This window comes from Tenrec ecaudatus, chromosome 8 (assembly GCF_050624435.1).
Source record: "Tenrec ecaudatus isolate mTenEca1 chromosome 8, mTenEca1.hap1, whole genome shotgun sequence".
Taxonomy (NCBI): domain Eukaryota; kingdom Metazoa; phylum Chordata; class Mammalia; order Afrosoricida; family Tenrecidae; genus Tenrec; species Tenrec ecaudatus.
This window is the reverse complement of record NC_134537.1, coordinates 38924504-38995491: the sequence shown is the minus strand read 5'-3', so window position 1 is coordinate 38995491 and position 70988 is coordinate 38924504. Positions and strand designations below refer to the sequence as shown.

The 70988-nt window shown below is 51.9% G+C and overlaps 1 protein-coding gene across 2 annotated transcripts; it reads right to left on the bottom strand.

Moving 5' to 3' along the window:
• Positions 1 to 27568: 27568 nt before the first annotated feature.
• BDH1 (3-hydroxybutyrate dehydrogenase 1) lies at positions 27569 to 64459 on the bottom strand. 2 transcript variants are annotated; one of them, XM_075556238.1, is made up of 7 exons: positions 63823 to 63966; positions 54254 to 54371; positions 49571 to 49664; positions 48797 to 48907; positions 36788 to 36929; positions 30436 to 30588; positions 27569 to 28290 (listed from the first exon to the last, which is right to left on the bottom strand). In XM_075556238.1, the coding sequence occupies exons 2-7, from the start codon at positions 54334 to 54336 to the stop codon at positions 27821 to 27823; spliced, it is 1053 nt and encodes a 350-aa protein (XP_075412353.1). In that variant the 5' UTR covers positions 54337 to 54371; positions 63823 to 63966; the 3' UTR covers positions 27569 to 27820. The 2 variants fall into 2 exon arrangements, with proteins under 2 accessions (XP_075412353.1, XP_075412352.1); XM_075556237.1 differs by lacking the exon at positions 63823 to 63966 and adding an exon at positions 64054 to 64459 and having other exon boundaries at positions 27570 to 28290.
• Between the last annotated feature and the right edge of the window lie 6529 nt (positions 64460 to 70988).

Genomic DNA, 70988 nt, shown 5'->3' with positions numbered 1-70988 from the left:
CTTCCTGGACAGGAGTTCACTGCTTCCGGAGCCTGTGGGCAGGCGGCCAGCAGGGCTTCCTGGCGAGACAGGCTCCTCCTGGACACAGTGAAGACGGGCAATGACCGTGACAGCAGAGAGAGGGAGGGGCTGCTGCGTGGGGATCAAGAGTAAGAGCGGTTTGGGGGGCTGCTCTCGTCTGAGGGGGGAGAGAGAATATATCTGAGTCTATGGATTCCAAGAAGTGAGGGGTGGGTGGGAGAAAGGGTTTTAAACGGTTCCTTTTGCCAACTTGGAGAATGGAAACTCCAGCAAGCCTGGAAATGGTGGTGGGCGTGGGACGGGTGACACCGTATGACATGAACACCCCCCCCACCCCCCAGGGAACAGTTCACCACCACAGGTGGCGGTGGCGGGCAACCCGGGGAGCTGGGCTCTGGTCCTATCACCTTGCACCTGCTTTACAGACAGGAAACTGAAGCTGGACCAGAACTTGCCAGGAACAGAGCTCCTCCAAGAGAGGTGAGGCAAATGGTCACGCACAAGACGATTCGTGCTACAAGGTGGGTTTAGTTATTTAACAGGCAAGGAGTCTTGGAGACACCGTGATCAGCATTGGGCTGCTAATTGCAAGCTTGGCTGTTCAAACCTGCCAGCTGCTCCTTGGGAGAAAGATGAGGCTGTCTGTCCCTGGAAAGATTCCCAGCTTGGGAAACCCTAGATAGTTGCTGGGAGTCAGCATGATCTCACTGGCAGCGGGTTTGGTTTTTGATTTTATTGTAAGGGAGTCTCTAGAGAGTGTAAGCAGTTAACACCCGTGCTAACTTTAGAATTGGTAGTTCAGTCCACCCAGGAGCAGCTTGGAAGAAAAATCTGAAAGGCACAGGGCTCCATCAGGCCCTCAGACCCCAGCCCATGGCACCCCAGCCACACCTGGGGCCCCTGTCACTCCTGGGCGCTGGACTGCTGCTGCTGGAGACAAGGCCTGCGGAGGGGGAGGCAATCAGAGAGGCAAGATCTTACAGCAGCATTACCTCCCACTGCCAATGGGAGGAGCCAGGAACGAGCAGGGTGGCTTCAAGGCCAGCTCCAGACACATTTTTTACACCGAGCAGGGGTTTCCATGGCACAGTTGATGTGAGGGCCTTAGGCAAAATGAAGGCTACCCAGCTTCCGGCTGGCCTACCTACCTGCCTGCTACACTCGCCAGAGGAATCTCTCTGGAGGGAAGGGGTGGGGAGGGAAGACATCTGGCAAATGCCTGGGCAGAGAAGCTCTGAATTCAGGTGGTTTCTCCAAAGTTCCCCGGACAAACATGGATGGAGAGATGAAAGCAGAAACGCATACATTGGACGTGTCTTTCTGACCAGCAGGCCCTCAGGAATCTCTCAGCAAAGAGCACACCAACCAGTGTGCCTCTTTTCACATGGTGGTTATCAATATTCAGCACATCCTCCAATGAAGCATAGTTTTGGGGGGTCCCAGGCTCAATAGCTGGGTGGTCCTGCCCAAGACATTTAACCTCTCCAGGCCTCAGTTTCTCTGTAATGTGGGAATAATAAAAGTTCTTTTCCCACAGGACACTTTGAGGGTTAAATGGGATATGGTTGGCATGGTAGAGGGCACACAAGTCAAGCACTCAGTGGTGGCAATTGCACCATGACTACTCATCCCCAGGATGGGGTGCAGCCTCACTGCCTCGCTGAGGAAACCTGCTTGGATTTGCAAATCCAGGCTGACTGAACAAAGCAAAGCAAAAAGTTAGACATTCTTGTTTTAATGTAGTTCATCTCTGCCCCCAAGTTCATGATAAAGGGGCACACGGGCAAATTCACTTAGTGAGACATTCAAGCCAAAGTGAGGACATCAACATGGACATCAAAAGAATCCAGTTAAATTCATAATTCCTCCCTCACAAGTCACTCTAGCTTCAATAATCCCATCTCAGTAAATGACCCCTCCTACATGTTGGGATTTATTGGGGTCAAGAAATCATACTTCTCTATTAAGGTAGTAAATGGACATTGGGCCTTCACTCAAGCACTCCCTCAATGCAAGAATACTTTGTTCTATTACACTGGCATTCCATGATGATCACCTTTCTAATATGATCATTGAAGACGAAGCGGGTACATAAGCAAATGTGGTGAAGAAAGCTGATGGTGCCCAGCTATCAAAAGATATAGCATCTGGGGTCTTAAAGGCTTAAAGGTAAACAAGCGGCCATCTAGTTCAGAAGCAACAAAGCCCACATGGAAGAAGCACACCAGCCTGTGTGATCACAAGGTGCCGAAGGGATCAGGTATCAAGCATCAAAGACAAAAAATCATATCATTGTAAATGAAGGTGAGTGTGGAATGGAGATCCAAAGCCCATCTGTAGGCAACTGGGCATCCCCTTATGGAAGGGTCACAAGGAAGAGATGAGCCAGTCAGGGTGCAGTGTAGCAACAATAAAACATACAACTTTCTTCTAGTTCTTAAATGTTTTCCCTGCCTCCCCCCATCCCCACACTATCGTGATCCTAATCCTACCTTACAAATCTGGCTAGACCAGAGGATGTACACTGGTACAGATAGGAAATAGAAACACAGGGAATCCAGGGTGGATGATCCCTTCAGGACCAGTGGTGAGAGTGGCAATACTGGGAGGGAGGAGGGAGGGTGGGGTGGAAAGGGGAACCCATTACAGGGAACTACATATAACCTCCTCACTGGGGAATGAACAACAGAAAAGTGGGTGAAGGGAGACATTGGACAGGGTAAGACATGACAAAATAATAATTTATAAATTATCAAGGATTCATGTGGGAGGGGGAAGTAGGAAGGGAGGGGGGAAATGAGGAGCTGATACCAAGGGCTTAAGTGGAGAGCAAATGTTTTGAGAATGATGGGAGCAACAGATGTACAAATGTGCTTTATACAATTGATGTTTGTATGAATTGTGATAAGAGTTGTAAGAGCCCCCAATAAAATGATAAAAAAAATTAAGTAGATAAATTTAACAAAACAAACAAACAAATAACACTTCTATTCCCAACTCAAAACCATGATTTGAGGTGGACAAAGCTGGTTACAGAGGCCCTGGATGGTGTAAATGGCTGATATGCTCAACAGATAACCAAAAGTTTGAGGGTATGAATCTATCCAGAGACACCTCAAAAAAGGGTAACTGGTGGCTGGAGGTGGTTATCCTATCCTGAACTGAACACGCATCCCCAGTCTCTAGACCTCTGTTACAGGCTCCAAGAATGCCCTGCAGAGTAAGCAGGACCACATGTGTCTGTGACAGGCAGGGGGTCCTGGAGAACGCAGGAGACCCTGACACAGCCGTCATCTAAGGAGCCAGTGAGGAACGCAGAGCCCTGCAGGGTTACTCTAACAAGAGTCCTCTCCTCTGGAAATGTAAAGGGGGCAGGAACCAGTGTTCCTCCAACACCATCTACCTGGTTGTCTGCCAGGTGCTAGCAAGCTGACCCCTGTTCATGGAGACCCTGTGTGTACGGAGTAGAATATGCTGGTTAGAGTTTTCAGTGGCTGCAAACCCCCCAGTCAGGTTAGCCTGCCTCACCCCGCATCCCCTATTCATCACCAAGTCCCGCCAATTTTACTTCCTGAACACATCTGGAATCTGCTCACTTGGCCCCATTCTTTGTCCACCACTCAATAACTCGCGCAAGACACTGTTAATGCTCATAATGCCCCCTCCTTCGCTTGGGCTGCCTTTAATCTGCTCTCCCTACTGCAGGCCCCTGCGCGCCTTACATTTTCCAATGGTCCCATGCTGCTCTTATGGAAAAATCGCCACCGCCTGCCTGCTTGGTGCCTCAGCTCACAGGGCCCATAGCCCTGGAGGCTCCAGCCCCCCGCTGTCTTGCTCCTCCTGGAGGACGCAAGCTTCATTCTGCCGCAGAATCCTCTCCCACGTTGTTCTCTCTGCCCAGAATATTCCCTCCCCTTCCTTGAGCGAACGTGACGCGTCTCAGCTCCGAGGCCGCCTCTCGGGGACACCTTCTCTGACGCCCACAAAGCAGGTCAGCGAAGACCAAACTCACTGCCAGCCAGTTGATTCTCACCTGAACAACCCTCCACAGAGTCTCAGAGCCTATGAATCGGTGTAGGAACACATCGCCTCATCTTGCTCCCACAGAGCAGGTGGTGGGTTTGGAACTGCGGAACGAATGGTTGACAGCCCAACCTTATCCCATCAGGCCCCCCTATGAAAGCATTCAAAGTTTTCATAAGCTTTTCTTCCATGGTAGTTCTCACCCTTGGGAATAAGATAAACAGGTGTTTCTTTGGTTACTATAACCTAAGTCAAACCAAACTCACTGCCATTGAGTCAGTCCTGACTCACAGTGACCCTACAGGACAAGGGAGAACTGTCCCTGTGAGTTTCCAAGACTGTAACCATTTTTTAAAATCATTTTATTGGGGGCTTGTACAATGCTTATCACAAGCCATCCATCCATCCATTGTGTCAAGCACATTTGTACATTTGTTGTCATCATCATTCTCAAAACATTTGCTTTCTTCTTGAGCCCTTGGTATCAGCTCCTCATTTCCCCCCTCCCTCCCCGTTCCCCCTCCCTCATGAAGCCTCAATAATTTATAAATTATTATTATTTTGTCATATCTTCTCCCAAGTTGATGTTGGTGGTTTCGAACTGCTGACCTTGGGGATCCCAATCCACTACAGTAGTGTAACCACTACAGCCCCAGGGCTTCTTGACTAATATAAATTCCATGAAAATATAACTACCCTTTCCTCAGCACCCGACACAGTGAGTGGTTCATAGGAGATGCCAGGTAAATGTTGACCATGTATTTGGGTGAGGGAGAGAAAAGATTGGGGGCAAAGGCACAATCCCAAGGGAGGGTTCTAGAGAGCAAAGGCCCTTCTGTGTGAGGGCGGCAGATGGAGACATGAGACAGGGGTGTGTGCATGGAGTGGCAGGGGAGGAGGGGCTGGTCTGGAATCAGGCAGCAGAAGCGAGCAGCTCCCTGGCTGTGTGTGGACAGCATGCCCACAGCACCAGGAGGCACAGAGACAGAGCGAAGGAGCCGGGCCCGGCCCGCCCGTGTCAGATGGTATGCACACGGGGGATCTGGAACTTGGCTGGAGTGGCAGGAAGTATGGGTCTTGGCAGCAGCCACAAGGAAAATCACCCACAACCTTGCTTGGGGGAGGGGGGACTCTCCTGAGGACCTACACCCACATGCAGGTGGACGTTTGCCATTGGATAAGGGTCTCTGCATTGGAATCCCCTCTCTAGTGTTCTGAGGTGGGGGAGGGATCCTTGAAGCATGAATCTTTCCAGGGTGCAGTCAGCTTTGTCCCTGTTTTACAATCCTGGCTCCCTAGCCTTCCTGCCAATGCTCAATGTGACCCAATATCCTTGAATAAATTCTTTTCTGCGTAAGCCATCCAGAATTGGTTTCTGTTGTTCCCAGCCAAGAACCGTAACTGGTGTCGTCTGGGGCCACCTGGGAGGCGGCGTGTGGCTGCTGTGTGCATGTGGTCACCCCCAAGTAGACAGGAGCTGCCTTTGCAGCCCGTAAGTCAGGGGCCCTCAGAGACGGGGAGGGGAGGGGGCCATTGTGGGTCTCAGTCTCTGAGTCATCCCAATACTCCCTCAACTCATGGCCTAGGAACCCTCTGTTATGTGGAGACCCAGAGAAGCCCCAGTTGGCCCATGGCCTTGTGGGAATACAAGCCCTGCCCCTCCCGGGCATTCCTATACTTGTGCTTTCCTGCAGGGACGGCACTTGGTTCATCTGGTCACCTCTGGGCCGCTGGGTGTACTGCAGAGGATCCCATCAGGGCAGGACAGGGCACTTACCACACTTCCTGACACCTCGCGTCATAGGATACCAGCACAGGAAAGGCCCACAGGGAGCTTGTGGCCTCGTGGTGGCTCATGCCGGCAGGCTTCACAATCAGCCAGGGAGCTGCTGACAGGGAGGGTTCCCACAGATGCCCAGCCCCGGAGCTGAGCCTGCAGGGTCTGGGATGTGGACACGCTCCAGCAGAGACTAGCCCATCCTCTCCTCTGTTTGTTCTTGCTCATTTCTATGGAGCCAGGCCCAGACCCAGGTCAGCCCGCTGCACGCTGGGACAAAACATGGCCCGGTCCTGTGCTATCCTCGCCCACGATCACTGCAGCTCAGACTTGTGATCCACAGGGTCTGCATTGCCTGAGTTTCAGAAGCAGTTCACCAGGCCTTCCTTCCTAGTCTGCCTCAGTCTGGAAGCTCTACTGAAACCTGTCTGACCTCAGAGCACCACGTAAACCTCCACTGACAGACGGGAGGCCGGGGCACTGGTCGGTGCACCCGGGCCGGAAGTGGGATGTCACTAGGGACCCACCACTCCCCTCTAGCTCATCTTGCAGGAGAAAATGAGACCTGAAACAACATGTTCACCTGCCCAAGCCCTCCCGACTCCTACTCCCTCCCGGCTGGCTGGGGCACGCAAGGAGTTTCTTTCACCAATCAGTCGACTGGTTGTTGTCCCCTCTTGGAAGATGAAGATTCTAAAGGGAGCAACTTGTCTTGGGAAAATTCTGGGAACAAAGGTGGAGGCACTCTCTGTCCTGTGCCGGTGTGGTCTCGGCTGAGTAGGAGTCTGTAGACAAAGACAGGAATTGATCTGGCCAGGCCCTCAGCCCCAGTCCAGTGGTCAGTCCCCTTCCTGAGCCTCAGCTTCATCCAATTGACAAAATGGGGTTCGATCTATTTACTCTGCCCACCGTGCCAGTCTCTGGGGTGAGTGTGAATTGTGAACCTCATAGTACTGCCCTGAGCCGTACTGCAGACACAGGAGGTGTGACTAGACTATCGATTTCTACCTAAGGTCCCCTAAGGACGTACTGGTCTGTCTTGGAAACGGCAGAGGAAGCTAAGCTGCTGCCAGGGATGCTCTGGGGAGATTCACAGGCCTTGTGGGCTGGCTGGCAGGGAGAAGCAGTTTGCTCACTCAGCCTCTTCATTGCCAGTGGGGGAGGTGTTATGGAGAGAGGACAAAATCACTGGGCCAGGGCCCTCTGGCCTCTTGCCTGGGACTGCCAGGACTCTGTCCATCTCTTAGGGTGTCTTGGATCAAAAGCCCCAGATGGGCCAGTGCTCAGAGAACCCTGGGGAAGTCCCACTCCACCCATTTGTGCCATGTCCGTGTGGGCTATCACAACAACTAGCGAAGTCCAAGGGCATCTTCTCTTCTCACCACAGCATGCCCCGCAGGAGCACTGCTCAGCTGGCAGGCATCCTCACTCACTGTAAGTTATCAGATGCCGGGGCGCTTACCCAAGTGGTTGGCATTTACCAAGCACCTGGGTCACCACCTTCTTCCTCACCTCGCTCAAGTCCTTTCATCTTTGTGAGCCTATTTTCTCATCTGGAAAATGGGTCTGGAGAATCCCCCCTGCCTCTTCCTCCATTCCATGTTTGCAGTGCGTCAATGAGCGCGGGGTGCGGTGGACTTGGTCCCTCATCTTATCAGAGACATCAGGGACAGAAAAGGGCAGGGAGCGGAAGTAAAGGGATGGGCACAGAAATACTCTTCAGCTTCAAGAAGCCCATCTTTCTTGGGACAGAAAGGCTCTGAAGAAAGTCAATAACTATGATTGGAGTTGGCCCCAGGCAGTATGTCCCTTGTCTGTGAATCCCCTCATTGCCTGGATTGGGCTCACCTGGCAACCTCAAAGCGAGAAGGTACATCAGACGATGGGGCTTGCTAATGATGATGTCTAAGAAAGTTTCCGTCAGAGACCTCAACAGAAAATCTTCTTCATCAGGCGTGAGCTCATCTAGGCCAGCGGTGTTCCAACTTGCAATCTCCAAAGAGTCCTTTCTTGACAAGGCCTTAGAGCAGCGGTTCTCAATCTGTGGGTCGCAACCCCTTTGGGGTTCGAACGATGGGTCGCCCAATTCATAACAGTAGCAAAATGACAGTGATGAAGTAGCAACGAAAATAATTTTATGGTTGGGGTCACCACATGAGGAACCTTAAGAAAGGGTCGCAGCATGAGGAAGGTTGAGAACCACTGTCTTAGAGCAAACCCCTTACCAGGTGCTTCTGGGAAACATCCCTGATTTGTCTTGGTGGGAAAGGAAGCTCCGCAAGGAGACAGAACATGGCTAAAACCACACAATAAACCCAGGGCCAAGACAGATACAAGCCCGCCTGAAATGCAGGTCTCTAACCCCCAGCACAGGAGCAAAGTGGATAAGTACTCCAGCTACTAGCAGAATGGCCAGGTGTTTAAGCCCAAAGTGGAGGTGGTCTGTCAGCTTCTGTCCAGATTACACCTGGGAGGCTCGAAGGATCGTTTTACATGACAAGCTCTGTAGGGTTGTCATGAGTTAGGAACCACGCAATGGCGATGGGTTGGGTTAGGTTTGGTCAACCTCACAACAGGTGTCTGCAGCACAGGGTGGCCCTCAGAGAAAACAATACATGCTCCGTCCTGTCTGTAAAAAGACATCATACTTGATAAAGTATAAGTTCATGGTAAAAATACCCAAACCCCTCAATGTGATGGGTTGGCACAGTGGCCGGGACAATCATCTCAGGCACAGGGATGACCGTGAGCTTGCGCAAAGCAGGGCAGCGCCTTCTATGCAGCCACACAACCTTGTGAGGAGGACTCGGCGCACTTGCTGATGACGGTCAAGGATGGCAGCCATCGGTATGGATTACAACTCCATGTAAAGGAGACCAAATTCCAGAGGAAAGACTGAAGTTGTCTTGCTTGGATCCTTGATAACTGCTCATGGAGGCAGCAGTCACCCATCAAACAACGCATTGCATTGGGTTCATCTGCTGTACAAACTTCTCTTAAAAGGTTGAAAAGCAAGGATATAACATTGAGGGCTGTGCTAAGCAGGGTTCTCTAGAGAATTATATACCTATATATGTAAATAATATATGTATGTATGTATGTTTTATATAGCAAAAAGGAATATAACCACAAATTAGTCCACACAGCAGTACCGAGAGCTCAGTCCAACTTTAGTGGGCCAGTGAAGATACTGCAGGTCCTTCCAACTCAGGTAGCCCATAGCCGGAGGCTGAGGCCGCCGACAGTAGCAAGACGGAGAGGTGAGGGTAGCAGGGGCCAGCAGCGCAGTGCAGCGAAGAGGTCGTGGTGCAGCCTCATGGTGCAGCGGAGGCAAAGTGGCTGGCTGAAGATAGGCTGTCTGGAGTTAGGGCAAGCGGAGTTGACCCACAGGCAGGAGACACCGGTGGTGGAACAGCCCGCAGCACAGCGACTTTGGCCACCGGAGTCAGCCCTGTGGAGCAGAGCACTGCGCGGCCCACAGGCAGCACAGCAGACAGGAGGCACAGCGGCAGGCAGCAGGGCAGCTAGATCAGGCAGCGTGCTGGTCTCACACCAGGGAAAGTGACGGGTGGGGGTGGGGGGGCTCCAGAGAGCCATGGATCTGGTTCACATCTGCAAAGGAGATTATCAAGCTACGACCTGACGGACAGGCTAAACTCCACCCATATCTTCTTACAGATGCCATGTCGGCACCCAAAACGTAACTATCACAAGGACTAAGGCGCACCTGACCAGTCCATGATATTTACCATGGCCTCATGGGCTTATGAAAGTTGGACAGAGATACAGAAGACCACAGGACGATTGAAGCATTTGGGAAGACGATTGAGAGTCCCACGGGCTGTCTTACAAGAAGTACAGCCACAAGGGTCCTTGGAAACAAGGATGGTGAGACTTCGAGCCACGTTCTGGGGACGTGTTATCAGGGGATCCAGTCCCTGGAGCAGGATAGCGAGCGAGGTGAAGTAGAAGGGCAGCCGCTCAGAGGAAGGCCCTCCACAAGATCAACTGACACGGGGCTGCCACCCTGGCCGAAAACAGAACAATTGTGACGAGCAGGGGAGATTTCGTGCTGTTGTGCACAGGGTCGCTTGAGTCTGAACAAGTTGATGGCATCTAACAACAACAACAAGAGTTTGAATCAACTTGACAGGACCTGACAATAACACCGCCCTTACTGCGCCATTCACACACCCTCCAGAAGGGGCCTGGCTTGCAAAGGGGTTTTAAAACAATAAACCCACTGTCACTGAGTTGATTTGGGCTCATAGACAGAGGACTACTCTCTACAGTTTGTCAAAACCATAAATCTTTTAAGGCAGGAGACTGCCTCCTCCCATGGAGCAGCTGGTGGGTTTGAACCTTGGATCTTGCAGTTAGCAGTCCAGTGGTTCTCCCACTGCCTCACCAGGGCTTCCAACAAGAGTACATGGGGTAGAAAATAAGGGGCGATCTAATGACAAAGTTCTGATCAACCAGCCCTACTGGTCAAGCAGGGGACCCTTGGAAAGTGGCCAAACAGACAGGATGTTTCTGAGGCATGGGGGCCACATTGGGGAAACAGAGTCCTTTGGGCCACTTCTACTCTGGGCTTCCTTCACGGCCTACCCAGCACTGGACCAGGCTTTCCCAGTAGCCAGAAGGAGTGGGTCTCACTGGCAGAAGGAAGGAGGGGGGTGGGGTGGAGTCCCACCAATCTCTGCAGGCCATGAGTCAGCATGAAGGCTCTGATGGGCTTCTTGTCATGGAGAACTGATGGCATGGGCAGGGAGAGAGTCAGAAACCGTAGTCACATCATGGCACTATCACTAAGCCTCAGAGAGGTTTAAGAGATGGGACCAAGGTCCCACTGCTGGTGGGAACAGAGGTGCCAGGACTGGAAGGTGGGGTGCACTTTGCTGTCTCCCACTCTGAGCAATCATCAAAGGGTGATGGAGGGGGAGCACATCCAGCTGGGCAGGGGCAGGGCAGTGAGGAGGGTGGATCAGGGCCTCTGCACCAGACTCAGACTCAGTGACCTCCTCATTGTCTGCAAGCCCAACTGGTGGCGGAGCTGGCGAACCAGGAACCGGGAGGGCACCCCAGGTGGCGGTGGGTATGAGCCTGCTGACTCTGCGGTTGGCAAGTCAACACGTGACCCACGAGGTGACCAGGGCCCCTTGAAAAGAAGGGTTTCTAATTCAAGCCCCCACTCCAGTCTCGATCTCAAGGGGCCCAGCCTTCCCCTGGTCCCAGCCGGGCCAGTCTGAAGGCACTCCACCTGGAGGGGCCCGTCGACACGACCACATTTGTGGCTTCTGACTCTCCTGGAGTGCCTCCAGGGTTGGTGTGGGGGAAGGTTGAGGAGGAAGAGGGAGACTCCTGTCCTATCCCCTCAAACACCCCGAGACTGCCTGCCAAACCAGTGTCTGTTACCAAAACAAGCACACACATCTGAGCGCCTCCTTCAGGTCTCTGTGCCTGTGTGCACTAGGCTGGGCAATGAAGCCCTGTGTGTCGCCGTCCCCTCCACTGAGAGGCGCACACAGCAGCGGTGCCCACCTCAGAGGGTAGGTGTGAGTTCCGTGAGTCCTGCGAGACTCTGAGTGGTGCTGAGAGGAGACCGAGACCCGGGGGCATGAGAGACTCGCTGGGTCACCCAGCCACCTGGCAGGAGAGGGAGCGTAGGGAGTGTCAATTTTCCTGACTCGCCTAGGCAGGGCCCTTTTGTCTTAGACAGCTCATTGATGTCTTTGAACAAATAAATGAAAGCTCATTTTGGGAAACCAGGCTGTAGTCAGGAATTGTATTATAATCAGGAAAGATGTATGTCAGGGTTGGATCCTCACACCATACTTATTCAATCTGTATGCTGAGCAACTCGTCAGTGAAATCGGATTATAGAAAGGAGAATGTGGCATCGGGACTGGAGGAAGGCTTATTAGCAACCTGCTATATGCAGATGACACAGCCTAGCTTGTTGAACATGAGGACTTGAAGCACCTGCTGATGAAGATCAAGGACTACAGCATTTGGTACAGATTACAACTGTCAAGAAGACCCAAATCCTCACAACTGGACCCATAGGTAACATCGTGGTAAATGGAGAAAAGTGTGAAGTTGTGAACGATTTTGTCTTGTGTGGTTCCACAATCAGTGCTCATGAAATCAGTAGTTAAGTGATCAAAAGACACAGTGTATTAAGTAAATCAACAGGGAGGTTACTTCGAGGACTAAGCTGCATCTGACCCAAGCCAAGGTCTTTTCCATCGGCTCATATGTATGTGAAAGTTGGATATTGAATAAAGAAGACCAAAGGAAAACCAATGCATTTGACTGTGGTCCTGGAGAAGAATGGCAAAAGTACTACAAACTACTAAAGCGATAAACAAATCTGTCTTGCCAGAGTATGGCCAGAAGGCAAAGCCGGTGCATTAAGCAAATGTGGTGAAGAAGCTGATGGTGCCCGACTATCAAAAGATATAGCGTCTGGGGTCTTAAAGGCTTCAAGACCAACAAGCGGCCAGCTAGCTGAGAAAAGACAAAGCCCACATGGAGAAAGTACACCAGCCTGTGTGATCACAAGGTGCCGAAGGGATCAGGTATCAGGCATCAAAGACAAAAATCCTATCATTGTGAATGAGGGTGAGTGCAGAGTGGAGACCCAAAGCCCATTTGTAGCCAACTAGACGTCCCCTTACAGAAGGGTCGTGGGGAGGAGATGAGTCAGTCAGGATGCAGGGTAGCAACGATGAAACATACAACTTTCCTCTAGTTTTTTAATGTTTCCTCTGCCCCCCCCCCTCCCACTATCATGATCCCAATTCTACCTTACAGATCTGGCTAGACCAGGGGATGTACACTGGTACAGATAAGAGCTGGAAACACATGACAGATGAACCCCTCAGGACCAATAATGAGAGTAGCGATACCGGGAAGGGAAAAGGAAGGTGGGATAGAAAGGGGGAACCAATTACGATGATCTACATATAACTCCCTCCCTGGGGTCGGACAACAGAAAAGTACATGAAGGGAGACATCAGACAGTGTAAGACATGAAAAAATAATAATATATAAATTATCAAGGATGAGGGAGGGAGGGGAAAAAGTGGAAAGCAAATGTTTTGAGAATGATCATGGCAAAAAATGTACTAATGTGTTTGACACAATGGATGGATGTATGGATTGTGATAAGAGTTGTACGAGCCCCAAATAAAATTATTTTAAAAATATATGGCCAGAGTGCTCCTTAGAGGCCAGGATGGTAAGACTCCATCTGACAACTTTGGACATGTTGGCAGGCAAGAGCAGTCCCTAAAGGACTTCATGCTTGGTAAAGGAGAAGGGTAGCAAAGAGAGGAAGGCCCTCCAGATGGTCCCTTCAGGACCAGTGGGGAGAGTGGTGATACTGGGAGGGTGTGGTGGAAAGGGGGAACCAATTACAAGGATCTAAGTGTGTCCTCCTTCCTGGGGGACGGACAACAGAAAAGTGGATGAAGGGGAGATGTTGGACAGTGCAAGATATGACAAAATAATAATCTGTAAATTATCATGGGTTCGTGAGGGAGAAGGGAGTGGGGAGGGAGGGGAAAAAAAGAGGAGCTGATGCCAGGGGCTTTGGTGGAGAGCGGATGTTTTGAGAATGATGAGGGCAATGAATGTACAAATGTGCTTTACACGATTAATGTATGTATGGATTGTGATAAGAGTTGTATGAGCCCCTAATAAAACGATTAAAAAAAAAGAGGCAGGCCCTCAAGGAGATGGCTTGGCATAGTGGCTACTACAGTAGGCTTGGGCATGGAACATGGTGAGGCTGGTGCAGGGCAGGTTTCGTTCTGTCGGGCACAGGGTCGCTCTGGATGGAACTGACTCGATGGAACGTATAAACAACAACGGGCTGTACAAGGATCTGCAGTGCAGTCCCCATGCTTACCAGGGAGTAACGGAGGAGAAAGGGTAAGGACGAGGAGACAGAAAGAAAGGAAATAGGTGCTAGGAGGATGAGGTAAGGCGCAAGGAGTCTTGAGCCCTCTTGGTTCAGGCATGAAACGGGATGGTTCAGGTCTCACCGCAAAGGCTCTGAAGGAGATACCTATATCAGGTAGAGGAATAAGCCCAGAATTAAATAAACCCATTGCCCTCTAGTCAGTTCTGACTCACAGGGACCCTGCAGGACAGCACAGAACCTCCGTTGTGTGTGTCCAAGGGTGACATTGTGATGGAAGCAGACTGCCACATCGGTGTCCTACGGATGGGCTAGAACCCCCAGCCTTGTGGTTATCAGCTGGGTGCTGAACTAGTGTCCCACCAAAGTGTTTTAAGCTTAAGAATTTTGTCTGGGGAAGAAGGATGACAATTTGAGTAACCCCCGAACTCAGCCTGCTTTATGGTCACGTTAATGGCTAGATGGTTTTTGAGGTTGAACGTGTAGCACAGTCACAGCCACCTAACCTGACCTACAGACTCCAGGGGCCCAGCAACGACCAGGGAGGCTACAGCCAGATTGGCACGGACCCTCCTCAGTGCCTAAAGAACAATCACTTATGAGTCTGGTTCTTTGTCTTGGTTCCTATCACTTTCTAATTGCTTGGGCAAGGTATTCAAGCATCCAAAGCTTGGGTTTAATCATCTATAAAATTGGAATTGTAAATCTTGCCTCAAAGGATCATTGGGAGGATCAAATGGGATAATGCATATAAAGCATTTAATCCTGGGCCATGCCAGTAGGAAATGCTCAGTAAATGCTCAATTCTGTTATCAAATGTCACTTCCTGCCCAATGTCTGGGTGTTGGCCTCCCCATCTTACTGAATTATTTAAAATTTGATTTGCCTGAAAAGATAGAATTCCAAAATAGTAAACAAAACAAAACCCCAAACTCAGCCCTAGAGTTGGTTTCTACTCATACTGACCCTTTAGGACGGGGGAGTAATCTCTGTGGGCGTCTGAGAGTGCCACTCCTTATGGGTGCAGAAAACCGCATCCTTCTCCCAAGGGGCACCGGGGGTTTCGAACGTAACCCCTTATGCCACCAGCGCTCCTTTCCCCAAATAGCAGGAATTCCCCCAAAAGCTAACAGTTCTTTTTTTTTTTTTTCCCACATAAATCTGTGAGTGTGGTCAGTGGTGTCCCAGTCCCTGGGATCCAGCACTATTTTGTTCCTGACCTTGACACCATGGCTTAAGATAGCAGCATCTCCGCTCTTAAGTAGCTGGATAAAGAGATGAAGAAAAAGTGTAAAAGTGCTTATAATCTAGGTATCTCTCTCTTAAGGAAGTTTTGGGGGAAGCTGTGGTGTCAGCTTTCTGCTTACATTCCATCGGCCAGCATGTCATGAAGACCATGTCCAGCTGCACGGGGTACTGGGAAATGTAGTCTTATTATTAAAGGTAGCCATGTGCCCGGCTGAATATTGAAGGCTTGCAGCAGTCTCTGCTACAATCTGTCTAATCCAGGTCAATTAAACAGCGCAATGTGGGGTACCAGAGGGCAAAGACGAAGTCTGCTATCTTTCCTCGCCTCTCCAAGTGACTTAGTCTGCCACTGAGAGCAAGACAAACTGACTGCCATGATCTTTCTGGATCTGCAAGCTCCCGTTTTGGGTCAATGGAAGTCCTGTCCTGATTAATCACCTCCTGGCTGGACAGACCTCCACTGGCAGAAGGTGAGCAGCTCCCTGTCCCCTCCCAGGCAAAGAGAAGCCACCAAACAAAGCTGAGGTTTCCTGGGCAGTGCTGCACAGCAAGCCGGCAGGCTTGGCGCCTTTCCCTGGCATTGTCTGTATGAGCACCTGCAAATGGTGGGGAGCCAGATCCCCAGCCAATCCAAATGCCTAACTGGAGAGACCAATGGGCACTGGGGGCTTCCACCCTACTGGGCAGGACACCGGGTTCAGCTCCGGAGCTGTCACTGCATCTGGAGGCAGGGTCCCCTCTTCTCTGACTCTCCCGTTTCCTGGCTGCCTTGGGTTCATCTAGTAGAAGTTTCTGGACTGGTTCAGAGATGGAAGGATTCAGTTCTCCAGGAGCTTCTGGGACAGTTAGGTCGGCAGGCAGAGGGCTGGAGGCTTCCAAGGTCTCACTTGTGGAGTGGGTTGTGACTGGGTTCGGCCTGCCGGAACCGCGCTGCTTCGATCTCGAATCCTCTTCTCCCACCATGCTTGGATTCCCAAGGGCCAGACCTCATCCACTGAGGGGACTCTGGCTCACAGTGACCCCACTGTGTGTCAGTAGCGGCACTAGGCTACAGGGGGTTTGCAAGGGCTGATTTTTCAGAAGTTGATCACCAGGACTTTCTTCCGAGGCTTCTCTGGGATGACTCAAATCTCCAATCTTTTTGTTAGCAGCTGAGTACATTAACCTTTAGTACCACCCAAGGACTCTTCAAGGTGTCCCAGCTGTTTGCCCCTCTCCTACAAGCAGTCTGCCCTTCCCAGCTGGTGGCTTGTGCCCATGCTGTTCCAGGTGAAACGCCCGGTCTCCTCTTTTTACCGGTCACAGCCTTCCTCCCTTGCAAAGGCTCCCTGGAGAATGCCTCTTTTCAGACGCTTCAGTAATCCCCTTCATGGCGGCACAAGCAGGCCTGAGTGGTGGTTACTTCCCTCAGGTTGGTGCTTGTCTCAACTGTCTCCATCTCTCCCCCCCTGGTCTGGAGGCTCCTGGAGACTGGGAATCCTGTCGCACCGCAGATACTCCACAGCCTGCACTTAGCCTCGGTCCAGGCTGTTGAAAGGGAAAGGGCAGGAAGAAAGCCAGTGCCTGGCTGAGATGCAGCCGAAAGGTCATCGGATGAGCCAAGACCCAGGCAGCTGCTGGGCCAGCAGCTCATCTCCTCCCCTGTGCTGAATGAACGGGCTAATCCCCAGGACGGTTTGTGCTTCCGAAAATACCTGCTTCTCTGCCTGGCATGGCTTGTAGGCTTAAGCCCTACTAGTCAATAATCCCTTCATCCATTCAAGAATGTCCAGACTGTAGAGTTTGCGAATCAGGAAGACCAAAGAAGTGCTCTTTTTGAACTATGGTGTTGGTAATGAATATTAAATGTGCATGAACTGCCACAGCACTCTGGAGTGAGCACTGGACTGGGAAATGCAAGGTTGGTGGTTCCAATCTACCAGTGAAGCCAAGGGAGAAAGAGGAGGCTGCATGTTCCTGTAAAAATGTACCACCTCAGGAAGCCTATAGAGGGGGTGCTGACAGTGTGAACGGACTTGATAGCTCTGTGTGTGTGTGTGTGTGTGTGTGTGTGTGTGTGTGTGTATTATCAGGAGAGACCAGTCTCTGGAGAGGGCCAGTACACTGGCCAGGCAGCAAAAAGGAGGAAGGCCCTCGGTGAGAAGAGCTGACCCCGTGGCTACAATGATGGACTCACCCCTAACAACAGTCGTGGGCATGGTGCGGCCGAGCGGTGTCTGGTCTGTGGTGCACAGGACCCTACGAGTCGCAATGGATCCACAGAGCCTTACAGCAGGATGTCTCCTTTAGCAGTCAGAAAGGGCCTGGAGGCCGAGCTTTCCACTCTGCTCAGGAGTTGCAGGACCCTGGGGGTGGGGGGTGGGGGGTGGGGGTGTCTGGCAGCTGCAGTTCAGCCCTATGTGTGTGCTTCCCAGTGTCAGCTTCGACTCCTGGATCACCCTTGGACAAAGGTCAGTGCAGCTTTGACAAAGGTGGGGAGGGGAGAGGTGACCAGGTGCTTCCTAAGCCCCTCCCCCACTGTCGGGGTGGGGTGGGGGGAGGCTGCTTACACAATGCCTGACCTCCACAACAGCCCCGCCAGTTACCGATTAGCACCCCATTTTAAACCGGAGGAAGCCAAGGCTGAGGACAACGAGCCGGCTGGACAGCATGACACAAAGCTGTAGAACAGGATTCGAGGACCCGCTCACCTGGCTCACTCACCTGGCTCCCAACGCCAACTTTCCAGCAAGGCCCGTGTCTTTCCTCTCCACAGGCTGCGAGTTCTCAGAGGCCCCTTCTGTCAGAGATATCGGTGGGCTCCCTTCCCCAGAGGGCAGCCCACTCAGGGACCCTCAAGGTTTGCACTTCTCTCTCTGCTGCAAGAAACCATGTTGCCTCCCAGCTTCGTCCTCAAACATCCCTGTCTGTGCGCCCAACCTCACAGGGAAAACGCTCCAGGTGGGCACAGCCCTCAAGCCTTCCCCATCCGTGCTCGGTGTGATTAGACCTGGTCTGGCTCAGCCTCTGGCCTCCATACTACATGCCCTGCTCCCCGTGGCAGGGAGCACCCTGCCTGGTCACCCCTCTCCCAGCCCAGCAGTTTGCTTGGCAACTTACAGGCCAAGGCCTGGTAGGTCCGCTCAGGGGACAAGAAAGTAGCCACCCCTGAACCAGATGCTACGGAGTCACTGCTGGTTCGCAGGGACTGTGTGTGTAGAAGAGTAGAATTGTGCTCTATTGGGTTTTCCATTGTCTGCTTTTTGAGATATAGACCACCAGGCCTTTCTTCCATGGTACTGCTGCATGGATTTGAACCACCAACCTTCCAATGAGTCGCTGAGTGTTGAAGTGAGCTATCTAGGAACCCTCTGCAATGGCATTCACTCCCATCCCCATGACGACCAGGTTTATTAAGGAAGTTAACAGAGTACATATGCTCTGGACACCATTCTCCAGACAGGACAACCCCTTCTCTGCTGTGCCTGCACACAGCCTTCTCTAATCTTGGGTCTCTCAGCAAAGAGGCTGATTGGCCTTGGCCCTGCTCAAGCAGTTATGAAGCTCTTAGGGCTGCTAATAAATGCCCAAAGGGCATACTACCGTGCAGTGAACCTCAGCCTGAAAGCACTCAACTCTACTTCTGTGGGTCAGCAAACCAAGTTCCTCCAATGCAGTGGCTGAAGGCACCCCCACTGCACAAACCAGCCCCCTGAAGGTACTCCGCTTTATTTACTCTGTGGGCGAGGAAGCCCACCATGGTGTCTCTGTTCTGGCTCTTGGTTTGGCCACGCCTCTGTGGCTCGTCTGGTGTCAGAGCTGTCTCCTGGGCCAGTAAGGGTCAATGGGTATGCATCTTGGGGTCCAAAGGACACACGCCACTCCCAGGTCAGCTCTCTTCCTGGTAGGGAACTCCTTCCTTCCTGCTTCGGGGATGGCTCCGTTTATACCCAGCAGGAATGGCAACCTCGATGAAGCCTGAAACCGTCACTCACAGCTGAATCCTATAATGTCATCAGTATCTTCCCCCACCGTTTCCTGCCCAGACCCATCGGGGAAAGCCATTTGGGGGGGAGGGGGGAAGGTTAAAAGATCACGACTAGAAGAACCACATGAAATAATTCATTGCCCTGCAGAGATTTTTCTTGACATTTCCTTAAATTGGACATGTGATGAGGTGAGGCCAGTCACTGGAAAAAGACATCACGCTTAGCTCAGGGTCAATGAAAAGGAGCAGGACTCTCGGCGGCATGGGTTGACACAACGGCTGCAACAATGGGCTCAAACGCACCCACACTCGTGAGACTGGAGCAGGACCGGCAGTGTCGCTCTGTGGTACATAGGGTTATTATGGGGCGGGGCAGACTCGATGCACCAAACAATGGAATGTGGATTATCATTGACAATTGCTCCTTGCTTCCCTTAATCAAAGCTCCTTAAGTCACAAATGCCTTCTCAAAAAACCCAAAACAGGAAGGGGAACTGATCATGATGATCAACACATAAACACAAACACCCCCCGCCAGGGGGAGGAACAGAAACCTTGGGGTAAGGGAAACAGCAGTCGGTGTAAGATATGAAAATAATAATTTATAATTTATCAAGGGATCACAAGAGTGGGCAGGGGAGGGAAAAAAGAGTAGCTACCGCCAAGAGTTCAATAGCAAGAAAATGTCTAGACAGTAACGACGGCAGCATAGGTGCAAATGTGCTTGATACGACTGATGTGTGGATTATCATAAGAGCTGTAAGAGCCCCTACTAACATTTTAAATAAAAAACAAAAGTGTGGGGAGAGGTCAGAGGCTTACAGACATCCTCCCCGAGGGCAGTTAGTCACCAGACTACAGGGTAGGCCTCTAGGATATGGTAGACCTCGCTCCCTGCTACTGGGGACAATAAACTATTCCTCCCTGAGGCCTGCGACCAAGTGTTCTCACCCTACCAATAATGATCTCTATCAACTGAGTCAGGGAACAGGCCAAACCGACTCTGTGACATCCAAAGTTAAGTTATCCGCCCATCTTATCACATGTATACCCCCCAATCCCTCCTCTTATTATTGCATGTACGTCCCTAGACCACCCCCTCATTATGGTATTACCTATGGCACAACCCCTCCCTGTGATGTATGTCCTCACCTGTAATTAGGGGGCTTGCCTGTCCCCAGAGAAGATTAAAAGCCTGGGCTAGCATTAAAGAGCTCTCACTCTCTCCCGCCACGTGGACCATCGAGTGGAGCTGAGGTGAGCATGCTACTATGAATCGTGTCTGACTCCATTTATTTCAATACTTCATTTCTATCTCTCATGCTCTCTGTAACTTTACTATGATCTTTACTTATTATCGCTGTACAATTGTGCCTACCGGACCCGTAATGATGTGTTAGGGGCTGGCTTCCCCTGACACAAAAGCCCTACTGCCTTTCTAAGCAATACTAACTCATCCTAAACTAAACCCAGCTCATAGTGACCTCTAAGGCAGAGTGGAGCTGCCCCGTTGGGTTTCTGAGGCTGTAAATCTATACCAGAGGAGAAAGCCTCATCTTTCTCCCACAGAGCAACTGGTAGTTTTGAATTGCTGATGTTGCCGTTAGGAGCCCAACACATAAGTCACTATGTCACCAGGGCTCACAGCAACTCTAAGTAGGGTTTCCAAGGATAACCAGTTTTCCAGGAGCAGACCACCTCATCTCACCTCTGAGGAGTGGCTGGTAGGTTTGAACCACGAACCATGTGGGTAGCAGTCCAAAGCCAGCTTCTGCCATTGGAGCCACAGGCTGTTCATCCTGCCAGCCCACAGGCACGTTTCCAAGGCCTTTATGATGTTCTAGAACAGTGGTTCGCAACCTCTTAATGCCGCAGCCCTTTGGTACAGTTCCTCATGTTGTGGTGCCTAGTGCAGACAACCAAGCCCATCCATCCCCCGTGGCCGAGCAAAAGTTAGCAGCCCTCTGAGACCCCAGAAATGACGGGGTGGCTCCCCCTGAAATGTGGCTCTAGCTGACACCCCGAGGAGCAGCCAGCCCACTGCTATTTCTGTCGGAGCCCAGTGCGGTTCCTCCGGCACTGTAATTACGCTCATCCACAGCTTGATCGTGGGGCCGCCGCACATTTTAAAGAGTAATTAAGTGTGTCTCACCAGAGCCCGGCACAAGGAGTTTCTGGGGCACCCATCCCCAGGGGCACTCTCTCTCCTTTAGCATGTCTCTCTCTATTGGCACCGCCATGCTCACGACCGTGGGAGCCCTCCCTGCCCCTTCTCCCCCTGCCCTCACACGGAGCCCTCCCTGCCCCTTCTCCCCGTCAGTGACCAGGCTCTTGGGAGATCCCATGACACCCCCTGCAATGCGACACAGGAAAGGCTGCCTTTTCGGCACTGCTCCCTGCGATGCTGTGGGCTGGGAGAAAGGGGACAGTGCTGTTCCCAGTGCCCCCATCACTCCTTCACTAGCCTGCCTTCAAAACCCACCTGGCTCATCGCAGTCCTTACCTGAGAGATCTGCTCGCAGCCCTTTATCCTTGAGTGTAAACCACACTTAAAGCATGGTGCTCCGCGTTGGAGCTAGAGGGCATCTGGAGAATCACTTAGGCCAATTTCCCTATTTTACAAACAGAGAAATGGAAGCCCACAGGGATGGGGGGCTGGCTCAAGAGCATAGAGAGAGGCAGCAAGCTGAAATGGCCGTTGGGTGTCCACTCCCTCTCCCACCTTGGCCTGGGGCAGGGATTCTGGTGGGAGGCCAGAAGGGGTGTGTGGAGAGGGGCGAGATTATCCACGTCTCCGACACGGGGTTTACGTGTGGGTCTTTGGCCCCACAAGGGTGGGAAGGCTTCAATCCTTGGTCTGAACATTGTGTTCAAAAAGCACAACCCCCGGGTGTGGCCGGACTTGTCATATGGAGCCTCACACCGAATACCACCATGGGCAGCTGTGGAGTTCCCATGTCGAGGAATTCGTCTAAGCGGAGTGTATGAGTCTAGTAGTGCGTGAGTCTAGTAGAACAGAGAAACCAATTCATGGATACTCATATGTGTATAGGAAAAAGCTTTCTATATAAGAGCAATTGAATATTGAGAAAACATCCCAGCCCAATCTAGATCAAGTCTGATATTAGCCCATATGTCCAATACCAAACTATAAAGTCCTCTTCAGACTCACAAAACACATGCTATGATGCCGAATGCAGGGAGATCACAGGCCAGTGGGTGAGAAGTCTTGTGGATCCAGTGGCGGTGGAAGCATCTCAGCGCTGGCAGGGGTCTCCATGTGGCTTTGAGGCTCTAGCTTAGTTCCATGTGTCTTGTCAGCTGCAATGTCTCGTAGGGAGTGAGCAAAGAGAGAAAGGGTGTCTCCCACCTCCAGCGGGAATCCTCAGAAGGCCACACCCACACAGAGGCCTCATTGGCTATGACCTGATTGACAGGCTAGACTCTACCCCTTCACGCAGAATCCTCAGATTGACACCAGAGGATGTCACTACCACAGGGAGCTTAACGCCTTGGTTCCTGAAGTCACCCTTGGGAGACACCCTCAGCATGCTCATTTCACAGGTGGGGGAGCAGGCTCTGGAGTTTGAACCCACGTAGCCCTGCTCTAACCCCCACACCACCGTGGCCGCGGAGCTTGAGGGCCCCAAAAGGGATACTGCGGCAGCCCGAGGTAAAGAAAGGCCTCCTGGGATTGACGCTGGCAGGCCAGAATTTCTATCTTGCCTCCCCTCTACTTGCTGGTTTTGTAGTCTCGGGTGAAGCACGTCACCTCTCTGAGGCTCAGCTTCCTTATCTGTGAAAGGGAACGGATGGGCCCTGTCCTGACAAACTCATAATCGGTCTATGAGGCTCAGGTGAGAGGGAAGGTGTGTGCACGAGGCTAGTAATGCGGGAAGGGAGCACCTGCAGGTGCGGTGTTTGGCTACTTGAGGCAGAATTCGGGTGGCAGTCATCAAAATTGAGGGCTGGAATAGCAAAAGCGACCTTTACTTCGGATAGTGTGGAGAATGGAAAACTTTTCAATGGAAGGGCCTAGGCTCTCAGTTGAGAAGACTGACGGAGTCCGTTATCTGATGGACCATTCGAGACGATGAAACTTGCCCGGTGGAGTTCTAGCTCGCAGGGTGGACAGTTTAGTTCGAGGTGGTAGATTTGAGCTTGGTCTCGTCATCTTAGGAGGTTCATGAGCTCTTGTCACTGGAGGGCATCCAGCCTTGGCCCAAGGGCTGACTCAGGGTTCATGGATCGCTTAGCTCTTCTTGGAGGTTCTGGGGTCCTGGAAACCTATCATCCCAATAGGTGCTCACCTGTACCCCTGAAACTGCCACTGTCCTGCACACACCGGAAAGGACTAATTATGTACTGGGCTAGTTTTTGTTTGGTTGCCCTTGGCGCCATCTCCCAAGGAGAAACAATCCCAGCATCTCTCAAGCTCTTTCCTCCCATAACCTTTCGAGTCCTTCTAGGGAAACTCCAGAACGGCCCTCTGCCCAGTGACGGAGAACAGTGTCAGCTCCAAGGAGGCAGACTTCTTCCAGGAGGGAAGCTCGTAGGTTCCTCCAACACCATCTCTCCCCGTCCAGAGCAGGGTTGCCAACTGCTTCTTACACATTTAGTCATGGCCAGCTAGTGACAATGGATGGGCCTGAATTTTTAAGATGCATACTGAAATGATCACAACAGGAAATATTGTGGGTTGGTAACCCTGCCAGAATACAGTCTTCTTTAGTAAACAGGGGCAACATGAACCTTGTAGCGCAACCAAATCTCTTAACTGGCAGATTTGGGAACAACAGTGCCCTGCTCAAAGATGACAGCCAAATTCGCTGCTATGTGTGTGTTATTCTGGGTTGACTAGAGAAACAAATCTATAGAAACTCATGTTTATAAGAGTTTTATATAAAGGGTAATTGTACATTAAGAAAGTATCCCAACCAAGTCCAGTCCAAGCCCATAACCCCGATATTAGCCCATATGTCTGACACCCATCTATAAAGTCCTCTTCAGACTCATGAAACACATGCAAAGATGCCGAGTGCAGGATGATCACGGACCAGTGGGTAGAAAGTCTTTGGATCCAGTGGTGTTGTAAGCATCTCAGCGCTGGCAAGAGTCTCCACGTGGCTTTTCCAGTTCCCAGGGCTGCACCAGGGTGGGTCCATGTGGCTTCTCAGGGATTTCTCGAAGAGAGTCAGCAGTCTCCCGTCTCCAGCAGTTCCCAGAATTCTCAGAAGCAGGCCATGCCCACACAGAGATCTCATTGGCTATCTCCGGTTTGACATGCTACACCCCACCTCTACTCTCTTAATCCTCACATTGACACCAGATTATGTAACTACCACAATGTGCCTCTCGATAAAGTCTCCTGTCTCTGGCTCCTCAAAGGACTCACCATGCCTCTTCCAAGTCTCCCGTTCCTGGGCTCTTACCTAGAAAACTGCCATTCCACGTATCTCGGTATACTCCAGCTTTAGAAATTCTGCTGGGCCGGCCCGACTGCACGGGCTCCCACCGTATTCTGTGGTGGTGGTTGCACAGCGCCCCAGATGTTCCTCACTATTGCATAACCGAGGTGCTCTCTGCCCCCGTGATTTCAGATCCTGGTGTCATCGGCCCTGTTTTTCATGCATCACCAATGCGGGACTGAGGTTCGACCTGGCTTGAGGACTTGGTTCTCTGACTTCCTTATCTATGAAATGAGATAATCATCCCAGCATGTCTAGCTCCCAGACGGTGAGAATCAGCTGACAGTGGGGTGGTTGCTGTGTCTGGCTATTATCTGGGGGCCCAGTCTGGTGCCCTCCACCCCCAGCATGCTGACTGGTGACACCAGATCAGGGTCCCTGACAAAGGACCTGGGATAAATCCTGGGACTGAGCTAAGCCTGGCCAGACCCCCTCCCAGGTCCAGGCTTTGTCTGCAGTGTTTTCTCCTGCCTGTGAAACTTAACTTGCCCAAGATCACTTTGCTCAAACTGGCAGGGGCTGCGGGACCTCTGCCCGCCTCACAAAGCCTGGTAAGGATCAATGCTTGGCTCTGGCATGGGGCAGCTCCTGACTAACGCTGCACCTACCCTGCACCAATGCTCTGGGTTCCTGCGCCAGACTCCAGCCACTTGGGAACTGGGCGCATCCTTCAAGGGGCCCAGGTACCAGGCTGCAGGCGTGCAGAGCCAGCAGGACATGAATCACCAGGCCTGCCTGAGGTGGTGGATGCTTCTATGCGGTGGAATGGTAGACACACTGCTCCCACTCAGGCCAGGGCGAGGGCAGCAACTGTCCCAGCAGCACAGCATCTGCCAGATGCAGCCTCTGGAAATGCCTCTGCCAGCTGCCAGCAGACAACCACGGAGGCTCACGGTGCCCAGTGACCTGGAGCTGTCTGGCTTGCGAGGTATCCTGAGCCACAGGGAGGTGATCATGAGCAGTGCCACCAGCAGACTTGCTCTGCCCCTGGTTCTGCCCAATCTTCTTTGAGGTGGGGGAGGTGGTATGCGGTCCCTTCCTCTCTTTGGGTCTCAGGGATAGCATCTATAAACAGCAACCCCTGTTCTACTGGTTTACTTATCCCTCCTAAGTATCCAGAGATCAGGTTGCCCGAGGCAGAAAGTGGCCCATGGTACTGAGTCCTGAGTATGAGGCCTGGTGGAGAGTGGGTTACACATACTCACCGCCATCAAGTCGTTTCCAACTCACAGTCACCCTATTGAGCAGGACAGACTGCCCCAGGGGGCTTGGGACTTTAACTCATTACAGGAGTAGAAAGCACTGCCTTTCTTCCGAGGAGCAGCTGGTGGTTTCGAACTGCAGACCTTGAGTTAGCAACCAAACTTGTACCTCATGACACCACCGGAGCTTGTTGGGTTACATTTGGAGCTTACTAACGGTAAGGTCAGTAGTTTGAAGCCACCAGCCTCTTTGCGGTGGAAAGACAAGGCTTCTACTCTGGTAAAGTTACAGACTCAGTGATCCCATGGGGCAGGGTAGAACTGCCCCCTATGGGTTTCGGTAGAAAGCCTCACCTTTCTCCAGAGGGGCAGCTGGTGGTTTCAAACTGCCGACCTTGTGGTTAGCAATTCACTGCACACCATTACACCACCGGGCTCCCGCTATTAGTGGGGATCCACGCCATGGTGGTGAGGACGCGTTATGATCTCAGAAAACCACACAGGCCCTCCACACTGTCCAATTGGGTCTCTATGAGTCGGAATTGACTCGCTGGCAGAGGGGGTGGTATTGGGGTTGGGGGATCATCTGGTGGCACTATCCGGTGGGCCTTGGCTACTCTGAGGAAGATGGGGCTGGCTGTGTCCTTAGATCTAGATCCCTGGCAGCCCTCTGCGTGTTCACTGAGTCCGAATGACCGAGAGGTTTGGGGGTTGATTACCTGGAGGGACGCTGTCCTGGGCTTTCAATCACTAGGCTAGAAACTGGACGTGATGAGGGCAGACTTCCGCCTCCCCCCCCCCCATCCCTGAAGGCCACCCCAAGCAGCTTCTCCCTACTAGCGGCTAGTTCCCGGGCAGCACTGACCCGATATCCATCTATTGTCCTTGAATAAAGTTAAGCTGCAGTTCTGAAAGGCTCCCAGCACTACAGGCTCCCATTGTTAACGGAAACACAATGGCCCCGCGTGTCTGCCCGCTCCCCTCCCCTCGGCAACTGGGAGGGGGCCCGTCGGGCAAAGAAAGGCCCAAAGGCACGCGGGATTCGCGCCTCCGGAGGCCGCCTTGCCCCGGGCACTCCCCAGAGCCCAGGCCTGCCCGGTCGGCCTCGCCCAGGTGTGCTTTCTAAGCGGGCCGGCGCCTTTGTGTGCCGGGAGGGGAAGGTCTCCGAGGAGCCCGGCGAGGGCGGAAGTGGCGGCGCAGGAGCCGAGGCCGCTGGGCCGCGGAGGCAGCGCGCCCCCTGGCGGCGAGCGCAGGCCCTGCAGGCCAGAGGCGCGCGGTCCACCGGGGCTCCCCCAGGCCTTTGCCATGGCTGGGGGTGGGTCGGGGTGGGGGGCTGTTTCAGACCCAAACCAAAGAAATGAAGACGCAGAGCCTACCGCTGGGTGGCCTGCCTTCATTAAAAGCAAGGCGTGTCAGTGTGAGCATGTCGGGGACCCCAGGTGGGGCCCACAACGGGGAGGGGAGCAGGTGCCACGGGGCTCCTGCGGAAGGGCGCCCATCAACCCCACACTCCACCCGGGCAAACCAGAGCAACTCAGAAACGAAGTGCTGTGATCAGAGGCCATCTCCTCAAAGTCTGTCCCAGCCCTCAGAGGCCAGAAGGCCTGCTCCCAGCCAGCACCTGACACTCAGCCCTGGAGGTGTGCCCAGGGGGCACTGGGTGGGCAGCCGTGTGCAGTCAGGGCTCTTGGATGAGTGCGCGCAAGGCCGCCCTAGAAGGGAAACTGGCGTGTCCATCTGGCAGGAGCAGGAGCACACAGCCTGGCGCCCCCACTCAGGACGCCAGGGCGGTCCTTCACAGGGCCTGGGGGGCCGCACATCTTTCCCTACAAAAGAAAAAGTTAACTTTTTGTTCAGGACGCTGCCTAGGATCAAATGAGTTAATTTTTTTTTCTTTTTGAAAAAAAAAAATTAACATTTTGACATAAAAAATATAAAGCATTTTGGATTCTGTGCTTTAATACATCTGCTTTTTAATAGGAAGTTGTTTGCTATTGAAATGTTTACATAAAATAGACTCCCGAAGATGGATGTACCTACTATGTTTGTTAGGCGGGCTTGGTTAGTTTAGGGGCCGCTGCTCTGCACAAATACCCCCAAATACCCCATCGGTGGCGGCTCAAAGCACTCACTGGTGCGAGGATAAGCCACAGTGAGGCCCCGAGGGCCCATGTGCCCCCGTCTCCCTCAGTGTATGTAGAGCTTGTCGGAGACCGCCGCGGGCAGGTGGGTCATGATCTGCATGCGCAGCCACCAGTAGTAGTCCATGGGGTGGTAGCGGGTGTAGGGGGTGGCGGCGGTCAGGGCATGCGTGACCGCTTTGATGACAGGGGTCGTGTCGGTGGAGCCGCTGCTGCAGTAGCTCTCCATCTTGGCGATCTTCTCATCAAAGTACTTGCGGCCGTAGTCCTTGCGCACCACCTCGGGCAGCTGGTCCCACATCCTCTTGGCGATGGCCTGGATGCTCTCGCGGCTGTAGAGCTTGGTGCCCGCGATGAAGTTACCGGGCTCCACCACACTGACCTTCACGCCCAGCGGGTGCATCTCGTAGCGCAGGCAGTCGGAGAAGGCCTCCACCCCGAACTTGGTGATGCAGTACGGGGAGCGCGCCGGGTTGGCCATGCGGCCCAGCATGCTGCTGATGTTGACGACGCGGCCTGTGGAGGGACGGCACACCTGCTCAGGGGCCCGGCCCATGGCCTGGCAGGATCCGGGGGTCTGGTAGGAACTTAGAACTACCTGCCAGGCTTGGGTCGGCTTCGTGGGCCACCAGAGCCAGGGGCTTTTCATGAAGTTGTTCGGAATTGACTCGGAATTGGAATCTTGTTATGGATGAACCTGTGACCCCCCCTCCCCTGCACCCCCAAATGCGTTATGAATTGTTACCACTATACCCATAGGTGTAACCTCTTTTGGGGTAGGGTTTTCTCCATTATGTTGTTAATCAGGCGGTTGTCAGTGTAGGGGGTGTTTTAAACCTATCAGTTGAGGTCTAAAAGCCCAGGCCCAGAAGCAAGCATACACAGATGGGGGAGATTCATGCCACCTCAGAACTGCCAAGATAGGGGAGATTTATGCCACCTCAGAACTGCCAAGGACCCCAACAACAGAGGCTGAAAAGACCCCAGGGCCTTCCCCCAGAGCCAGGGCGGGAAGTCAGCCTCCTCACCTCCCAGAGTGTGAGAAAATGAATAGGTGTGTTGGAGCCGCCTGTGGGGCATTTCTGCTGTCCCCTAAAGCAGCATGTCAGTGACAAAGAGGAAGATCCCCTTGCAGGTGCCCTGGCGCAGGGGCTGTGCCAGCGGCCTCCAACATCACAACACTGGTGAGGTGGCGCAGGACCGTTCTGTTGTATGAGGGGCTTCACAAGTGGATTTTCCCTCAAACTTTCTGAAGCCCCTCGCACTCAGGGTCACTATGAATAGGAACCGAATGAAGGGCGCCCGACAACAGATAACACAGACAAGCCCTAAGCCCTGTGCCTGGTGATATCCTTTCTGAAAAGAAGGGCTTCTGGTTAGGAGGCCCTGCAGGTGTTGGGTGAGCAGTTCTGGGTGCTTTAGGGGAGCAGCAGACACGCAGAGACAGGCAGGCACAAAGCGGGGACGCAGAGCACATGCGGGGACCAGCAAGGACCAAGGAACCAGGAAGGCCGGGGCTACAGACACTGAGACAAGGCTCTTCCCCCAGGGTGGCTGGCAAGAGCTGCCTGAAATCCGGCTGGCAGCTGGTAAACTGTGAGAAAGTAACTTTCTGTTCTTCAGCGTGGCACTGCTGTGGCAGCGGTGGGAAAACGAAGACAGCAGTCAGCATCCCTCTGAGGCTCTCCTGGGGAAGCCACAGAGGAGGAGAGGCAGCCCGGCACACTGGGAAGGGGTGCTATAATTAATGGTCAGTACCCAGTGCCCTGCTGCGGGAGAGCACCGAGGGAGAAAATGCCTGAAGACTGGGGACAGCTGCGTCTTTGTGGACCTGAGCAGAAAGACCTGTGCTGTCGGAATGGCTCCCCCGACTCCATTCTACCCTAAGGAGCCCAAGCTAGCTCTCAATCAGGGAGATGGGCGGGGGCAGGTGCAGGTGCAGCGGTTCTGAACCTGCCGTGGGGCTGGCCACATGCATGGTCTTGGGCACGGGAAGACAGTGGCAACCTGGAAAGACACGCTCTCTTGCAGTCCAGACAGTGGGCTGGACGTGTGAACCCAGGGCAGACCTGGGAGCAGAGCAGCCGGGAAAGGACACTGTGGGGAGGCACCTTCCAGAAATCTCTACGGTCCAACCACTGAAGGTTTGGGGTTTCCTTCTAGAATCCGACAGCTGCGCTGTGTGCACATCCCTGCTACACCTGGGCCTGGGCCTGAGCCTGCGGGTCTTGCCCTTGTTTGCTCTCCTAGGGAGGACAGCTCTCGGTGACTTCTGAGATGGTCTGTTTAGTTTGTCCCAACAAAGGTTTGGGTGTTTTGTTCTCCACATCCCTAATCTTCATTTTTTTTAAAAAGACACGGAATACCCCAACTGGCTCCATTTCTTTTTAAACCGCAGCATAGCCCATAGAATGGATACGCCAAAACGCCGTTCAGCACCCTCCCGGTGCCAGCCGGGTGGGCACAGGTGGCTGGAGTCTGGATTAGCTGTCATCTTGAAGCCGTTGGTGTTTATTAGACAGCTGACCTACTTGCTCTGCTTTCTGGAAAGCTTGCACCCTCTCTACCTGCCTCACCAGGCCCAGCCACCCCGCCACCCCCACCCCCTCCCAGTGTGCAGGGCTCATCCAGGAGGGAGACGGCGCTCCCTTTGCAACTCACCTTTGGCCCTTCGGATGAGAGGGAGGAAGGACTTCGTTGTCCTCACTGTCCCCCAGAGGTTCACTTCCGCCACCTCCTTGTAGGTCTCCATGCTGGTGAACTCCACCTCCCCGAAGGTGGAGATGCCCGCGTTGTTCACCAGGCCCCAGAGTCCTGGACAGGAGAGGACAGGCCAGCCGTCACCATGGGGTGCGGCCCCAGGCGCCAGCCTTCAGCACGGACCCCTCCTCACCGAGGCAACTTTTCCCATGGCTTCTCAGCCTCTGGCCTGCTTCTCTCTTGTGCCCCTCCCCCTCCAGGGTGACAGGAGACAGAGGGTACAAGTGAGGCTGTCATCTTCTCCGTAGTCTAGAACGCCCAGGCTTCCTTTCCCTGAGGAAGGCTACCACCTGGTGGGGTGGCCCAGGCCTGCCGCCTCCATGTACTTCCCGCCCATCACCCCGTCTCCCAACTGCCCTGTGCCCCGCATCCATGTGCCTGTCTCCTGCCTCCATGCCTGCCTCTGCTTACATTTCTCCTCTTGTCAGCCAGCCAGGAAACTAAAGAAGATTCCAGCCAGGTCAACCCTTTCTGGTGGACCAGAGAGGGAACCCAGCTCCCAATGTTACATTAGAAATTTGGGGCCAAACTTGATTTCCCGTCAGGCCCCATCCACCCTCCCCACTTCTTAGCAATTGATCCCTACGCCCACCCCACCCCTAAGTTCCCATCTCTGAACTATGTCACTGTTCGCTGGGTGTCATGTTAATCCATCAGCAACCTGGTCGCCGGTCCCCTGCACGGACCCCTCTGGTCCCTGCAGGGAGGACCAGTTCTCATTGGTGCTCATCGGTGCGTGGAGCCAGAGGGCTAGGTGCTGACCGAGCAAACACATGCATTCACGATACCCGTGGGTTCACTGTTTGTGGCAAGGCCAGCCAAGGCTTCTTAGACTCAGAGAATGCTGGTTGCTAGAAGTTTCTTTGGAGTGCATGCCATCTGATAACTCATTGGAGATACAGGAAGACAGGTCCTGAGAGGGCCCAGTTGACTGCAAGTGATCTAGTTATTCCGAGGCTGGGCTGAGGTGACGACGGGGAATCATGAGGCAGCCTGGTTAGCAGGCTCCTTGGGGGCTGGATTCCTTGGTGTGGGACATTGGATGCACCACAAGACTGAACCAGCTTGGCCTGTTGCCGTGGAAACTTGCAAGGGGGGGGGGCTCCCCATGGATGTGAGCTGTCCTTTACACATCCCAGCCCGTAGGAACCCTGGCTGGGCTCCCTTGAAGAGCTAACTGGAAGTGCAGTGTGTGTCACAAACAGGGTAATTGGCCTCTAGCTGCTTTCCTTCCGGGTTACCCAAATTAAAGCTTTTCAACTGACCTCTGGTGCCTTCTCCCTCAATTATGGGAATTAAGGACCTTTATTAGGGAAAGGAAATTGCTGATTAACAAAGTGCTCGCTCTGACCCCCCACAGTGGCGGTCCTCTCTCTGAGCCTCACTGAGGCTACTAATGAGGGACTCAGTGCCACCCTCTCCAGGCCCCCCAGCTGCCAACCCAGCCTCACCTGTTCTGGGGGGGGAGAAGGGGGTAGCAGTTGGAATGTACCTCACCCTTCCCCTCCTAGATTGATGGGACCTCAGCAGCCCCCTCTCCTCCATTCCCTTCTTCCGGCCCCCCATCCCTGCCACCGCCTCCAGCAGATGCTCTCTGGGCGCCCCCACGTGGGTGAGAGTAGACCTGTGCTCCAAGATTCCAACACTTTAGCAGACCGCCAAGCCTTTCTTCCCAGGAGGCTCTGGGTGGACTGGGACCCCCAGCCCTTTAGGTTAGCCCCCTGCACCAGCCAGGAGCGCCTCTGCGCACACAGGGAGCTCAACAGAATCTGTGAAAGGAGTGAATGTCCACGTGTGCGCAAAGCTGCTCTTAACACACTCTCCTCTTGCCATCGTCCTCCCTCCTTCCCTCCTTCCAGCCAAAGTCAATCTTCTAAAAAACACCCCATCCTTTCCTCTCCACACCCCACTTCTCATTTCCCTGCCACCGAAGGGGTCTGGTCCAGATCCAGCATGGTCTCCAGGGGGCCAGTGCTCAGGAGTTCCCACCCCCACAGCCTGCCGTCACTCTGACCACCTGGCACTCACTCACCCATGTCCCTGAATGATTTGGCGTCGTCTCCCTGGCACCCTTCCTCTGCTTGCCTCCCTAACTAACACAGGTGCCCCATCAGCGGCCTAGCCTGCCTCTCCCAAACGACCCAGTCCTCAGGCACCTGCCTACTTCTGTTTGTGGACTCTTCCAGGGCCTAAAACACATGCCATTTTCTTTTCCAACCCCCCAGAGTCCAAACCATAACAGCTGACACAAATATCCAAAAGGGTTTCCTTGCCCGTAGCCTGTGAAGGGCCCCCCTCCTGGGTGGGCAGGGCTGCTTTGAGGACCCTGGGGCTCTCCGGGACCGGCTCATGGTCGCACACCCACTGGCTAGCTGCACCTGGTGACTGGCAGCAGCCGAAGCACCCCGCCCACCCCTTGGCCCCCAGCCTCCTTGTAGGAGTTGAGGCTTTCTCCTGGCCCCAGGAGCCTCCTTCCGAGGGTCACTTCCACCAGAATGTTCCACGGGTCCCCAAGCACCCAAACAGCCAACAACAAACAACAGCATCCACCTTCCAGCCCCATCTTAGACCCCGCGCCTCCACCCCCACCCTGCTATCCCAGGCTGGGAACTAAGCACTCTGCAGCCATCAGTCAGCTCACCTGATTTCCCAGCCCAACTATCACCGGACAGCCCCAGCTGTCTCATCTCTGCATCAGGCCCCTTGCTGCACGCAGCCAGCTAACAGGAAGGGAGGGGCAGGATATAGACCAGGTCTGTCTGAGGCGGCAGCCCTCAGGCCACTGCTGTTGGTAGCCTTGCTATGTCATTAGACTTGGTGGCTTCCTTCCAATTCCATGTGCATTACTATGGGCTCCTTGTAGCCTCTCTCCGTGTGACTGGAGAAGCCTACTCCGCAGTCTCCCTGACTCAGCCTCCTCCTCCCTCTTTACCCCGCCCACTCGGCTTCCTGCTGTCAGTTCCCTCCACAGAGGCACTGCCCTCTGTAGCATGGCATCCAGGCCTCTGTTGCTGTGTCTTCCTCCCTCTCCTCAGGTATTCAGGCCTGTCTAAGTCTGTACAGCCTACCATCCATCACTCGCCTTCCGGCCTCTGCTCCCAGCCAGGGAACAGCTTCTGCTGCCAGCGCACCCAGGCCGCTGCAGGAGTTGCATCTGCGTGTGAGGTCACAGGGCATTCTGCCCATTTCACAGATAGGCAAGGTGAGGGTACAAAATGTCAAGGTCGCTTTTCTAGGAAGAAGTGATGCCCAGAGCAAACTCAGGCTGCCGGTGACCTAATGTCCCACCGTTGCTGTAACTGCCCCTGCCAAGTGAAATTTCTCTTAGCACCCAGCATACAAGTAGCAAAGTAGCCACCTAATCTATAAACATTGGCCTACTGGTAGGTAAGTGATGGTGCCAAGGTCTGGCCTTGCCTAAGCCTCTGCCCATTGGTCAGCCACCCACTCGTCCATGGGGCAGAGGGGGGAACCTGGGCACAGGCTGCAGATGTCCTGACCCACAGAGTCCGGCTGGGAGGAAAGGGGCCAGCGCAAATGGCTCACTGCGGGAACCAGGCAAGCCCTTCAGCTGACCCCAGCTTCCTCCAGCTTCCTCCAGCAGGGGCAGCGGTGAAGCACATCAAACGCTCCATCAGAATGGGCCCCCACAGCTGAGGAGAGGAGCAGGGACCACTCTCAGGGATGTTTCCTGCTGAGCGGTGTGTCACCAGTGGCCCGCACTCAGGAACCATAAGCCAGTCGGTGCTCTGGGAGGCTGCCACCTGGTGTTCAAAGCCGGCATTGTGTGAGAAGAGGGAGGAATGTCTGCTCTCCTGGGGAGACTGCCAGACAATGTGTGTGTGTGTGTGTGGGGGGGGGGGGTATGTATATGGTGTGTGTACGGGGTGTGTGTGGCATGTGTATGGTGTGTGTATGTGGTATGTGTGGCGTGTGTATGGTGTGGTGTGGCGTGTGTATGGTGTGTGTGTGGGTATATATATGATGTGTGTACGAGGTGTGTGTGGTATGTGTATGGTGTGTATGTGGTGTGTATGGTGTGGTATGTGTATGAGTGTGTGTGTGTGTGTGTGTATGGGGTATGTATGCGGGGTGTGTGGATGGTATGTGCATGGTGTGTGTGTGTGTGTGTGTATGTGTGTGTGTGTACACACACGTACACACGTTCACAGCTCAGCCTGAGCGGCCCCATTCTCCCTATGCCCCACCACGGCGCTCCCTTCCGTGAGCATTTTAAATCCCTAACCCACGGGCACCCTGGCGCAGCCTTACGGTGCTGACTGCAGTCGTTTTCCTGCCGAATGGTGTGTGCAGACAGGCTCCAGCTGCCCAAGGAAGGCGGGCAGTGCTCCAGAGGGTTTGCCATGGGTAGGGGACAAGCAGGCTGCACAGCCCTGAGCTGGTCCAGACCCCGGGGGGCTACATCCGGCCTGTGGTCATGAGACAGGATCACTTGCTGCACCCAGTCGTTGTTAAACAGATGCTGGTGGGTGCAGGGACTCTCAGAGCACAGGAGCAGGGCAGGGGCAGGGGCAGTCGGGGGCAAGCAAGGCCATGCCATACCCACTAGCGACGGACTGACAGCCCTCTTGCCTGCGGCCACCCAGTGAACTGGCTCCCGGAGGGCTTGGGCCTGACCAACAGCTCAGCAGAGTGCCGGGCGCCGCACCCCAGAGCCGCCTTCACCCAGGGCGCGGGGAGCAGGGCGCCTACGAGTTTCCTTTTCGGGTAAATTTCCCAGGCGAGGAGAGTGGCCCGGGCTTGCTGCGCCAGGCTGCCTGGCCCCCAACTCCAGAGAGCGCCATGACTGGCATATTCTAAGTGAGCGCCATCCCTGGGGCTGCCGGGGCCTCCAGGTGGCTGAACAGGGAGGCAATCCAGAACTATGAATACTACTTTCTATGACCTCTGCCCCCAAACTTTGCTTCTTGCGCTTGGAGGCACTGTTTTCCACACTGAAGTGCTCCCCTGGTCTCCTCTAAATCCTCACATCCCCACCCCCCCTTCATGGGCCCTCCCTCCCAGAGTCTCCTCAATGCGCCCCTCTGGTGGGGGGCTCAGATATCCAGGGTGGGCATCTCTCACCCCTCTCTCATCCCCACATTTGTCCCTCACCAAGACCTGCCGCCCAGCCTTCTCAATAATTGTCCAATCGGATCCTTCCCCTTCCCCAAAGCCCAGGGCCCTACTTCCGGATCCCTACTCATGCCACACCTCTCTAAATGGACCCTGTGCTGACCACAGCCAACTGCTTTGAAAGAAGGTTCCTGGATAGAGTGAGCGACACCCCCGCCCCTCAAGCCACCCTTCAGATCTGGAAGTGAACTCACCCCTAGGGCTCAATGTGCTTGCCCCTCTATCACTTGACAATAACTCCAGGGGGGAAGCGCTCCCGGGAATAAGCCAGGGAAAGGCAGCATTCCCCCTGGACCAAGTTCAGACCGTGAGGAGAGGAGGCTGGAAAACGAGAAATCCAAGAGGAAGTGGGATTACTGTTGGGGAATTGCAATCATTGAGACGAAAAAACAAACAAACAAACATGCCGGGATTGTTGGAAGGACGCTGCTCTGTCCTGTAAACCTTCAACCGATTCACGACAAAGAGTTGACAAAGGACAACTCTGCTCTCCATATAACCACCCCAGGCCACGGCAGGGCCAGGTGACTCCTCTCCCTGAGACCCCTCCAGGGACTGCTCCTGCTGCTCTTGGCCCTGGACACCTACCCCGTCTCCTTCTCCACTGTCTGTTGCCTCCTCCTCCCCAGACTTGACCGTCATGCCCCGCACACCCTGCTCATGCTCGGTTCATGCTCTCCCTCAGCTGGAACGGCCCACTCATTCCCTGCCACCGTCTCCCATAACAGACCTGCACCATCCTACCCCGAGCCTGGGCAAAGGCCCTCTGCCTCTACTCAGAGCACTGGTCCACGACATGATATTGACCAAGGTCAGTGCCCCCCTGAACTATGAGGTCTCAGGGACCATGGCTGGGTCCTCACTCAGCTAGCTCGGTGCCTGGCCCAGAGCAGGCACTCAATGGCCACTAACTGGACCGATCTGATCCAAGTCACACCCCTCCATCAATCCTGTGGATCGGAAGTCAGCATTGGTCCATAGCACTGGTACGCTAAATGGGATGGAATCTAGTTCCTCAGCCCTCCAACTGGGTCTTTGGGCAGGATTCCAGCTGGTAGAAGCTGGGGTTAAGGCAGGGCCCCACACGGTACCTTTGCTTCCCCCAGTGCCCGCCTACCTTCCTCGGGGTTCTTCAAGCTGGAGCGAATGGCCTCCACCGCTCTGTCCACCTCCTCACTCCGGCACACGTTGAGCTGCACGGTTCTCAGGCGGTCACTTTTCAAGTTGTCTAGTGCCTGGACACCACTGTCGCCTTTGTCCTAGAAGTGAGAAAGAAGCTGCTTCAAGCCCCCCTTCCCATCCTGAGGCAGGCTGGGGATGAGGGGCGTGCCTGGGCAGGAACCCTGACTACTCCAAGTGGTGTTCATCAACAAGTACCTGGCCCGCCAGCTGGCGGGATCCGTCCTCCCAGCAAGGGTTGCACAGTTAATTCCCATGTGGCCAGGTATGTGGTCTGCAGAGGCAGGGAGGATGCGGATCTTGGGGAGCCTCAGCACAGGTCTAGGTGGGGGTGCGTGTCCAAGGTTGCTGGAGGCTTGGGTTGTAAACTTAGCAGTGCGATTTCTATGTGAAACCTCCTCAGTTTGGGCAGCTTTTTCCACATTAAAAGAAAGCAACTACCTGTCTGCAGCTAAGTGAGCAGCGGGCTGGTCACTTGCCCGCTCTGTTTGAAGCCAAGAGCCCACCAACCTCTGATAGACACAGGGAGGCTCTGTTCCCTTCGGTCAGTAATGTCCCTGCCCAGCTCTCACGTGAGGACACCGTTCCCTCTCTGCATGTCCAGGGCGGCGCAGGGAGGAAACAGTCTGAACACAGCCACGTGAGTGTTGAGCTGGAAAGCCAGTTGCCAAGGAGCCGGTGCCGGTGCTGGCCCACGGCAGCTCTGCGTGTGTCGGAGTGGCCGTGAGCTCCTGGTGTTTTCCGTGGCTGAGAGCTTCCAGGGGTAGATCGCCAGACCTTTCTTCCCAGGCACCTCTGGGTGAAACGTGACCCACCCCCTTCAGGTTAGCCACCGAGCAGTTACCCGTTTGTGCCACGCAAGGACTCGAGTATAAACACCAGGGTAGTGCCATGCATTCAGTTAGCGCTTCCCGGGCCAGGCACTGTGCTAGGAGCTGGCGACACAGAGAGGAGTCACTTGGTCCTGTTCTCAGTCCTGCTCTGGGGCAGGAGACAGACGAGGCAGCACACCTACAGTGAGTGATCACTGCATGGCACTTGAGGGGTCCTGGGAGGGGGCATGCGTGGAGACAGACGGGCAGGGAAGGCTTTCCAGAGGCAGGGACAAGCCCACGGCAGGAATGTTAACAGAGGGTCCGGCGAGGCTGGAACATGCCAGAAAGGCTGAGAAGAGGAGGGCTGAGGAGCAAGCCATCAGTCCCAGCGGAGCGGAGGCAGAGGGCAGAGGCAGGAGGGTGGGGCGAAAATGAGCGGTCATCTGCGGGGCGCACTGTGCTGCACAGCGAGCTAAGCACTGGACGTGCCTGTCCCCCTCGTGCTCACGTCACAGGCAGCCTGTGCCCCCACAGCTCAGCTATTCTTCGGCACCTTGCTTTTCATAAGAGGGATGAGGTCCAGTGCACATGGAAATGAATCGCTGTCCAGTCCCAATGTAAGTGGCAGCATTTTCGTCTCCGTGGAGCATCCTTCCAGAGCACTGGAATAGCTCTCTGGGAATGATGACATGGCAGAAGTGCGTCCGTTCCAGCCCCGGGCTGGCATGGGGCAGACAGGTGGTTCTGAAGAAATGCCCTGGCATAGGACACGAGCAGGAAGCCCAGAGCATGGTCAGCACGGGTCAGGGTGGATTGTCAGCTATCAGTTCAATGGAGCCTAGGAAATGGTTGGAACCGGGAGGCCACTCACCCCTGCCTGAAGGACCCTCACCAAACCCACTGCCGGAGTCCATTCTGCCTCCCAGAGACCCTCTCCAGGGTTTTCAAGGCTAATCCTTGTGGGAATAGACCGTGTCATCTTCCTCAGTGAAGCTGGTGGGTTTGAACCACCGACCTTGCCATTGGCAATCTAGTATCTGACTCTCAGCCCCACTAGGGCTCCTTCAAAAGACCTACCATCACCTGATGTCAGAGGGCACAGGACAAAATGGTAAAGGAACTGCAATAAGGGAAGTCAACATGCTCTCTGCAGGTCCAGAGAACAGAATCCGGGTTCAACTCACAGTGAGGAGAGGCTTCCAGGGTCTGGTGAGCGTGCCCTCTCCGAGGAGTGCTCAGCCCAGGTGGGGGAGGGGGTGGTTAGCAGGAATGTGGTGGAGCAAATGGGGAGCAGAGAAGATCTAGGGATCAGGCAAGAGGTAACTTTGATCTCTCTCTAATATCCTGTGGGCGGTTCTTTGTGCCAACATGGCACCCATAAAAAGATATGGGTGGAGGTTAGCCTGTGAAGGTGCCCCAGAGATAAATGGCTCTCTCTGCCTTCACCTTCCTGTTGACGAGCCACACTGAGACCCGTGTCGGCCCTGTGATGCTTCCACTGCCATTGGCTCCACAAGACTTTGCACCCACCGGGCTGGCACCTTCCTGCATTCTGCATCACTGCATGTGGCTGCCTGAGTCTGAAGAGGGACTTATTTATGGACTGGATCTGAACTGGGCTGGGCTGTTTTTCTGATTTGTAACTACTTTTTGATATAAAGCTCTCTCTTACACATATGAGTGTCACTGGATTTGTGGCGCTAGTCGACCTGGCCTAACACATATCACAACCCTACGCTGTCATCACGCAGCTTGGTTTCCTCCACAGAGAGCCTTTCCAGTGGCCCTTCTAACGTAATGTGGTGTGACCACTGAGCCTCTGCCCACTGCAGGAATGCCAGCGATATCCACAATCACCCCTGCACATTGCAGCCAGGCTCAAAGCTCAATGAATCCAGGGCATGGTCCCGAAATCCTGTGGATGGCTCATCTTTCCAACACAAACCAGCAGGTACTAGATCTCCAGGGTAGCAGATAGGCATGGACCATAGGCTGCCATTCTCAGAGCCCACGGAGGGAATCCACTAAAACAGAGTTCCTTGGATACCATCTCGAAGCCCACCTGTCCAGTAAGTCTCCCATGTGGCAGGTTCTCAAATATCCCTCAGAGCAGAGCCCAAAGGCCCTGAACCTCACAGCGGTTGTACAAGTCTATCTCTAACACTAGGGCGTCTAGCTTAGATGTTCCAAAGGTACCCGAGGAGTATCCTCTCTCCTTCCCAGGACTTGGTCAACGCTGTAGCCATCCTTCAGCACTTCAGTCATCCAAGGCAGACCTCGCTTTGTACCTCTGGTTAGCATCCCTTCAATGTCCTTGCGGTTCCAATGAGAAGCCCTTCACTCCAGGTCAGGTGCCCACATACACTCTTAATTTACCAGCACATTTGCTAAAAACTTTATCTCACAGAAAAACCAAACCAGATGCTCTTAATTCCAACTCTTGGAAACCCATGTAGCTATTAGGTTGCGTTTTCTGGAGAAACAAAGCCAGCGACACTCATACATGTATAAGAAAGACATTTTTGTTTTTTTGCTGTAACATCATAGAAAGCTTTATTTTTTATTTTTGTGCTTTTTAAAATTCATTTTATTGGGGGCTCAAAGAACTCATCACAATCCATGCATACATCCATTGTGTCAAGCACATTTGTACATTGGCTGCCACCATCATTCTCAAAACATTTGCTTTCTACTTGAGCTCTTGGTATTAGCTCATTTTCCCTCCTTTCCCCCCGCCACCCTCCCTCATGAACCTTTGATAATTTATAAATTATTACTATTTTTTGGTCATATCTTACACTGTTTGATGCCTCTCTTTACCCACTTTTTTTGTTGTCCACCCCCCAGAGGAGGTTATATGTAGATACTTGTAATCAGTTCCCCCTTTCCACCCCACCCTCCCTCCACCCTACTGGTATCGCCACTCTTAGCAGTGGTCCTGAAGGGAACAGCTGTCCTGGATTCCCTGTGTTTCCAGTTCCTATCTGTACCAGTGTACATGCTACATCCTCTGGTCTAGCCAGATTTGTAAGGTAGAATTGAGATCATGATAGGGGGTGAAGGGGAAGGATATAGGAACTAGAGGAAAGAGCTAGAGGAAGCATTTAGGAACTAGAGGAAAGTTGTATGTTTCATCGCTGCTACACTGCACCCTGACTGGCTCATCTCCTCCCCGCAACCCTTTTGTAAGGGGAGATCCAGTTGCCTACAGATGGGTCTTGGGTACCCAATATGCACTCCCCCTCATTCAGAATGATTTGATTTTTTGTTCTTAGATGCCTGATACCTGATCCCTTCAACACCTCATGATCACACAGGCTGGTGTGCTTCTTCCATGTAGGCTTTGTTGCTTCTGAGCTAGATGGCCACTTGTTTACCTTCAAGCCTTTTAAGACCCCAGACACTATATTTTTGGATAGCTGGGCACCATCAGCTTTCTTCACCACTTTTGCTTATGCACCCGTTTGTCTTCAGCGATTTTATTGGGAAGGTGAGCACACAATGATGATTTTTTGTTTTTTGATGCCTGATACCTGATTCCTTCGACAACTCGTGATCACACAGGCTGGTGTGCTTCTTCCATGTGGACTTCGTTGCTTCTGAGCTAGATTGGCAATCTGACTCAAGTCTGTGGGACAGATGCTAAGCTGATGTCCATCCCACCACACCCAACAAAGCAGAGAGCAGGAGGGTGCAGGAGGGAGACAAAGCAGGTGGCTATTGATAAGCTCCCAGGTCAGCAGGCCACAGGGTGAGCCACTGGCCCAAGTCCCACAAAATCAGATACAGTAACTAGGCCAGCAGACAGAAGAGGGCGTGCCAGTTCGCAGTGTCTTATTTATATTTTTGAAATAGGGCACACCCACAAGCAGACTGTAACTTGCACCTTATAGGGGAGGTTTTACTGCCAAGCTACTGTGGCTCGTGCAAAGCCAAGTTGACATAAAACCTAACCATCACACCATTCAGGTCGGTGCAGATGAGTCCCGCAGGGCTTTCAGGGCTGAGGTCTTTTGGAGGTATAGCTGTAGGCCGTTCTTTCAAGGTGCCTCTGGGTATGTCTGAGTCACCTTTCCAACTGGCAGTCCAGTGCTCAACCATTGCTACCATGTAAGCTGGCACGAATTACCTCCTAATCAGGCTGATCCCAGATAATACCTAGGTCAGGTCAGAAACCCCATTTAGGAGTAGGTACTGACTACCTTATCTCTCCTGTTCCCGTTTTTGACCGTTTTGAGTTCTACCGTTGCCCCTATTTTGCTGCCTCATCTGTCTCCTGCCCCAGAGCAGGACTGAGAACAGGACCGAGTGACTTCTCTCTGTGTCGCCAGCTCCTAGCACAGTGCCTGGCCCGGGAAGTGCTAACCGAATGCGTGGCACTACCCTGGTGTTTATACTCGAGTCCTTGCGTGGCACAAACGGGTAACTGCTCGGTGGCTAACCTGAAGGGGGTGGGTCACGTTTCACCCAGAGGTGCCTGGGAAGAAAGGTCTGGCAATCTACCCCTGGAAGCTCTCAGCCACGGAAAACACCAGGGGCTCACGGCCACTCCGACGCACGCAGGGCTGCCGTGGGCCGGCACCGGCTCCTTGGCAACTGGCTTTCCAGCTCAACACTCACGTGGCTGTGTTCAGACTGTTTCCTCCCTGTGCCGCCCTGGACATGCAGAGAGGGAACGGTGTCCTCACGTGAGAGCTGGGCAGGGACATTACTGACCGAAGGGAACAGAGCCTCCCTGTGTCTATCAGAGGCTGGTGGGCTCTTGGCTTCAAACAGAGCGGGCAAGTGACCAGCCCGCTGCTCACTTAGCTGCAGACAAGTTGATATTTTCATGTAACGCAAAGAAATTGTCAACACTTAAAAACTGTATGAGAAATCTCATACAGAAACTACACATGGATCAAGAGGTAGTCATTTAAGCAGAACAAGGGACCGATGTGGGCTAAACTCAGGAAAGGTGTGCAGCGTTCTAGCCCTTCACCATGCTCACTCAGTCTCCTCAATGACTTCTCATACGAGTTGGGGCAGATGATAGGCTAATCCTGGCAGAAAGGCCTTACAATCTCCCAGCATCTATTGTCTGGCACCTCAAGGCAGGACCAGGAGGATACTTGGCATGTATCCTATTTGAGCATTTTATCACGTCTTAGAAGCAATGAGCGGAGCAAGCGTGAGGCATTGTGAAACTTAGAGGGGGAGCAGGAAGGAGGGCTAGCAGAGCAGAGACACAGACCAGGAAGTGGAGTACGCCCACCCGAGAGGTGGCACAACCAACACCATGGCACATGTGCTGGACACATGAACAAGGAACTTCAGAGGCACAAGATCTTTCTGTGGCATCGCATTTCCTGCCAGGACTTGCTGTGGTGGGTCTACATTTGGTAGCAAACCCACTTCCACGTATGCCACACCGTCTCCAAAATTCCTCATCCAATAAGTCTCTCCTGCACTGTCAGAGGGAATATGTGTTAGTACAGACTTTGGGGAGCTATGTGACAGGTTCTATAAAATCTAAAACCTACGTGTCCTTCAACCTAGCATTTTCACATCTGGGACTTTTTCCCTAATACTCACTGAATAAAAAAGAAGCATATATTCTTATGTACAAGGCCATCCACATGGAGCTTTACGGTTACTAACAGGCACACAAAATTACTTTGGAGTAAGTGGCTGGGAATATAAAGTCATTTTTTTATATCACACACTTCTGTATACCCCACTGGGCTGTCAGTGTGTGGTACCTTGCATGTTGCTATGATGCTGAGAACTATGAGGTTAAAATTTCAAATGCCCTCAAGGTCACCCATGGAGGACAGGATTCCTCAAGGTCACCATGGAGGACAGGATTCCTCACGGTCACCCATGGAGGACAGGATTCCTCAAGGTCACCCATGGAGGACAGGATTCCTCAAGGTCACCCATGGAGGACAGGATTCCTCAGCATTTCCGGACTAAGACAGCTTGGGAAGGAGGAGGAAAAGTTGGTCATTCTGCGAGATCAGCCACTGAAAACCTCATTACAGCAGCAGACCACTAACAGACACAAAGCCCAGAGGCCAGGCCCTTAGGTTGGAAGGCACTCAAAATACATCCGGGGAAGAGCTGTCTCCTCAAAGGAGAGCTGTCTTAATGATGTAGATGCTGGGGCACAGGTGTGTATCAGTGTTGGACCCTTTCATCATTCTTATTCAAATCTATAAACTGAGCAAATAATCTGGTAAACTGGATTATTTGATGAAGAGTGTATTCAGCATCAAGATTAGAGGAAGACCCATTAAAAAAACCAAACCAATCCAAACCTATTGCCATCAAGTCAATTCTGATTCATAGCAGCCCATATAGGGTTTTCAAGGCTGTAAAGCTCCACAGAAGCAGATAGCCTCAATTTTCTCCTGAGAAGTAGCTGGTGCACTTGAACCACTGACCTTACGTTTAGTAGTCCAACACTTGCAACACAGTGCCACTAGAGCTCTTTGGAAGGCTCATTAATAGCCTGTAAAATGCAGATGATACAACCTTCTTTGCTAAAAGCAAAGAGGAAGTACTTGCTGATAAAGGTCAGAGACCACATACAGTCTTCAGTATGAATTACAACTCAATGTCAAGAAAATAAAACTCCTTACAGCTGGACCAATAGACAGCATCACAATAAATGGAGAAAAGATTGAAGTTCTCAACGATTTCCTTTTACCCGATCCATGACCAACACTCATGGAATCGGCAGCCAAAAATTTAAACAACATATTGCATTGTGCAAATCTGTTGCAAAAGACCTCTGTATAGTGCTAGAGGACAAAGGTGTGCTTTCAGTGACCTCATGTGTATCTCAAAGCTGGACAATGCAATTTGAATTTTGGTGTTGCCAAAGGCTATTGAATATAACATGAACTGCCAGAGAACAAACAAAGCTGCCTTGGAAGGCGTACAGGCTGAATGCTGCAAGACTCAGCCTCATGTACTCTGGACAGTGTCACGCGAGGCCAGTCCCAGGAAAAAGACAAAGCAGAAGAGCAGCAAGACAGGGGAAGACCTGTGAGGAGACGACGTGACCCGTGGCTGCACCAATGGGCTCAAAGATGGCAATGACTGAGGCTGCTGCAGGACTGGACTGTGCTCTATTCTGTCGAGAGGGCTGTGACGAGTCAGCACTGCCCACATGGATCGGCATCCAAGGACAACGACTGAAGACATTGAGCAGGATTGTTGATAGTTTGTAGAGCTTCTGTGGCAAACACATTACTTTTGTGATTCAGAAGGGTTCAATATTTAAAGGGCAAACACATCCTTTTCTGTTTAGAATCTGGCCATGCAAATTGTTTTCTTTGTATTCACCTCTATTGTTAAGTTTCCCCCATTGAATTGGTATCCTTTTTACAAAGAAATTAAGCCTAGTGTGTTGTCTTAAACTATGCAGTCATCTAAGTAAGGTGCCAGTTACGTCTGCATGAAGCAGATCAGTCTGTGTGATCAAGGGATTCTTAATAATAAAATCCATGATGAAAGGATTTTATTAGAGTTTTCATTCCGAGCACCTCACTTGGAAAAGGTTATGGATGATGCTGAAAGCCCCAAATTCATTTGCAGACTCCACGTGACTGCAACAAGGGCGCAAACATAAGAATAATTGCAGGACAGGGCAGCGTTCTGTTCTGTTGCACAGAGGATCAGGTTAAGTTGGAACGGACTCATCGGCACCTAGCAACATGTGGATTGCGCCTCCATTGAATTCCCTGGCAAGGTCCCCAGGGAATGCTCAAAGTGGACACTGAGGCCAGGGCGTGGTGCCCCAACCGACTGGACTGGAAACGCTCCTAAGGGCCAACAAAGGATCCTTGAACTAACTACAAGCTTTTCTTTCGTGATGTGTTTTGTTTTGTTCTTTGTCAGTGCTTTGTTGTTGTTTTGTTGTCTGGTTGTATACTGTTGCTTTGTTTTCCTCTGTCTTGTTTTCGTGCATGTTAGTGTCTCCACAGGTCTGTCTGAATAGGACAGGCTGGATGAACTATCTGGAGGAAAAACAACGGGACCGACAGTTCGACAATTCGTGGGGACTTGGGGTGGGGGGAGGTGGGGGGTAAGGAAGTAGTGTTAACAAACACAGGGACAAGGGAACAACATGGGACCCAAAATGGTAGTGAGGAGGGAGTGACAGGCCTGGTGGGGAATGATCAAGAGTAAGGTTGCGTAAAGAAGAGGTATAGCTGTAACCCAGGTGTGGACGGAGCATGGAAGTGGGGCAGGAGGAAAGTCAAGGGAGATGGAGGAAAGAGCTAGGAGTCAAGGGGCATTTATGGAGGTTTAGACAAAGACATGTACATGCAAATATATATAGGAGGATGGGGAAATAGATCTATGTGTCTATATTTATAGGTTAAGTATTAAGGTGGCGGAAGGACCTTGGGCCTCTACTCAAACACTCTCTCAATGCATGAATACTTTCGTTTATTAAATTGGAATTCTATGATGCTCACTCTCCCGACACAACTGCTGGAGCCAAAGTGGGTGAACAAGTAAATGTGGTGAAGAAAGCGGATGGTGCCCGGCTATCAAAAGAGATAGTGACTGGGGTCTTAAAGGCTTGAAGGTGAACAAGTGGCCATCTAGCTCAGAAGCAACAAAGCCCACATGGAAGAAGCACACCAGCCTGTGCGATCACGAGGTGCCAAAGGGACCAGGTATAAGGCATCATGCAAAAATAAAATGTATATATATATATATATACCATTGTGAATGAAGGGGGAAGTGCAGAGTGGAGACCCAAGGCCCATTTGTCGGCCACTGGAGATCCCCTCATAGAGGGGTTTAGGAGAGGAGATGGGTCAGTCAGGGTGCAAGGTAGTACCGACAAAGAGCACAGCTTTCCCCCAGATCCTGGATGCTTCCTCCCCCCAACTACCATGATCCGAATTCTACCTTGCAGGGCTGGATAGGGCAGAGGTTGTACACTGGTACATATGAGGGCTGGAGGCACAGGGAATCCAGGGTGGATGATACCTTCAGGAACAGGAGTGTGAGGGGCGATACTGGGAGAGTAGAGGGTGAGTGGGTTGGAAACGGGAAACAGATTACAAGGAACCACATATAACCTCCTCCCTGGGAGACAGACGGCAGAGAAGGGGGGGAAGGGAGACTCCGGATAGGGCAAGATATGACAAAATAATAATCTATAAATTATGAAGGGCTCATGAGGGAGGGGGGAGCGGGGAGGGAGGGGGGACAAAAAGAGGACCTGATGCAAAGGGCTTAAGTAGAGAGCAAATGCTTTGAAAATGATTAGGGCAGAGAATGTACAGATGTGCTTTATACAACTGATGTATGTATATGTATGGATTGTGATAAGAGTTGTATGAGCCCCTAATAAAATGTTTAAAAAAAAAGAATACTGCATGGTTGAGAATGATGATGGCAACAAATGTACATATGTTCTTGATCTTGACACAATGGATGGATGTATGGATTGTGATAAGAATTGTACAAGCCCCCAATAAAATGATTTAAAAAAAAAGAATACTGCATGGTTTGAAATTAGGAAAAGTTGTGCGAACACATCGAGAATACTATGTGGTTTGAAATCAGGAAAGATGTGCATCAGGGTTGGAGTCTCTCACGAGACTTATACAATCTGTACATGGAGCAAATCATGTGAAGCTGGACTGAATGATGATAGAGGCATCTGGACCAGAAGGCGGCTTATTAACAACCTTCAGTCTGCAGCTAGCGCCACCCTGTTTGACGCAAGTGAGGACTTGAAGCACTTGCTGACGAAGAGCAGGGACTGCAGCCTTCACTATGGATGACGACTCAGTGGAACGAAGACTAAAATCGTCACAACTAGACCAATGCGTAACCAACATCGTGGTCAGTGGAGAAAGACTGGCGTTACCAAGGATTTTGTCTTGCTTGGATCTACAATCAAGGATAATGGAATCAGCACTGGAGAGATCAAAGGATGCATTGCTTTGGGTAAATCCTTTTTAAAGCATTAAAAGCAGGGATGTTACTTTGAGGACTAAGGTCCGCCTGACACAAGCCATGGTATTTCCAAATGCTTTGTATGCACGAGACCATTGGACACTGAATAAGGAAGACCTAAGAATCATCGATGCATTTGAACGATGCTGCCGGTGGGGAAGATCGAAAGTCCCACGCGCTGCCAAAAGAACCAACAAGTCTGTCTTGGAAGGAGTGCCACCAGAATACTCCTTAGAGGGAGAGACGACAAGGCTTTGGCTGCTGCCCTTTGGAGAGGCCAGTGCATAGAGAAGCGCATCCATCGTGCTTGGTCAAGGAGTGCGGCCTGGACGAAGAGGAAGGCCCTCTCAACAAGCTGGGCTGATGGAGTGGTTGCACAAGGGGCTGGGACACACACACACACACACACGTGTGAAGCCTGAGCAGGACCAGACAGGGTTTCATTCTCTTGGCCAGAAGGTAGTAGTTATGGGTCAGACCCAACTCAACGGCACCTTACAACAGTAACAATGGGACGGGAAACCAGTCAGTTTTGGGATTAGCTGCACCGGTGATGAGGAACCTTTGGGGAGTGGTGTAAACGTTGTCAAGGTGGGTTGTGGTTTCGTTGCACAATTCTCTGGTTTCAGGAACCTGTCCCCGAGTTACTTCTGCAGCCACAAGTTCCAACACTTCCTTTGTGTACCGAAAAGTCACTTGACGTGCCCAGAAGGAGCCTCGGGGTATCCCCTCTGTCTGAAAGCTCTTTGCACTCAGCTCCCACAGAGTACAATGTTAAGACTGCTCCCTGGGCCAGAACAAACGCTTCTGTGAGGCCAGAAGCAATTCGTTCCTTCTCTCCTTCTCAGTGAGCATTCCCAGCACGTGCCTGCGGCCCTTCTTCACGCTCACTTGTCCAGGTGTTTCTGTGCACAGCTGTTCCCCTCACTCACCACATGGCAGTGAGCTCCTTGGGGACAAGGATCTGATCTTATTTTTCTACCGAAAACTAGCAAAGCACTCAGCACCCCAATAGTATCTGGTCTCTGAATAAATGAATGAGTGAGTGGGCAAAGCCATGACGAACAGGCATAGCTAGACGGTTGCTAGGAACGCAAGTCAAGTGCAAAGGAGTGGGCGTGTGCAAAGGGATGAGGATAATGGCAATGACCGTCTCTTACCTTCAGTAAGCAGCCAGCAAACACCAGGAAGCCTTGGGAATGCAGATGATTGGCCAAGCTAAACCCAAATCCAGAGTCACAGCCTGTGACCAGGACAGCCTTACTGCCAACCTGTTGTATAAGGTCAGACCCGACATTAGTAACTCAGGATCCTGATAGCAGAGTGACCCGGCCTCCCCAGCCTCTGGTGTGTCCTGAATGGCCCAGACCCGGCCTTTCCTGCTGGGCTCTTTCTGGAGAAGCACCAGGGTAGAGTGGGAAAAACTTGGACTCACAATCAGGAGACAGGGTTCTAACCAACTCTGCAACTAACAGTCTCACTTGGAGAAGCTACTTCCCCTTTGTGGCACTGATTCCTCATCTACAATCACCATTGTTGTTACCACCACCACCATCAAAGACAGTTGCTTCTGGAGTCCTTATCATTGTAAGGCCCCGTTCATATATTAGTCTTATTTCATCCTCACAACAACTCCATAACTATGATTACACCAAGTTACACGTAAGGAAGCATATCTTTAAATGCCCAATGGAGTTGGTGGCAGCACTGGAATTGGAACCAGGACTGAGCGATTTGAGTCCAAACTCTTAAACCCCAAATTCATTAAGAAAGTCTCCGCAATGCAATGTCTTAACCCCCGTACTGCTGGTGTCAAAGGAGAAAGCAGCTCCCAGGGTCTTGAAAGCTTTGCAGCTGTGCTCAGAAGGTGACTCAGGGCCCGGGCCCCGGGGCAGGACTCAAGACCACGCACTGGTTTCCAGGAGGTGACTCACAGGGCTGACTTGGCTGGCGTAAGTTCGTTGGCTGATGGCGTAAGTTCGTTGGCTGATGGGAGCAGAGGGGATGGCAGGAAACAGCGATTTGTGTCTGTAAGAGAGAATGAAGCTGTGAGCACAAGTCGGGCCCCTCCCTAGATCTTCTTCCTGCAGTGTCACAATTCAGAGGGCCCTCAGCACCCACCAGCTAGACGCAGCACCCAACACTGATTCTCGTGGCCCCACCCCAGGTTTGATGGTACCGCTAATTAAGTGGCCCTCTCCCCAAAAGGGTTATTAGACTGACAGGAAAAGGTCAACAATTGCAGTAGTCATCTTTGCACTGTGCAGGAAGAGAGCCACGGACCTACATCCAGAATGCACTGCTGTGGAGAGGCCCTGTCAAAACTTGTCGTCCTCCCCCAAGGAAGTTTCAAAATTTTTAGCTTTCTGAAGAAAGCTGACAATTCTCATCTTACTACCCACATAGGGTCACCATGCGTTATAATCAACCCAACAGCAACTAATAACAGCAAGTCTATTTCCCAATAGCACTGTTTCACTAAAACTCCTTTTCCTATTTTATAGTCACGGGCAGTTTTAAGAAATACAGAGAAATACCCTCTTAGATTCTTCCCAATGTGCCCCAATAGTAACACTCTGTAAGACTGTACTGTGTACAGTATCACAACCAGGATGCTGACACTGACACGGTCAAGAACATTCCCGTCATCACCAAGATTCCTGATGAAGCCCTTCTACACCCATCTCTCTCCTACTCCTTAATGTCTGATGACCCCTAATATGTTTTCCATTTCTATAGTTCTGTCATTTCAAGAATGTGTACAAATGGAATAATCCAGTATATACGGGATTGGCTTTTTTTCACACAACACAATTTTCTGGGGATTCTTCCAAGTTGTTGCCTGAATCGATGTTCTTTCTATTGTTGAGCAGCATTCCCTGGTATGGAGATAAAAGTGTGTTTCACCATTCACCTGCGGAAGGACATCTAGGATGTTTATGTTCTTTCTGTGCCATTGAGTCGGTACTGGCCCAGAGCAATTCTGTGCACAACAGAATGAAACACTGCCCTGTCCTGTGCCCGTTGTTGCAGCCACCCATTGTGTGTCAATCCATCTCATTGAGAACCTTCTTTTTGCTGCCCCTCTACTTTACCAAGCATGATGTCCTTCTCCAGGGACTGATCTCTCCTGACATGTCCAAAGTATGTGAGACAAAGTCTGGCCACTCTTGTCTCTAAGGAGCATTCTGGCTGTACTTCTTCCAAGACAGATTTGTTGGTTCTTCTGGCAGCCCGTGGGACTTCTCAATATTCGTCACCAGCACCATCAATCCAATGCACTGACGACTCTTTAGGCTTCCTTATTCAGTGTCCAACTTTCACATGCATGAGGCAACTGATGTGGTAGTTACATAACTGGTGTAAATTTGGGACTTGAGAGGATTAAGAGTGAAGGGGTGGAGTCTGGTCTGTCAATCAGGATATAGCCAATGAATCCTCTGTGTGGGCTTGGCCTTCTCCTGAGAATTCTGGGAAATCCTGTATTTTTGCTCCTTGGAGGCAGGAGATACTCTCTGCTCACTTCCTTGGAGACTCTTTACTTACAAGGCTGACTCCCTGCAAGAGATCCCTGAGAAGCCACATGGACCTACCCTGATGCAGCCAGAACCCTGGACCTGGAGAAGCCATGTGGAGACCCCCACCAGCGCTGAGATGCTTACAGTGTCAATGATCTATAACACTTCCCCCCAACTGGCCTGTGACCTTCCTGCATTTGGCATCATTGCATGTCTTGTGAGTCTGAAGAGGACTTTGTAGATTGGTTATCGGACATATGGGCTTGGACTGGACTGGGTTGGGATGCTTTCTTAATATACAATTACCCTTTATATAAAACCCCCTCTTATACACATGAGTCTCCCTGGATTTGTTTCTCTAGTCTACCCGGACTAACACAATTGAAAATACCATGACTTGGTTCAGGCACACTTTAGTCCTTAAAGAAAGAAACTATGGATAGATAAGATGCTTTTGTTTATAGTTAAGAATAAAGCCACTGTTGTAAATAAAACTACTATGGGTATTCATGTACAGATTTCTGAATGAATTTAAGTTTTCATATGTCTGGAATAAATGCTTAGAAGTATAACTGCTGGACAATATGACAGTTGCTATTTAGCTTTTTAAGAAATTGTCAGTTTTCCAAATTGCCTGTAACAATTTCATGCTCCTGTCAGAAATGTAGGGGCTACCCAGTTTCTCCACATGCCCACCAGCATTTAGTTCTGCCATGAGTCTCAACAGAAAATGACAGCATTTCCATTGTGAACAGAAACCAGACAAGGATGATCTTTATTATCACCCTTTATTCAATGTTGTGCTGGACGTCTCAACCAAAACTATACAGCAAGAAAGGAAAGGTCAGGCATTTATTTAAAGATTATATGATCCTATACATAAAAAAATCCCAAAGCTCAGCAAGAAAATCACTGGAATGGACTCAAGCCATCGTATTCTGGATTGCCTCGCATGTAGGTGAATGTTGAACAATGAACAAGGAAATCCCCGGAAAAATTGATGCGTTTGAATTATAGCGCTGATGAAGGACACTGAAATACTAAGAACAAACAAATGTGTCATGAATGAAATACAGAGTTGTTTCAGGATCTTTCCTGATTCCAGGTCCAAAGTATACGAGGAGGTCCTGAGTGCGTCTAACGGTTAAGAGACTCAGCTGGTTAGAGATCTGAGTCCACGCAGACACACACTGGAAGAAAAGCCTGGTGATGTACTTGAGAAAAAAGTACTGAAACCCTCTAGTGCACAGATCCACTGACACACGTGTAGTTACCGTGAGTCGGAGTGACAAGGGCAACAGGTACCAGGAGTCTTCCCATTGACATTCCGATTCAGGATGAATGGCTAACACTTGGGACCCTGGGTTCCTAACAAGGAGGGATTCCAGTACAGGAGGTCCAAGAGAAGGGGTGATTGATCTAGGCTGATGGGCCTCAGGTTTGCTTTGCTGATTCTTCATTAGATACATTTGGAAATGTGATCCTGGTTTGATGGTGATGTTCTTAAATGAGTTCATATCACTTAGAAATATACACTAGAATATTACAAAAGTAAATGTACTATCTAAGATGCGATTCATAATAATCCGGTAAGAGAAGGAAAATGGGTAGGGATATGGTTGAAATAAGACTGACCATGAAGATATGTGTGACACAGCAAAATGCAGTGAAGAAAGCCTATCAGATAGAACAACATCTGTCTATCAGATAGAGTGACATCTGGGGTCTTACAACTTGTCTTGAAACCATTTCAAGCTATCTAAATGAGGTGTCGGCTAATCCCACACAGAAGCAGCAAGGGTTGAGCCAAGGGTTGTAAATAATAAAATCCAAGATCACAGGAGGGAATTGTATCACGGATTTACTCTGTCCTGTAGCCTCACTGTGGGTTGACTTCATGGCTGTGGGTTGGGTTTTTGTTTTGTTTTAATGCTCTAGGTGACGCTAACCGGCAACCAGAGTTGAAACGGCTGCTGCAAGGGGTGGGAGTGCTGGGGGAGTGTTTTGAGTCTCTGGCCAAAAAGTCTGCAACATCTCTGGGGATAAAATCAGCACGAGGCCACAACTTAGCTCAGCTGCAGCACAGTATTACCTATCTCTCAATATCCATTCTTCTCATTTCTCATGAAACAAGATCTGGATTTTGCCTGGTGGTAGCAACGTTCCCAACCCTTTTCAGACTACAGGCTAACCAGTGATCATGGACTAACTTGTGACCAATCAAGTGCAAGCAAAAGTCTGTGATGACCACGGGGAACACATTGCTTTCCTGCGCGGGTGCGTTTGTGTTTCCCTTCGTCCATGTTGCCTTGCTGCTGCTTGTCTAGACTAAGGCTGGGGGTGCCGGAGCATCATGGAACCCTGTGGTGAGAAACACCCTCAGGACAGCAGAGAAGAAACAAGGAACTTGGATCTCCCGAAGCCACACTAGCCTTGGGCTGCTCTAATTGTGACGCGATCCTAGCGCCTGCTGACTGACGCTGCTGTTAACCTTAGACAGCCAGTCACATTCTCAGGGCAACCAGGTTCAGAGGAGTTGAGCTTCCTGATTTCCACCTTGGTCCAGAAATAATCTAGGACCGGGGAGAACGTGCTCTCTGGCACTTCCCCAAGACTGTGGAAGAACCCGCTGCTCCTCAGAGCCCTGGCTTCCAAGAACGTGGCACCTTTGGGAGGCCACCTCGGCTAGCCACGGCATTCATTCTAGCAGTCTGCGTTTCTACCACTTGTTTCTCCCATCAAGAATCGGCCATGGTGACTGGTAACCCAGGAGGCAGTGTGAGAGGCGGAAAATACTAAGATTCAGCATTGGAGGGACAAGCGGCAGTGGCATTAATGCAGCTCAGGGGAAACATGGTCTCAAAGCAGCACCTGTGGGGAAAACTTTGTCTATTCAGCCATAAAGCAATATGAGGTCATGGTCCTAGGTTAAACTTGTGTCGCTGACACTTGTTTTGTTCAAATATGACCACTTCTTGGTCTACGTGCAGGTTTCACATGAGCACAGTTGAGACTTTGGAATCCTCATTCTTCGTGAATCATTTGTTATGAGTCACACAATCGAATGTCTTCACAGAGTCAAAACGACAGGCTTCTTACCTTGTTACATGCTCTCTATGACAGACGCTCAGGGTTCTCCCGGGGAGCTGGGATAGGCGCCTGGAGAGGCGGGCAGCGAGCATTGTGGCACCAAAGGAGAATGTCCTCCCAGCCGGTTCTGAAACACAGAATGCGGCCCAACCTTACCTGTCTCCTTCAGAGATGCAGGCCGTGGTGGGCATTTCCCTCCAGGTTATGAAAGTCAAACTGGGCTCTCTGCCTGTTCTGCCCACATCCAGTCATGGTACCAGATGAACCTCGCCCACTCCCACCCCTCACCCCAGGCTTCTATGATGGAAAGATTCAGGGGGCTGTAGTACCTTGATACCTACATTCTGGCTCTGACTGTGTCACCCAACCCTGGACAAGCCATCACCTGTGTGTGGCATGAGAAGGTTGGACAGAGCTCTCCAAGCCAGGCTGAGCAGCAAGTGCCTGGGGCCTCCCCACCCGTTGGGGATTCTGACTCATGGGGTGCTGGGTCCCTCATCCGTGCTCCCACATCCACCTGGTGACCCAGAACATCTGCCTTCCCTCCCAGTTTGCTCACATGCCTCTTCAAGCCCTAGGCTACATCTTACAGGACTCAGCTCGTCACCTCCCCCCACTCCCAGTCCCACCCCACCAAGCACGGGGTCTGACGGGGAGAGCAGCTGTATCGGTCAACAACCATTCACACTGCTAGCTTGTTAAAGCACGGAGACTGAAGCTATAACAGAATGACTCTTCAGGCAGCCTAAAACATGCATTACCCTCCATCCCGGTTAAGTGAACCTTACTGCAGCCCGGTCACGTCTCACTCAGCGTTACTGCCTTAAGGCCACTTGGCACCACGACTAAGCAAATAAAACAGAAACCAGATCTTGAGCCACCGAGTTGTTCCTGCGGGTGGCAGCCGATAGGACAGGGTAGGTAGGGCAAGCCCAGGGTCTCCAAGGCTGCAAGTCTGTGGACGCAGACGGCTCATCTGTCTCCCATGGAGTGGCTGGTGGGTTTGAACCAACAGTTTGGGGATCAATATCTGAGCGCTTAAGTACTGTGCCACCAGGGCTCCTTTAGTTTTTACTTTCGAGTTAAACTCTGTTTAGGTTTTACCTATCCAAACATCAAATGAAATCCCCAGGAATGGGGCTGGGGAGGGAACAAAATACAAACAGAAATAAGTGAATAAACTATATTCAAATAAATACAAAGGAAGGAAAGAAGAAAAAATAAACCAACCCCCAAAACAGTATTTTGGCTGCATACCCTCAATCAATAGCTACCACCACCTCCACCGCCACCTCCACCTCCACCACCTCCACCGCCTCCACCTCCACCACCACCACCACCTCCACCATAACCTTCACCTCCACCGCCACCGCCACCTCCACCAAAACAACTTCAGAGAACTCAAGTTCTACTGAAGCAAGCCATGTTTTTGTTTTGTCTAGACCAGCAGTTCTCAACCTGTGGGTTGGGACCTCTTTTGGGGTCAAACAACCCTTTCACAGGGGTTGCCCAATTCATAACAGTAGCAAAATCAGAGTTATGAAGTAGCAATGAACATAATTTTATGGTTGGGGGGTCACCGCAGCATGAGGAAGGTTGAGCAGCACTGCTCTAGATGCTTGGCTCAGGCCGGAGACCCATGAGAATGAATGACTGGGGGGGGGGCGGTTCCTATTGCAGTGCACCCCAGGGCCCACTACTAGTCCTGCATTATCAGTGTGTGGTTAGTGACCCTCGGGTTCTCGCAGTGACTCCTCTTGGCTCTCAGAGCAGAAATGGAAGGCCCGGAGGGAGGGGAACAGCACACAGAGCCTGGGGGAGGTGTGGTTCTTTTCCGGGGAAACAGGCGCTAGCCTCCCCTTTGTACACCCCACTCCAGGGTGCCACCCAGTCCTTATCAGGAATAAGGTATTGTGTGGGAAGCAGCTGCCCCCTCCCCCATTGGCTACCACCCCAAACCTACCCAATCGCCTGGGTCAACCCGTCAGGCGCTAAGTCCATGAACTTAACCACTGCAGTGGTGCTGGCAGGAGACAGGTAGAGGCATTTCTCAAGGTTATTTTTTAGGAAACACAGCTCGCTGGCCTGCGGACTATGATGTAGAGTCCTTCCTGGCCCGACTCAGCACAGCCATAGAAAGATCTTTCTCCTCAGATGGTATAACTCCCTGGCTTGGAAGCCTCCTTCCCAAGCCTGCTGGAGCTGGCCACTGCTCCCCTTTCCAGCCCTGCTTGGAAGCCTGCTCCCTGTGCTCATGGCACTGTGCACGCTGGCCTCCTGAGGGCATCTAGTGACTGTCCAACTCCTGCCCCATCCACGCTCCCAAAGGCTGTGCCCTTCTGACCTTTCAGACCTTAGAGGGGCTGACCTGACTCCTCTCCCGCCCTCCAACTGCTCCCCGACAGCGCCAGATCTCACTGCATGCACCTCGCTCCTTCCCAAAGTGCCTTGCTCCCTACTTTATCTGCCCCCACTGGACCACAGGGCCTATGTCTATCCGGTTCCCCACGAGATCCCCAAAGTCTAGAGCAGGGCCTGCTGTGGAAGGGACCCAGTGGGAGGAGCGAGCTGTCCCCCAGGACTCACTGGCACTGGGGGTCCTTGGCTCCTAAGGCACAGTCAGTCTGTGGCCAAAATTGCAGGTTCTCTAGCCAGCACCTTGCTGGCAACTGGACCAATGAGACCAGAGCATGATCCTTTAGTTTGGCCCAGACTCTATAGCTGGGTGCCCCTTCCTCCACCCCAGTACTGACCAGCTGGCTGAGTACCCACCTCTCCACCCTCCTCCCGTCGGCCCTGGAGTGGGAGGGCACCATCATGGGCCATTTCAAAGTAGTTGTCTGTCATTAAGGAACTTCCATTCTTCCTGCCCAATGCCCGTGGCAGAAAATGCTTCAATGATGTTGTCTCCACACAGGACTGCTGTCCTGAGAGTCGGCACGACCTGAAAGTAAGCACCGCGCACAAACTCAACCCCTGGGACGACGCCCCAGCCACAGTGGAGTCTCTCACACGGGTTTCTGACGCGTGTCCTTGGTTTCTCACGCACGCTGCTATGTTCACACCAACACTGTGCTACGACACAGGACTTGCACGGACTCATCAGTGTTGTTGAGGCTTAATGCTCTGTGCTGTCTTGCACTAAGAAGTAAGCTCCCGCACTTGCAGACATGGTTGTGAGTGGTGGGTGCTGCCAGGGGAGAGGTAGGGTACATGGGGAGTCGCCTTGGTCTCGCTATAGTGAAGTTCAAGGGGTTAGCTGTCAAGGGGTAACGTGGCAGAGGGGACAGGAGGGAAGGCTGGAGTCGCCGTGACCAAATTCATAATTTGAGATGGTGTAATGGGGACATACCTGGCTGCTAACCCAAAGGGCAGCACTTTGACACCACCAGCTGCTCCTTGGGAAAAAGATGAGGCGCTCTACTCCTGTGAAGAGTGACTCTCCGAGAAGCCATCGGGGCAGTCCCGGAGGGCTGCTATGCATTGGAGTGGACTTGGTGGCAGGTTGTCGAAATCGCCAGATGCTCCCATGTGGAAGACTGCTGTGGTACCGACAGCACTGCCTGTCAAGCCAGCCGGCCCAGACAACCAAAGGGGCCACGGCGCAACTGTGCGGCACTAATACGTACAAATTCTGGTAAAGTCTTGGTGGTCGCATGGAAGTGGGAGAGGAGAAGAGGAGGGGGTATAATTCTACTCAAGGCTTATATACACTTAGGGGGCGTGCAAGCGCCCCGATTACATCATAACGGGAAGGGGTGGTACCATAGGTAATATATGCAATGGGAGGGAAGTGATCTAGAGGTGTACATACAATAGGAAGGAGAGGGCATAGGGGTACACACGTGACAAGATGGCAACCTAACTGGTCATCTTTGAGTGGACTTGACCTTGTCTCTGAGCTCTCCATTATCCTATCAGCAGGGAGTGGGTCCCACCTATGGTGGGACAGACAACAGTGTCTGACTGCTCTGGATGGCTGCAGCCCGGGCACACAATATGGGGAACCTGGGGAAAAACCCTTTTGCATCCCACACCTGCCCTCCTCCAAAAGGCTGGGCTCCGGGCCTTGCATTCTGACGTGACTGTTTTGCAAAGGACCTCACTGCACTGGCTGTCAGGGGTGGGGGCGGTAAAGAGGTAGCCATTTAAAGTCCTGACATTCCTAGAAGCAGCCGGCGTGGCAGGAAAGAGGAACTCGGGGTTCAGGCCTCAGCAGCAAAGACCACCTGTGCTCTAGCACAGGACGCTTGGGCGGACCCTGAGCATTGCGTAGTGAGGGGACCCTGGATTGAAGCAGGAAGCTATTCTGGGTAGGGACCTTACATTAGAGCTTAAGACCAGAGAGCTTCGGTACAAACAGATTCCAGGGCCTAGCAACTGGCAGACTGCCTCCAAAAATGTTCTGCTTGGCTGTTTTGTTTGGGCCAGCCTCCTGCTTTAAAAGGTGGTGTAACCAGGGAATTAAGCTATCACAGAAACCCAGTCTGCACCAGTTTGCTTAAACTTCTGGTTTCCTGGGTAGTGGAGGTGGGAAAGCACTCAACTAGCTGCCCAAAGGCCGGTGGTTGTACGGTTTGCAGAAGGCTGCGATGCAGATGACGGAGAAAGCCCAAGCCCTGTGTGCACTTGAAGCCACTGGTGAGTCCCCTCTGACTATGGAACAGAGAAGGGCAAGGCCTGGCTACCAGACAAGGACAACTGCAATGGCAGGAGTTAATGGAAAGTGTGACATCTTTGTTTGCTCCAGTGTTTAATATTTTCTGATGCTGAGGTTTTCTGTTTCATTTTGTCATGGTTGTTTGCACTCTTTGTTTCATCCTGTCGTGGTTGTATTCTCTCTTGATTTTGTAGGATTTTCTGTAAATGCAACCAAGATTAGGTCAACCAAGAGAGACCACCACTGAATCAATAGATTCAAAGGGACAATGACAGGAGGCTGGCGGGAAATGGGGAGTTCACAACAAAGCGTGCAAGATACAAGAAATGTCCTGGAATTGATTGTATAGGTAGGCTGCACAACTCTTATGAATGTGACTGGACATTGAAATGTAGGGCATGCGAATTGGATGCCAGTGAAATTATTAAAAAGGAACTATGTAGTTTGAAAATGCTAGCGGTTGTAGTCCACTCAGAAGTGCCTTTAGAAGGCCGGCCGGTGAGCTGTTTCGGAAATACCGTCACAGCACTGAAAACCCTGGAGAGCACTTCTCTGCACACCGGGAGCCCAGGGGCCAGAATCAACTGATGGCCACCAACCACTAAGTGGATGTTCCAAGTAACATTAACTGACCTTCTGGACGCTCTGGGCATTGGAGTTTGAGATGCTTGACCAGGGAGATGCTTACCACCCTTGGCCTCTCTCCCTCTGAGCATCTTTCTTAACAGTGGCTGGCCAGCTCAGCTGTGCACACCAACTGTAGTTACCGGCGCTTCCTTGAAAAGGCTAACGAAAGGGGAATCTGACGAATTCCAAAGCCTTGATTCAAAAAAGATGCCCGCTATTCCTTAGGGGGTGGCTAGCTCCTGGAGGCCAAGTCTAAAACCTTGTATAGGCACAACAGGTGACAGGAGAAACAGTTCTCGGGAAACTGTATTCTAAATGCAGAGATGAATCCCATATGACCACAAGTCACAGAGACCCTCAATAAAAGCCAAGGACTTAACTGTCTAGCCCAGTCCAGGAGTGGCAAAGCTAAAGCAGACACTGTCTGAGAGACACTCTTGTCCCCTTGGTGGCCGGCAGAGTTCGTCTCAGTTTGCACACCACAAACACTTGGCAGTGGTCATGTTTTGGGTGTCTGCCCTGTTCACCTGATCCTTCCCCCGAAGAGGTTTACCTCTGAAGCTGCAGTTGGACTGGACTAGAGGGGGCGGGAGCGGGGGGGAGGGGTACATACAACCCTGGATGGGCCTAGCACTCCTGTTCTCTCACTTCTGTCACATCCCGAGTCAATCCCATCCATACCTGCCCTGAGACTTCCCAACCCCTTCCCAGCTGCTTAACCATATTATAACTTTCTACATATTGTATTTATTGACCCAGTTACTTCTCAGTACCTGTAAAATGAAAACTTTTGAGAACAAGGATTTTCAGTCTTTTTTGTTCACTGCTGTATCCGTAATACCTAGAACCAAACGCACCATCTGACTCACGGTGACTCTATTCAGGCTTTCCAAGGCTGAATCTTTACAAGAGCCTCATCTTTCTCCCAAGGAGTGGCTGGGGGGTTTGAACAACTGGCCTTGAAGTTACCCATGGGGCCATCAGCGTTCCTAATGTCTAGGATCCCCTTTCCCAAACCTACTGCTATCAAATCCATCCTGACTCATAGTGACCCTATATAGGTTTTCAGAGGCTGTAAAGCTTTAAGGGAGCAGCCAGCGCATGTTTCTCCTGCAGACAAGCTAGTGGGTTTGAACCACTGACCTGTGATTAACTGATCAATGCTTAACCTACAGAGCCACCAGGGTATCTTATACCTAGAACATACCCATTGCTACTGAGTCCATGACAACTCATAGTGACCCTGCAGGACTGGGTAGAACTGCTACTATGCGTTTCTAAGGCTGTAACTCAGTGGAAGTAGGAAGTCCTGTTGTTCTCCCTCAGAGCTGCTGGTGGTTTCGAACTGTGGACCTTACAGTTAGCAGCCCAAAGCACAACCACCATGCCACCGGGGTTCCTCTATACCTAGAACAGCACCCTGCAAATATTTAAATGAATCAAGCTTTGAGCAGAGGATCGCCTATCATCAGACTTACACTACCAAAAGACAACTCTCCCGGTAGGAATTGGGCAGAAGCAGAGAGACCAAGCTGGAAGTGACAGAGCAATAAAACAGGTTGCAGGCTATGGACTGCACCAAACCAAACTCACTGCCATCGAGTGGATTTTGACTCACTGAAAGCCTGTGAGTCAAGAGTAGACAGACCTTGCGTTTCTGAGACTTTATGCTTTTTACTGAAGAGCAATTAGTGGGATCGAACTGCTGATCTTATAGTCCAGTGCAGGACCCACTAGAACTCGAGGACTCTTTCTGTACTGCACAACTCCTGTGAAATGTGAAAAAGTGCTTCCTGCATGTATAAAGGAGCCCTGGTGGCGCAGGAGTTAAGCATTCAGCAGCGGATTGAAAGGCGAGTGATCTGAACCCGCCAGGCCAGGTACTCTGAGGGAGAAAGATGTGGCAGTTGGCTTCCACAAGGATCACAGCCAAGGGGTCAGTGTAAGACATGAAAAATTTTTTTAATAAATTATCAAGGATTCATGAAGCGGGGAGGGTTGGGGAGGGAGCAAAAAATGAGTTCATGCCAAGGGCTCAAGTAGAAAGAAAATGTTTTGAGACTGATGATGGCAACTTATGTACAAATGTGCTGGACACAATGGATGGATGGATGGTAATAAGCTATCCAAGGCCCCAATTAAAAAAAAAAAAGATCACAGCCTTGGGAAGCCTTATGGGGGAGGTCTCTGCTCTACTCAACTGGACAATGGCTGCGTTGGGTTAGGTTTGCTTTGGTGTGGGAGAGGTGTAAAGAGGCTGTCAGTGCGGGTGGAAGCTCTGGAGGTGATGAGGTACTCAGATTCTGGCTTGGTTTGGGAGGTAGAGGCCACCACAATTTACCCACTAATTAAAATGGGGGTGTGGGGGGGCACAAAGGGAGTGGGAGAGGCTTTTCAAGATGTAAAAAGTGACAGCCCAGTTGACAGATTAAGAAGCCATTCTATTTTAAAAACAAACAAAAAAACCCACTGCCCTTGAAAAATTTCAATTCAAAACGAGCACAACACAGGAGCCCGGCTCCTCACCCGGCCCCTCCAAATCCTGCCTCCAGCTGTACTTTGTTTATCTGCTTTTGTGCCATTTATTACACTCTTCTCAGTGTTGTGCTCATGCTATACCAAATCTGTGTTCCACCCCTGACAAGCCCCGCCTGCTCAAGCAACACCTCCACCAATGTCTTTACAAGTTCCCTAGGTCACACACAATCTCTCAGTCAGATTTGCATTTCGCACCTTTCTTTTGAGCCTCTACAATAAATAGTAGAGGTAGTAGCGGTATTCCTAAATATTCAGCCATCTCGGCTGTGAGTGCCCCAAAGACAAGAACCTACGTGTTGAATCATTCACTTCTGGCTCTTCCAAAATGCCTGCTCCGGAGCCCGACAGGAAGCAGCCGCTCTAGAAATGTGTATTGAGGGAATGCAAAAGCGACACAAACTTCAAAGGTCAACCCCATCCCTCCCGCCAGATAAACGCATCGTGCGCAGGGCCGGGCTCCAACATCTCGCCGTAAAGAAGGGTATTTGTTGCATCACAGAGGAAGCGGGCAGCAGCTCTGCGTAAGGAAGCGCGTGGCTCTGCAACCCCTCAAAGTGCTGATGGCGGGCTAGACCGTGACTGCATCAGCTGACCACGGGCAGGCCTTGCGGGATGGCTGGCAGCAAAAGAGCAGAACCCACGCCCTGCGCACCGCCAAACCCACCACTCGCCCGGCACCGCCCGGAGGTGAGCGGAGGAGGGTCTGGGCCCATCGCCCGGCCCAGGTCGACGCAACCTCGGGCAAGCTCCGGCGTGCCGGCAGAGCCCGCCGACGCCCGGGACGCGCAGGCGCCTTGCCCGCTGCGCGCCTGGCCCCGCCCAGCCGGGGGCGGCGCAGCCAATCACAGAGCAGCAGCTCCATCCTGCCGGCCAGAGGGCGCCGAGCCGAGGAGGCTCGGCCCAGCCTGCGCTCCCACTGGCTGAGGCGGTGCCGCCCACACAAAGCCCCAAGGTCAGCCCGCCCGCCCGCCGCAGGGGCCCTGGTCTTCCCGGGCCCGCCACCAGCCCACCATCCCCTGGCTGCCCCTGCGGCGCTCCCACCCTCTGGTCTTTCCCCCCGTGTCCTCCCGTCCGTCCGAGCCCCGCGTAAGCCGCCGGCTAGCCGGGTGCGCACGTCTACCTGGCCCCGCCCAGCCGGCGGCGGCGCAGCCAATCACAGAGCAGCAGCTGCATCCTGCCGGCCGGAGGGCGCCGAGCCGAGGAGGCTCGGCCCAGCCTGCGCTCCCACTGGCTGAGGCGGCGTCGCCCACACAAAGCCCCACTGTCGGCTTGCCGGCCCGCCGCAGAGGTCCTGGTCTTCCCGGGCCCGCACCCGCCGCCAGCCCAGCACCCCCTGACTGCCCCTGCGGCGCCTCCACCCTCCTCTGCCCCCTTTCTGCGCCGGCCCCGCGGTCCGTTCGAGCCCCGCGCAGCCGCCGGCGAGGCGGGTGCGCACGCAGCTGGATCAAGGCTCTGGGCGTCCAGCAACCTCCCCCAGAGCGCCGCGGCGGGATGGGTGCCCCCAAAGCCCCGAGGAGGAGGGCCCCGGGAAGGACGAGGGAAGGGTGGACCAGCAGGAAGGGGGAGATGCGGTCCAGAAGGAAGCAGTGTCCCGATGAAGGGGCCGAAAGGCAAGACGCCTGGCTTTCATCTTGGCACGGCCTCCGATTACCGCGTGACCTTGCGCCGGTGCCTTCCCTCCCTCCCTCCCTCCAGGGGGCTTGAGTGCCCTTCTGTAAAACGCCGCGGCAGACCTGAGAACCCCGTGTTCTACCTTCGGGGGCCTCCCCCTGCTAAGCACATGATCTCGAATAGGAACCACCAGGCCTGGCTCCCGAGGGGCCGGGAGGATGGCGGGCGAGGGTCGCCGGGAGCGGAGACGAGGCTGGGCGAGAAGGCGCCCGTCTGCCCTCCGTCTCGCCCTCCTCCCAACCCCCCGCTCTCCTCCCCTACCGCGGGGCCGCGCAGAGCGCCGCCACGTCCGCACTGCGCCCCCTCCTCTTACCTAAACCAGGGGCGGGGCCGCGGGGCTGGGTCTCTCGCCCGGACGGGAGCGGTTCGTGCCCTGGAGACACGGCGCGGGCCGCTCTGCGAGGCCCCTGTGCGGATTCCCACGCGGCTGCCTCGGGCCGGTGCTCGGCGATGCGCAGGCACCTTGGCTGCGCGCGGGGCGGAGCCGGCGCCCGGCGCCGGGGCGGGCGGACAGAGCTCTCCTTCCTCTCCTGCCCTGGCGCCCGGGGCTGGGCGCCTTCGAAGGAGGGGTCCTTCGCAGAGGGGGTCCCCGGAAGCACTAGGCGCCGACTCGGAACTGCCCCCGTCGATCCGGGCTCTACCCCGGCTCCAACCTCCGCCGACCCAGGTCCTGGTCCCGCAGGCTGCGGGCGGGGGGGAGGAGAAGGTGCCCCTCCAGGAAGTGAGCAGGAGGTGAGGCTCCTTCCTAGTCCTGTGTGAGTCCCACTGTGGAGCTCCCCGGGGGCTTGTCTTACGTTGGCTTTTGTTTTTGAGAAAATGAAAGAATTTAGAGAGGTTTCTTTTCTTTTTCCAGAAAAGTCTTTTCAGGCTACTTGAACATCCTAACTCCCCGGAGTTTGAAGAATAGAACGTCAGAGGCCAATGGTTTCAGGAGAAGAAACAGACCACGGAGAGAATGTAAACGGCACGGGGAATGAGTGGCAGAGCTAAGTGTAAGACAAATTAGGTAAGAAGGAGAGGGCAGTAAGTGTCCGGCGGAGCTTGAAAAAAATAAAATAAACTTGTCAGCCCGGCTCCAGGAGCTTCGGGAAGGTTGCGGCTGGGTCCACAGCGCTGGCACTGTGTCTTGTCAGTGTCTTGAAGACCAGGAAAATCAAGAAGGGAGGGTACCCACTTCATTCACACTCAAGCCCAGAGTGTTTGCTGCGGTGCTATACTTTAGAAAAGACACCATGGGACGGCATGACAATGAATCACTGTGCTGAGTCACCCTAGAGGGTTATTCATTGCTGGCAAAGCAAACAATACATTAAGGAAGAATTCGACGTTCCTGACTTTGGACTTATGAGATGGAAACACAATTCTATTTGTGGAAGACACGGAAACATTTGACCTGTTTGAGATTCTATCAGAGGCTGGTTGAGGCTGACCTCACATCTGCCCTCCCCACCGTTTAACTCCTGGTTTTCCTTTACAACTAGCTGCTCACAGATGTAACTTGGTCACCTCTGCCTCACCTACACCTGTTATCTTCCTCTCAGATTTTGTGACCAAGCAGCATCTGACTCCTGCAGGAACCTATTGTCCCGGCAGTGCAAAGGAATGTACAACTCATAGGGCAGGTTTTGGAAAAAGCCAGACAGCAGCTGGTGGGAAAATTTTTCATTTTTCTGGTGAACAATTTGAGGAACATTTTATACAGCTCCCAGAATAGTGACCATCAAGTGGTGCTATTAAAAAAAAGTACCAATGGCTGGCTGCTTTAATAAACAAACATATCCTCTCAGATTCAGAAGCCAAGAGTCCAAATCCAGAGTGCCAGCTCCAGAGGAAGAATTTCTTTCTCCGTCAGATCCTTGTCTCACTCCTGGGTCTGTAAGGTTGCCAGCATAGGGAATCAGGTCAGAAAGATACGCTCAGCTCCTGGTTCTTCTGTGGTGATACTGAGGTCCCTCCCTCTCTGACCACTTGTCTCTCCTTTTGCCTCTTGTAAGATAACAGGAGCGTCAGCCCCCCCCCCAAAAAACTGACTGGAGTAAGGGTGTTGCACCCCAACTTCACACCTGTACAACCAACCGACTGACCAATTCAGATGGCTTCACGGAGATTATTGCATCATTGCGTAGCTGTCAGACCACTCACATCTTGTGGGGGGACACAAGCCAAGGGGGTGACGCACTCTCAGCTCAATAATGCACACTTGGACGGCCTTCTCTTTCCTTCTCTGAGTCTGCCCAGCCCTCCACTCCTACTCTTGGAACTTTCACAATAGCAACTCAAGCTCTTACTCAGTTCCTATTGTGGGGAACTCAGGCTACATCAATGGCTAACCCCAAAGAAGGCATCTCAGACCACCTTCAGGCCGCATTCCCTAGCCAGACTCTTTCCAGACCTCCTGACTAAGGGGTTTTTGCCTGTTTTCATTCATTTGAGGGTTCAAAAAAAACGCCCCAAGCGCCTTGCCAGGAAATCAATTTCAACTCAGAGCAACTCTATAGAGCAGGATAGAACGTTGCCTGTGGGCTTCAGAGGCAGGAACTTCACAGGAGCAGAAAGTTTTGTCTTTCTCCCAAAGCTCAGGCTGGTGGTTTTGAACTGCTGACCTTGCAGTCAGTCCAACTCAACCACTACTACACCAGGGCTCCTTTATTTGAGGGTTAGCGCCCATGATTTCCCAGTTGTCCTTCCTTCTAGGACATCCTTAATAAGCCCCCAGAGATTATCAAAGATCCTCAGGGGAAAGGGCTAGTTGAATGGTTGAGCCCAGGTGAGAATCCAACAAAGACATTCTCAGCCGCACCTTAAACCTTGCCCCTCCTAAGTCCAACTCCTAAATTAGGAACTAGAGAAACTCATCGCAGGTGGCCAGGGACTAAACACATGAAACAGAGATAGGTCATTTCCAACACAGCCTGGATCAAGGTACTGTCTGTCCCTTGCCCAAACCAATGCAGCTCCTTTCTGTTTGGATAGTAGGTCTTGGACTAGAGCATCAAGCACATCTCATCTTGTTTCAGTACCAGGTGAGTGCTAGGCTTAGCAGAGAAATTGCAACACCTGGGAACCATCAGGAGCCCTGGTGGCACACTGGTTATGCATCGGGCTGCTAACCTCAAGTGAGCAGTTTGAAACCACCAGCTGCTCCTGGGGAGAAAGACGGGGCTTTCCACTCCCAAGTGACAGTCTCAGAAACCCACGGGGGCAGTTTCTGTTCTGTCCTATAAGGGCGCTATGAGTCAGCATCGATGGTGAGGCTGGGTTGGGACATTCTAAGTGTAAATTAATGAAGGAAGGAGCTTCCTGTACTGCTGTAGCTTGGGGTAGCTTGGGGGAAAGTGAAGGCGCACCGATTTTTTTTTATTCCCATGTTTTACTACTTCCTTCTTTTGTTTTACTTCTTTCTTTAAGGATCCCAATTACCTTTAGTTTAGGAGCAAAACAGCATTTCGTTCCTGCCTTCAAAGCAGGAATAACGTGTACAATTGAATCAAGTCTCCTGGTGCTTCTCAGAGAGGGACATAGAAGTGCATTGTGTGTTCTAGCAGGGCTTCAGAACAGGCTTTTTACAAGACTCCTGGAAGAGTCTCAGGCAGAATGAAGCATCAGGACTTTTGCTCTTAACTATGCACCTGCCCCTAACTGCCTCCTTGCTCACAGTCTTCTGGAACCCCACTTGGGCTGGTCCTCTTTCTAGACACAGCCCCTCCTCTGCCCTACTCCATCTCTGGTTAAATTCTGCCCTTACCCCTGGTGGTGTAGTGGTTACCAGCTAGGGTCTACTAGCTCCTCAGGAGAAAGACGGGGCTTTCCAAGCCCATGAAGACTTACAGTCTCAGAAATGTACAGGGGAAGTTCGGTCCTGCCCTGTAGGAGCACTATGAGTTGGTATGGGCGCGATGGCAGCGAGTTTGTTTTTCGTCCTTTGCCTCCGCAGAGCCCAGATGTGCCTCGACCTTTGTAGTGGGTCCTATGGGGTTAGGGAGGGGCAGAAGGACAGAACAATACCATCAGCTTCTACTCCAAAGCCCACAAGGCTTCTGTTTGTTTGGATACAGTGGATTTTTTTTCTTTTATTTACTTATTTTGGATTTTCACTTTTGCTAGAAATCTGCAGAGTTGTCCAAGTGGCAGGTAGCTTTTCTGAGTAATTGCCAGTGAGAGAAAAAGAAAAAAAAAATCCAAAGATTGTGCTGTGCTGCTTCTAAGACAAAAGTGGGGCTCTCAGAATTTAGGATGGTACATTTTTTTAGTAAAAAAAAAAAAAGCCCCTCACAGCGGATTCTGCAGAGGCCAAAATACTGAGTTCTGGAGGTAAAAGAAACCCAGAGGCCCAACATCCTCCCAGCATCAAAAGAACAATTGGCAAAAGGGGTTGGACCCTAAAGGGAGAGGAGGGGCCTAACTGTGTGTGGGGGAAGGGCGTGCTAGTTTGACAATATAAACAAAGTTATTTGGAGGTAATTAGGATCTTTGAAGAAGGAAGTATGGGGGAAGGGCCAGCCCCCCACCACTAATTACAGGTCTGCTAGGAACAATTATATGGTTGATATATATTATAATAAAGTCATAGCATGAGAGATAGAAATAATAGAGTCAGACACATTTCATGGTAGCATGCTCACCTCAGCCCCCCTTGGTGGTCCGTGTGGAGATAGGGGGAGGGGAAGGAGGACAAGGGGAAAGGGAACAGGGAAGGAAGGGGGAGCTAACCAGAGGCCAAGAAGGGAGCCCCAGAGAGAGCTCTATTGCTAACCAAGGCTTATATATCTTTGGGGGGTGTGCAAGTCCACTAATTACAGGTAAAGACATGTGTCACAGGAGGGGGTTGCCCTATAGGTTATACAGCAATGAGAGGGGGATATACATGCAATAGGAAGAGGCTGGATTGGGGGTGACAAGATGGGCAGATCCTAGATTCAGGATGGCAGCTTAACTTTGGATGTCACTGAGCAGATTTGACTTACTGTCTGGATCTCCATAGAAACCATTATCAGGAGGGTGTAAATCCACCTACAGGGACCAAGCTAATGTAGCAAGCCTTTAGGGAGTAGTAGCCCATTGTCCTTAACAGCTGGGAGCTGGCCCTACCAGTCCAGACAGTTGTCTGGCAACTGACCTAAGTTGACTTAGGCAGTGACCTAAGTCTAGCATATATTTGGGGGAGATGACTTGGGAGAAATCTGTTTCCCACAAGAAGTAGTAAAACAGCTGTGGGAAATTAAAAAGAGCTGTGTCTGCTTCCCCCACCTCAAGCTATAGCACACCAGAAAGCACCTGCCTTTATTCATTTAATTCTCACCCACAAGTCCTTATCCTTTCCTGGGCAATGTGCCGTGCTCTTAGAATGCAATGATAAGCCAGACGGGCAGCCTAACGTTCAGAATTCACTTCAGTCGTGAGTGCCGTGTGCCACACGCTGTGCTACATGCCTTCTGTGCATCATTTCCCTTATCCTTTGCAGCCACCCTACAAGTCACCTAAGATTATCCCCAGCTTGCAAAGTTCCAAACAATAGTTAATATGTTGTTATAAACGGTTTTTAAAATATAGGCTCATGAACAGATCAGCAAGGAGAGCAAAGCAAAGCCACAAAGCCACGGAGGAGCCCCAAGATAGACTTCAGGCTGGGAGGGGCAGTTCCTGGAAGCCCCAGGACAAGTGAAGAGATAGTCATAAAGGTTAGTGGACTGTCAGAGTAAACCAGCCTCTGATAACTGCAGAGTCCGTAGGTGCAATTGTACGATAATATATAAAGAGTATAATAAAGTCATAGAGAATAGGAGGGATAGGAGAAGGAGTAAAATAAAGGAGTCAGACATATTTCCTGGTAGCATGCCCACCTCCGCCCCTCTTAGTGGTCCACATGGAGGTGGGAGAAGAAGAGAGAACGAGCATATTTCTACCCAAGGTTTATATATACTTAGGGGCGTGCAGTGCCCCCTGATTACAGCATAACGGAAAAGGGTTGTACCATAGGCAGTACAGCAATGGGAGGGGGATGATCTAGGGTGTACACGTAATAGGAAGGGGAGGGACTAGTGGTATACATGTGACAAGATGGGCTGATCCTAGATTTAAGATGGCAGCCTACATTTGGTCGTCCTTGAGTTGACTTGACCTTGTCTCTGGGCTCTCCTTCAGAGAAACAATACACTATCCTCATCAGCAGGGAGTGAACCCCACTTACGGTGGGACAGACAATAGGGTCTGATTGCCCCAGATGGCTGATACCCTCAGGGAGATAACCTCTAAGCAGCTTTTGTTGACCTCCTACAGTCATTTACCAGGTGATGCAGCAGCCTCACAGCTTAGGTTTGGCATATAGTTGGAGAACAACCTGGGGAAAAACCTTACTGTATCCCACAGTGGACAGACTTGGAATTGTGTATGCTTTCTCTTTTGTTTTTAAAAAAAATAATTTTATTGGGGGCTTGTAGAACTCTTATCACAATCCATCCATCCACTGTGTCAAGTACATTTGTACGTTTGTTTCCATCATCATTCTCAAAACATTTGCTTTCTGCCCTTGGTATCAGCTCCTCATTTTTTCCCTTTCCTCCCCCTTCCCCCCTCAGCAACCCTTGATAATTTATAAATTATTATTTTTTCATGTCTTATTCTGTCTGATGGCTCCCTTCACCCACTTTTCTGTTGTCCATTCCCCAGGGAGGGGGTTTTATGTAGATCCTTGTGATTGGTTCCTTCTTTTCCCACCACCTTACCTTTACCCTCCTGGTATCGCTACTCTCATTGGTCCTGAGAGGTTTATCAGTCCTGGATTCCCTGTGTTTCCAGCTCTTATCTGTACCAGACAACCTCTGGTCTAACCATATTTGTATGGTAGAATTGGGATCATGGTAGTGGGGTGGAAGCATTAAAGCATTAAAAGGAGGAAGCTTTAAAGAACTGGAGGAAAGTTGTATGTTTCATCATTGCTACACTGCAACCTGACTGGCTAGTCTCCTCCCTACAACTCTTCTAGCATAAGGGGATGCCCAGTTGCCTACAGATGGGTTTTGGGTGTCCATTCTGCACTTCCTCTCATTCACAATGATAAGATTTTTGTTCCTTGATGCCTGATACCTGATCCTATCAACACCTCATGATCACACAGGTTGGTGTGCTTCTTCCATGTGGGCTTTGTTGCTTCTCAGCTAGATGGCTGCTTGTTTATCTTCAAGCTTTTAAGACCCCAGATGCTATATATTTTGATAGCTGGGCACCATCAGCTTTCTTCACCACATTTGC

Excerpts from the sequence above, each read along its gene's own strand:
- BDH1 (XM_075556237.1), bottom strand. The coding sequence starts at position 54,336 with ATGCTCGCTGCCCGCCTCTCCAGGCGCCTATCCCAGCTCCCCGGGAGA. Across the intron at positions 49,665-54,253 it reads CATAGAGAGCATGTAACAAG|ACACAAATCGCTGTTTCCTG; the intron begins GTAAGAAGCCTG and ends TCTCTCTTACAG. Across the intron at positions 28,291-30,435 it reads TCTCATCCGAAGGGCCAAAG|GCCGCGTCGTCAACATCAGC; the intron begins GTGAGTTGCAAA and ends GTCCCTCCACAG.